The 57,006-nt window shown below is 45.5% G+C and overlaps 3 protein-coding genes across 6 annotated transcripts; all 3 read right to left on the reverse strand.

Moving 5' to 3' along the window:
• Window positions 1-201: 201 nt before the first annotated feature.
• UBL4A (ubiquitin like 4A) lies at window positions 202-5,969 on the reverse strand. Its single transcript, XM_063123079.1, has 4 exons — window positions 5,717-5,969; window positions 3,914-4,019; window positions 1,522-1,727; window positions 202-749 (listed from the first exon to the last, which is right to left on the reverse strand). The coding sequence occupies exons 1-4, from the start codon at window positions 5,762-5,764 to the stop codon at window positions 639-641; spliced, it is 471 nt and encodes a 156-aa protein (XP_062979149.1). The 5' UTR covers window positions 5,765-5,969; the 3' UTR covers window positions 202-638.
• Window positions 5,970-19,431: 13,462 nt separating this feature from the next.
• Window positions 19,432-24,299, reverse strand: SLC10A3 (solute carrier family 10 member 3). 2 transcript variants are annotated; one of them, XM_063123080.1, is made up of 2 exons: window positions 24,244-24,299; window positions 19,432-21,291 (listed from the first exon to the last, which is right to left on the reverse strand). In XM_063123080.1, the coding sequence occupies exon 2, from the start codon at window positions 21,148-21,150 to the stop codon at window positions 19,843-19,845; it is 1,308 nt and encodes a 435-aa protein (XP_062979150.1). In that variant the 5' UTR covers window positions 21,151-21,291; window positions 24,244-24,299; the 3' UTR covers window positions 19,432-19,842. The 2 variants fall into 2 exon arrangements, with proteins under 2 accessions (XP_062979150.1, XP_062979151.1); XM_063123081.1 differs by lacking the exon at window positions 24,244-24,299 and adding an exon at window positions 23,435-23,479.
• Window positions 24,300-29,773: 5,474 nt separating this feature from the next.
• Window positions 29,774-44,266, reverse strand: FAM3A (FAM3 metabolism regulating signaling molecule A). 3 transcript variants are annotated; one of them, XM_063119393.1, is made up of 10 exons: window positions 44,171-44,266; window positions 39,860-39,980; window positions 39,194-39,304; window positions 36,915-36,938; window positions 33,644-33,767; window positions 33,332-33,390; window positions 33,192-33,242; window positions 32,163-32,247; window positions 31,085-31,211; window positions 29,774-30,903 (listed from the first exon to the last, which is right to left on the reverse strand). In XM_063119393.1, exons 2-10 carry the CDS (start codon window positions 39,870-39,872, stop codon window positions 30,805-30,807), a joined length of 693 nt encoding a protein of 230 aa, XP_062975463.1. In that variant the 5' UTR covers window positions 39,873-39,980; window positions 44,171-44,266; the 3' UTR covers window positions 29,774-30,804. The 3 variants fall into 3 exon arrangements, with proteins under 3 accessions (XP_062975463.1, XP_062975462.1, XP_062975464.1); XM_063119392.1 differs by lacking the exon at window positions 44,171-44,266 and adding an exon at window positions 44,062-44,164; XM_063119394.1 differs by lacking the exon at window positions 44,171-44,266 and adding an exon at window positions 44,041-44,164.
• Between the last annotated feature and the right edge of the window lie 12,740 nt (window positions 44,267-57,006).

Genomic DNA, 57,006 nt, shown 5'->3' on the forward strand with positions numbered 1-57,006 from the left:
AGTAGAGGTGCATGGAATTGTAAATACTGGTCAGTTGTCCAACAGAAATGCTCAAGTTGTTTTGGGTTTTGAAAAGTTTGTATATAAACTGAAATAAAAACTAACTAGAACATTAGACAAATGCTTGTCTCATCTAGTGCTGATTATACTGGGGACTTGGAATAACCTATTATATTACTGCAATTTACACATTCACACAAGAGACCAGCAATACTAAGGTTTTTTTTTTAATTTCAATGATTCAGAATTGATTTTCAGCCTGCAAATTCTGGATAACATTACTCTCGAGATGGGCTTCAGTTAAAACAATAAATATGAATATTCGATGCAACTGGGCTCTGGCAATTAACAAGAAATCCATGTATAAGCACAGATGTCCCTAACCCCAAAGGTAGCTCCATCTCTCAATACTGGGCCAGCAATCTCTTTATAAACATCATTCCCTCACTGAACACATCAGACATAGCAGATCAGTCTCACCCATCACCACCTTTAATGGATGGGGAGTGGTTACAGATGCTCTACGCCCCTTTAACAGCAGTCCAGAGGGATCGCTCCCATTAAGCCCCCAAATTGGGCCCCGCCCGGGGGCTCTCTGTCCAACAGGGCAGACAGGGCTCACTCCCCAAGTTCAACAGCTAATCCAGGAAGCCCATTTCTACAGCCTCAGCCACCTCAGGGTGAAGCAAGCGGGTAGCCATGCGCTCAATGTCATCCAAGCTCAGCAATCGGAGACTCCGCTCATAATCCTAGAGAGAAGCCGAGAGAGAGAGAGAGAGAATATTTAATGCCAGTTCCATTGCTACAAATATTCTAGGGCATGGGGCAAGGGTACCTTAGTGGGTGAGTGGGTGTGAGAGAGAGGGAGGTTGAGATTACATGCCAAAGCAAACAGCCAGAACCTAAATACAGCTAGCCTAATATCTTTAAAGTGATTTAATTGTATTCAAGTTTAACCAAATATAGGCTAATTTAGTGAATGTTAAAACTGAAGTGGCTGGTGCTCCATGGTTATCCCATTGCCTTTGCCCTCATTGGTCAGAAAGTATTGCCTTCACACTTTTCTTGATAACTTTGGAAGTAAAAAGGACTAGAAACTTTTATGATTATTTTTATTGAAAGCTGAAAATGGGGGGGAGGGGGGGCAGAAGATCCCTGAGTGGGCTATGCCCACCCTGTGGTGACAACACTGTTACCTGCCCCTATGTCTTATCATGCAATAGTCTGAATTCAAGCTTGGATCGGAAGCAGGAGAGGGGCGAGCCAATGCAATCATTTAAATACAGCAAGAGATTTTAATCTGGAAGGCATAAATTACAAACCCTGCCCCACGAAACAGAACATCCTGGACCATCTTATGGTCTGGTTCATACACGAACAATGTTGACAACATCAAGCAATGACTTGCACGTGTGACTGATGCTGAGGGTGCTGCAGCTTGAGCCCTAGACAAGTCAATAAAACCAACCCTGAGGATGTTCCCAGCCTCTCCTCCGCCAGCAATTCTGTAAGAGAAGTTACCTTCTGCAGTTGCTCCAGGATCTTCTCGGCATCAGCCACGCTGTAATGCCTGCCCAGGACCTGGGCCAGCGCGTGCCAGATGGCAGGACTCTGTGGGGGGCCAATTCTGCGGCCAGGCTCCTCAGGCGATGCCTTCTCCAGCGGCTTGATCACGAGGTTGAGCTTCGACTCGGGCCCAATGGCGTAATCAGACAGACGGTGTTCATCTGGGAAGGAAACACATGGCTTCTGAGAGGCCAGTTGCCAGCCAGGGAGAAGCCGCACAGCTGCGACCAAAACATCCACAGGGCCCCACGGCGACGGCCTCACCCTGGCCAGCGTTTCACAGGGATTTGAAGGCTGCCGTTTCCCAAGGAATAAACTGCTGGACTACTTCCAGAAGGGGAGCCATGTCAATCTGTTGTAGCACAAACAACAAAGAGACTTGTGGTACCTAAAAGAGTCGCAGGCTGGTTATGGCAGAAGCTTTCATGGACCAGAATCCACTTGAACAGATGCGTGAAAGTCGAATCCTAAATTGTCAGGCGTATTATTACACTTCCATGCTCCTGATGAAGTGGGCCCTGCTCCGCAAAAGCTTTTGCCGGAATGAATTTGTTAGCCTTCAAGGTGCTGCAGGACTGTTTGTCGCTTATGCTAAACTAAGTGTTCAGCTAGTTGCCTCCCCAGCTTGGAAACACTGGCTTAAATCAATGTCACACTACTGGAAAACCGCTCTCTCCTCCCCACCGGAGCCCTCCGTGCCACCAGAGCAGATTTTGGGAGTGCACAGGAGGCTGTGTGGAGGAAGGGAAAATCACCTCCCTCCCAGTTCCACTGACGGACCTGCCTCAGCGGAACACCACAATTGGATGTAACCCATCACTTGCTGCGGTTACACAGCAGGAAATACACATTTCCCCAAAGCCAAAGCTTCTAGATTCTTTATTACATATATAGAAGTAAATATTTGTTTTGGCTCACGAAAGCAACCTTATTTCATAGTTCACAAAGGCATCCTGTCCCTCAATGACACAGCAGAGCCGTCTGTGGGCATATCAGCAAATCTGAGGGGATTACTCTTTTTCATGAAGGGCACTGCCAACCCGTGAAACTCACTCCTGTGGGGCTCAAAGCTAATAAGGACAAATGGATTTTTAAAAGGTTTACACAAAAACCTACCCGATAAGAGCTATCAGCTTGGGAGACATTAAGGGAGTGAAAGGAAATGATCAAGCTCCATTTGTGTGTTGCTGCAGGCATAACAAAATATACTCTTAATTTTTTTTAATGATTTTTTAACGTTGTATTTCCTATATAAACGCCAGCTTTCTTACACATGCACACCAGTAAATACATCTGTCCACCATATCTTCTACTACTTCCATCAATGCCCCGCCACAACACATGTGTACATAGCCGCAAACCAATCCCATTGATCCCAATCCCCAGACGCCTCCTCATACACAGATTAGGGCTGGCCCAAAACGTTTGGCTGCTTGAGGCAGAACAGCAAATGTGCCCCACCCGCATACACACACGCCAGGTCCGTGTGCATTCTAACCAAGGCTGACCATGTTATTCTGGCACCTGAGGCAGAAAATCCCATAGAAGAAAACCAGACGATACTAATAAAATATAATAATATATTAAATAACCTGTTGCTTTTTCATGACACCCAGACTCATTTACCTCAGGCAGCTGCCTCACTCTGCCTAAAGGTAGGCTGGCCTTGCCCAGAAGCTACATAGGGCCAATTTAGAGGAAGAAGGCCACAGTCACAGCCATAGCAAGCCACATGCATTAACTACATATATTTATTTACATAAATTTGTATACTGCTCTATATTTGAAACAGATTTCGGAGTGGTGGACATAAGAATTAAAACAGTAAAAGTTACAAAAATTAAAACACCATTATTATGCTAAAAGACACACATAATGCCAATAAAAACATTGGCTGTCAGTCAAGGAATGCTTCCTGAAATGAAGCTGTTATCTGGAGATGCCAAAAACAAGACAGTGGTGGTGCTTGCCTGACCTCCAGGGACAGGGAGTTCCACATAAAAGGGGCCACCACACTGAAGGCTCTTCTCTTGGTGGACTCCAATCTGGCCATAGGTCCATGTGGAAATATTGCTAATTTCCTGAGACTGACAGAAGGTAGGAGTAACTGCTCCCATAGAAGCCTTGCGACTTGTCAAGCAGCTTCTTTGGGACCAGCTGTGTCAAATAGGATTCAAAGAAATCACTGGTTCATCTACTCTTGCGGATGGAAATTATAAACCTCATTTTGTCTCTTGTAAGAAGCTATCCATGGGCTTCAGAACAAATGCTATCCTACATCTTAACCTAGAAAAGCTGACTGCCTGTTTGTTTATCCATCCCCAAGTGCTTCACCATCAGCACCCACCTGCTAGAGCTTTGCCTTTAAAAAGCAGACGCTGCTGAGATACTGGAACATTCAGCTTCTCTGAGACCAGGCGTTTAAGAGAGGAGATGCGCTCATCCGGGGAGACCTGAGAAGGAAGAATGTGATGAGGTGGGGCTAGTAGGCCCACAAATTGACAGTCTCAGAGGAGGAAGTTTCATATCCGAGCATAAAGGCCCTCAAGCAAAGAACTGGGATAGATCATCCAGGAAAAGCAGGTCCAACACTTCACTAGAGATCCCACACACCTAAAGATGCTTGTCTGGTCTGCCTAGTCCTTTTAAGAAAGGATTCCCACTTACTTGCAATTGCTTTCAGACATTTAGTCCATTGAAAAGGGACTTTGTTTTGCATTTCATTTATGGCTGCCATCTTCCTTTTTCTGGTAGAACTTGTGTATCTAACAGCTACACAAAAGGCAGAAAGCCAGCAAGTACAGCTTTTCTCAACATGGAGATTTTTGCTTGTCGGGTGGCTATGAAATAATGTTACTAAGTATTTATATGACACTTCTCAGCTTAAACTAGATTTGATCTCCCTTGTTCTTTCCCCAACTAGGAGAGCCTCATGAAAGAGCCAATGTCGCTTAGTGGTAGAAAATGTAATCTATGAACTGGAAATACATAGTTCAGGAGTCAGCTCACCCATTAAATCATTGTGACCCTTAGGCAAGCCACTACCTCTCAGCCTCTGCTGGCTCCGCTCACCCAAATTAGTAACTAGGGGATGATCATAATACAGGCCTGCCTTACACAGCTGTTGCAAGGAATACTGAGATCATATTACTTAAGGTGCAATCCTAAGCATGTTTAGACAGAAAGAAGTCCTACAATTCCTGCCATGCCCCAGCCAGTGTGGCTAGTAGAAGGGATGCTGGGAGTTGTAGGACTTTTTTTTCTGTCTAAACATGCATAGGGTTACACCTTAAACTATTTTTATATTGCTTGGTATCATAAGATCTCTAAGCAGCTTACATATATGTGAAATTCTTAAGGGGAAACACTGTATAAATATTAAATGCCATTTCTACACCTAAGGATTATCCCAGGGAAATGGAGGGATCGTCCCTGCCTGCTCCTGGGATCCCCTGTGTGTCATTTGGATGCAAAGGGATGATCCTGGGACGATCTCAAGCGAAAAGGCAGGTGTAGAAACGGCCCAAGTCAGTCTGGGTTTGGTCAGTGCCTGGAAGGGAGCCCAACCAGGAAACCCATGTATATACCACCTTGAATTCCAGGATGGAAAAAAAGCAAGATGCAAATGTATGAAATAAACAAATTTATGCTGCAAGCTCTTGGCCCTAGCCCTAAGTTGTGCAAGGGGCACGGTAGTGGATGCTTTCTTATGAAGGGAAGGCATGCTGCACATGGTCAGAGATGCTCTCTTCCTTATCAGGGTCCCATGCTTAGCCTCAGCACCGAAGACACATTTCTGCAAGGCTTGGTTCACTCCATCAAAGAGACCGAAAGAAATGTGTGTGACCGAGAGATGTCGGAACTGCTCATGAGCCTCCCAAGTATGCCAGGGCCAGATCCCTTCACAAGTCATCATTTAAGGAATCCCTCCTCCCTACCCATCTTCCTTCCTAGATAGAAGGCCCAGAGGCAGATGGGGTCTATTCCTTTGCCCTCCTCCCTTCAATCAGATCCTCCAGGTGACGCCCCTCTCCACGGCCTCTGGGCTTGGGAAGGCTGGGGGCTACACTCAAGTAACCCCCATCCCCGGAACAGCTCTGGCCTCAGCCCCGGACTTAGCCTCCGTTCACCTGGAAGAAAGAAAGGATACCTGGAGGCAGCATTCCCGGCCTTGGAGCGCCTTCACCGTAAGCAGCATCTCGGGATCCCGCAGCTCTGAAAGCCAAGCGGCCCCTTTAACTGGACCATAGACACTTGGGAGGAATAGGCAGAGATAGAGAGGCCCAGTACTTTAAAAATAAGTAATTATATAGGCTAAGAAAAGTCCCAGCAATCTCCCATCTCTAGCGGAGCCGCACGTTCCTCTATCATAGAGAGAAGGAATAGAGAGGCGGAACTTTTCTCTATGGGCGGAACGAAAAATCCCATACAGCTAGGAGACCGGAAAGCGGAAGAGCGACACTTTACGTCATATGCCAGTCTATTACATAGATTGTGGTCATATGACCGAAAGCCATTTACCACAAAGTGGAAGAGGGTTTGAGCTAGAGCGCCTCTTAGGTTCATAAAGTTAGGAAAGCGTTAATTTCCGGTTGTGAAGTCAGAATGAGGCTGTGGATCGGGCGGGTGGAGGACTAGTGTAGAAAACTTTTTTTTCTATCTAGGCCCTAGATAGGGGGTACAGTCCCACTGATGGTCTATAAAGATTTCTGGTTGTAGCTTGCAGAGTTTAAAAACCCGCCATTCGCGGGGGGAAATTAATACAAACAAATAGGAGTCAATAGAAAAACTCAGACAAAACTGGCAGGAACAGAAACTTCCTTTCGTTGAAGTGCTTTGAAATAACCATGCCGTCTAGTCAAGAAATTACAAAGGAAGGAACAAAGGTGACTTCTTTCTGGCAGGCTGACATCTCTCCCTCGATCCCACTTCCTCTAGACTATTTATTTATTTATTTCATTTCTATACCGCCCAATAGCCGAAGCTCTCTGGGCGGTTTATAAAAGCCTTGTAAACTCTGGGCGATTTACAAGACTGCTCTGATAAGATGAATTTCAGTAGGTTCATCCTTTCCTTCCCCGATCAAGGTAAAATGGAAATATGCTCCTGTCGAATTTCCACTTGCTGTCTTTATAATGAAAACGTGTTCCCCCCGCCCCATTAAAACATAAAATCTCTTGCTCCCTCCTATAAAATCACAAATTCTAATTTGTGGGAAGACAGCAAATGGATACCAGCTGTCTCTTAGAGATCATTATTCTTTATTTCTGGTCAATTTTATTATTGCTCCTTTTAGTTCTGTGACCTTCCCTCCCACCCTTGACTCTAACAAACTAAGTCATCTAATGAAATGTTGCTTTAAATTCTGCCAGTTGTCTAGAATCAGAAAAATAGGAAGTTGTCTTATTCTGAGTCAGACCGTTGGTTCATCTCGCACAAGTGTTCATTAACAGTGATTCTGTGATTCAGGCAAGGTTTTTTTCCTAGCCCGTCATGAAGATGCCGGGGATTTTCTACATGCAAAACATAAAGTCTAACACTACTGTATTGCTTGCAGTGCTTGAATTATGGATGGAAAAGTAGCGGCATCCTTTATGAATTCCATAAATCTCAACTCTGAGCACCCCAGTACCTTCTAAAAACAGTTGCTAAGGGAGCCATCACAAAAGGTAAAGGGGCCAGAAGCACTTTTTGAAAATGTTTAATTTTTGTGACTCTTGTTTGGAAACTTAAGTTAAATTCATCTGCTAAACGCAGGCTTCTAATTTTTGTTGTTGTTCTGTCAAGCTCAACTCCTTTTAAGAACGTAAGAAGAACCCTACTGGTTCAGACCAAAGGCCCATCTAGTCTACCATTCTGCTCACACAGTGGCCATCCAGATGTCAGACAAGTGGGACCTGAGTACAATAAGTGTCTCCCACTGTTGTTCCACACAATTGATATTCTGAAGATACTATAAAGCTATCATGACTGGTAGCTATTGATAGCCTTATCCTCTATTAACTAATCTTATCCCTTTTTAAAGCCATCTAAATTGGTGGCCATCACTGTATGTTAAGGAAATTCAGCCCCGAATTAAACTTTAAGCAATATAAGCATGTGTTTAGGACACCAAGGGAAGGAGGCACCACAGAGTACCAGTACCATAGCTTGCCATCTAATTTTAAGGAATTCCAGATTCATAGAAAGAGCCTAGCAGCATATTCTAAGAGTGGCAAATTTTTATTATTTGTGCTTTATTTTATTACAACCAATCAAACAGCTTTAGGCTCTTTGTGTCCCACGATATGTCCCAACATCTGACATCTGAGATGACTTTCTGACAATCTTTGTCTCAACATATACCTACAGTTCAGTATGTTTGACTGTCTTACCAAGTTTATATTTAATATAGTTGTGTGTTCTGGTGTGGGGGGTGGCCTTGAAGAAAACTGAGTTTTTAATGTCTTATTTCACCTTCAGCACTTATTGAGTCTTAATGTCTTGCCGGCTAAGCAATGGAAGGGCCAAGGGGGCACCATTATTGGGCTTTGCTTAGGGCATCAGCTGGCCTTAATCCTGAGAAAGTTAATTCTGTAGTTTACCTATGAACTATAAATGAGGGAGCAGGCTCCTTCAGCGAGTAAAATAACTTTTCTGAGATAGAGGGCATGGTTATTTCAAAGCACTGCAACTGTTTTATTTAAACTTCTACATTGCTCCCTATGCACTCCCTGCACTCATGCCCCTCACGCTGAGGGCTGTGTGAAGCTCTTGGTAGTGTGTGTACATAAATGACACTTTAGTTAGCAGAGAAACTGGGTCACAAAGATCCAGAATTGGTATGAGCAATCAGAATGACCTGTTCTATGAAGACTGGGGCAATTATCTTGGACATAGTGTCCAAACTAATGGTTTTGTTTTCTGTCTCTGGCTCCTGTTAACAATTTTGGACACCATTTCATAAAGTGTCACTTTCCATTACATTTGTACTTGCACTTAGGCTATAATTGGTGAGAAGCTGACTTGGCTTTGTAAAGTAGATGCTTGTGTGATGACTTGTGTAGAAGAATTTGTAATAGTCTTCACTCTTACTGATTCATACATATTCTCAGATGTTATAATACACACATAATTGTTATACTGTAAGGAATGCCTTCTCTTTCCCACATTTTCCTGCCCAATTCCTAAGACTGTCTCCAGAGGTTCTTCTCTGAGTGCTGCTGCTGCCAGCACTCAAGTGTGATGGGTGGCTGCCATGGAAACAGCCTCCCTTGTAGTAGCCCCTGTCTGTGGAATGCCCTTCCCAGGGAGCTAGCTCTATTTGTATACAAGTCAAGGCCAGATTGTTATAGTTCCATGGTGCATGGCCTGTCGTCTGAGCTGTAGTCTTCCTGTATGGGGTTTATATACTGACAGTGTTATGCTGTCTATGATTCGGTGCTGAGTTCTGCTATATTCTATGATCTAGCATGAGGATGTTGTCATCGTCATGGGAGTGGTTATTTTTAATTCCCCCTTACTATTTATTTATTACATTTATACCCCGCCTTTTTTCCTCTTGCAAGGAATCCGAGGCGGCTTAAATAATCCTCCTCCTCTCCATTTTATCCTCACAACAACCCTGTGAGGTAGGTTAGGCTGAGAGTTAGTGACTGGCCCAAAGTCACCAACTCTCAGCTTCATGGCTGAGTGGGGACTAGAACTCGGATCTCCCAAGTCCCAGTCCAACACTCTAACCGTTACACCACACTGACCATTGCAGTACATGGGAGGGAAATTCTTCACGCCAGATCCAGGGCTGATGTAAAGTTGTACCAGGGGAGTGACTGGGAGGATGATCAGATATGGCATTAGTGTACCCCCCACCCTGAGCCACCCTCATCCTGCCCACAACTCCATCTCGTTTTAGCCATTCCCCCAGTATATTTTTACCAGTGGAGTGGATATGCAGCCCAAATGCTCCTTAATGGTGTTGGTGTATTTCAAATTCTACTGGTGTAATGGGTCTTTCACCAAATCTTATAGCCTCTCAGCCAACATAACTCAAGTACAGGATTGTACTTGACTTGTACTGACATTTCGATTGATTCTATAGCCAAACTGGAAAAGTGATCCATTAATCTTTTTCTTAACCCATTTTTAAATTATTGATCTAGGCTCAGTTGTTTGAAATGCTGAGGGTTAATGCCCAGGGCCCCTAAATGTGTTTTGGGGTGTGTGTGATATTTCAATTATTGTTGCTATAACTGCCTTATCACTGCCTTATTCTAGGAAATACTTCATTGACGGCATTTCCTCACCATTTTGAGATATTTACAGCAATATATAAAGAAGGGCCTCAGTAAGCAATGTTTTATTGCCATAGATCTCCTCTTTTCTCCAGAATTGCCATGTTGTTCCAGGCAGAGCACCTAAACAGTTGTTGTCGTTTTTCAGTTGGTTGGTCTCCTAGGGACCATCTAGTAAGCTACACAGTTGAGTGAGGATTTGAACCCACATATTGCTAGCCTATTTTTATCTACTATGCCAAACCAATTAACACATGGATTAAACAAACAGGAGGAGGCAGGAATGGGACATGCTCAGTTCAATTCTTATTAGCACAATTAGCCATGTCCCCAAGCAGATTTTTACAGATGTCCCTTCCCGGCAAAGGGAGATCGTACTTCGAAAAGATTTCTGAAGAGGATGATGTGAAGTGTGGCAGTATACATAACCTTTTTCAACTAGATGCTAATTTAGTAGGCATAACACCACTACTTTAGCAATCAAGATGGCTTCATGGTATATGCCTGATAATATCTATGCCAGAGGGGTATGGTTCCAAAACTGTAATAAGACATCGTAAACATATTTGATATCATGTACATATTTCAGTGATAATACTGACTGACCTTTTGGTTAAAAGGTTCTGAGTCTTAAGGATGGGTGGACTAGAAATCCAAAAAATGTGTGTTTTATTATATTGTGTTTTTACATCCAGTAGGACATGTTTGTAGTGCTTAGATCTGGGCAGTGTTTTTATCACTTCTGAGAGAAACCCATTTTTAGTGTTTGTGAGTCCCTCCTTTTAAGTAGTTTTTAATGTTGTTGATATCGTAGAATCGTCTTCCAGTGTTGTGGCTAAAACATATACCTCTCTAGTTACATAGGCAGAGGGTGTCTTTACCTTTGTAAACTGGAGGTAATTACTCAGGTGATCTTATCTCATGGAAATTTCCCCATCTACAGTGCTGCCACTAAGGTGTGCACACAGACACAGGTGTGCTGGGAGGATTACATTCCACCTGCCTTGTCAAGTTAGATTAACCTTGCCCCCATATTAGTTTGCTTCACTCCTCTGCACTCATAACAGCCTTTTTGCTTTTATGCAAAGGTAGAGGGGGGCTAGGGATGATAATACAATTTGTGGACAATTTGTTTGCTGGCACGATGGGAGCAGATGTATATCCTTGTTTTTAAAATTCAGTATATTGGATAAATACATCAAAGGCAAAAAAGAAATGCCAGACCTAGAGATGTTATGGTTGCATGTCTTAGTTTTAACACTGTAGAAACTGTCACTACTGTCTGAAAGACCGTATTCTCCCATATGAGCCTGCCTGTGCTCTGAGATCTTCCAGGAAGGCCTTTCTCTCAGTCCCACCAACATCCCAGGCGCACCTGATGGGTTCACGGGAGAGGGCCTTCTCGGTGGCTGCTCCAGGCTCTGGAACTCCCTTCCCAGGGAGGCTAGGCTGGCTCCCTCTGTGCTACAGTTTCGGAGGCAGGCAAAAACTTCTTTGTTTCAGCAGGCTTTTGGAACTATACTGGACTTGTGTTAATGTATTGAATCCCCTACCCCCTTTTAACCTATTAGTTTTTAAAAAAATTAACGTGTTTTTAATTTTACTGTAGGTTTAATTCTATTTTAACTTTTGTAATTTATATTTATATGTTTTAATTTTGTAAACCGCCTTGAGTCCCAGTACTGGGAAAAGGCAGGATATAAATAAATATAACAATAATCTCCAACCAACTATATATTAATGATATTCCTCTGGCCTCTCTTAAAGGATTCTTTGAATGGTCTAAAGGCCAGAGCCTTCAGTGTGTCCCCTCTGGCTGCCAAAGTTATTCTGCTTGAGGCAGTCTTACTGATTTTAGATTATTCTGCAGGATGATCATTAGGTATGACATCGCGCTTTGCAACAAAGAGAACAAGAGGAAGAGTCTGTTTGCTAAATGGGGCGCAGTTCAGCTGATCCAAGTGTGGGAGGAAAAATGGAAGACAACAAGGGGAAAGGATTTCACTCCAAACAGTAGTAGCAAAATTGGGCCTGGATGGAACCTTGCTTGTGCATCCGAATTGCCTGCCAAGTTCCTCTCACCTCTGTACAATATCATACTAGCCTTTCCTACATATGGCAACGTATAGTAACATGGTCTATGGACAGTCTGCCTCATGCCGTTAGGCCATTGGACCATCTAGTTCACTGTTGTCTACAATGCCCTTCCCTAGCCAAGTGCCTTCCAGATGTTTTGGGCTTCAACTCCCATCAGTCCCATCAAGGGTAGGCATGGTTGGGGCACATGCCGAGGGGCCCATAATCGGGCGGGAGCCCACTGCCAAGAGCCCCCTGGAGTTGCTCCTCCTCTTCACCTTTGCAATCTGCTTGTTCACCTGCCTCTTGCTGTGGCCTGACAGTGGTGGTGAGAAGTAGTAGTAGTAGAAGCCGCAGTCTGCTTGTTCCTCGGCTCTCTGCCTGTCGAGCAAGTGAGTGGGAGCAGTGATGAGACAGAGAAGAAGGAGCAATAGCAGCTGGTGACAATGGCAGTGAGAAAGACTCACTGAGGGAAGGGGCCTACTGAGGGTGTCTTGCCCAAGAGCCCTCCAAAACCTGGAGCTGGCACTGGCTCCATCCATGGGAATAGTCAGTGGTCAGGAATGCTGGGGGAGGATACCAGGTTGGGAAAAGCTAGTCTACACCCTGCCTGGCAGCAGTTCTCCAAGGTTGCAGACTGAGAGTCTTTCTCAGTCCTACCTGGAGATGTCAGAACATCTTTTGCCTGCAAAGCATATCATTGAGCTGTGGCCTTGCCCCATTCTTGTCACAGCTGCAGAGATAGATTGGGAGATATCTGTTTGCAACTAGTTAGTGAAAGGGTGTTACATACATTCATCATGTGCACTACAATGCATGACCTGAGTGTAGAGGTCCTAGAAAACAAGATTTCATTGCATTTCCTGGGAGAGCTTTGGGAAGAAAATCAACATCCCAGGTTCAAAGTTAGGACAGGCAGAAAAAATTGGGGTGCGGTGATGGGGGAGTTATGATGGTGACGGGGCTTAGGTGTCTGTATGGAATAGATATAACGCCAGTTCCCAAGGTGCTGTCACACTCCAGCACCACCAAGAAATTAAACCCAAAGTAGGACTATGTAGATAAGAGTATGACGCGGTTCTCAGTGGCCCTCTCATTCTGTTCTAAGGAATAAAGTAAAGTCACTTGGATATGGGACACATTTGAGAGGGAGGCAAAACGCTGTCCCTTTGCTCTGGCCACTGGAGTCACCAGTGACAGAGAAGAAATTTAGTTCTTGACTGTTCCCTTTTACTCTCTCCAATATAAGTTCATGGCTGCACTTTGAGTCCATGTTTTAGAATGATCAAACTTCTCCACCATCCCTTACACTAGGATAGCTTGACCTTCACCTGCAAGGATGCCAGGGGGAGGGTGTGCAATGGGTTTACCTATGCAGAGCACAAAGAGAAGCAGCATTGTGCTTCCTCACATAATATACAGATCCTCCGCTCCCCACCCCACCCCCATCACAACAACAGGCATTTTGCTGCTTCTTATAGAAGGACCAAAGGAGGAAAGTTGTTTTTTTTTAATATGTTAAAAAAAACAACCAGAAGTTTGGGTAGCTGTAATTCTATCTCAGTTTCTATATAATGTCCCTATACCAGTCTGACTGTAAGATGAAACCGTATCATATGTTGTATAGGTTAAGAGCCAAATGGACCAAAGTGATAATCTAATTCATCTTTTCCCAACCTGAGATCCTCCAGGTGTGTTTGATTACAACTGTCATCATCCCCAATCAGCCTGGTCATGACATGCTGCCTGGCAATTATAGTTAAACACTTCCAGAGGGTCCCAGATTGGGGAAAGTTGCTCTAATCTGATCCCTGCATAATTAGCAATGTCTCCTATCACCATAACTAGCCTATTTAACTGTCTTTAAAGCCACAGTACAGGAAGTGACAAAACTCACAGGCTACACCTGAAAAACTAGTCCGCCTTGAGCAGCTCGGGGGATTATATCGACAATCCCTTCCATTAGTCAGTGCTGCTTTCTTCCAGAGAACATCTTACCTTATGTCAACCTCATTGCATTTTAAAGGATGACTAAAGAGTTCAATCTAAAAAAAAAGTCATCACACCTGGAATTCATAGCACAGCTGCATAAAATTGATTGGTTCTGATAGTGCCTTTTTATCCCAACAAGAGAGTTACCATGTCTGCTTTGTGGTTTGAAACAACCACTGTGTGTTAGCACTGACTGAAACATGCAGGTTATATCAAGTGGTGGTATAGAGTTTGCTGGGACTGCACCATTCAGGCTGTGGGTGTGTGGGACTGTGCAGTTCAAATGTTCCTGTGTATATGCAAAAAAAATCCCCTGCATTCAACAAATTTGCATGTTAGGGAGAAGACTGAGCCAGCACCCTCTTCCTGACATGGCTAATTTTCCAGCAGCAGGGAGATTTTGATTAGGGGAAGCATTCTTAAATAAAATTCCTCACATGTAATCTGAAGTGGTACAGCTCCAGAACTTCTGTACCATATGATGCATCTGAGTATGTAGAACAACGTAACGTATGTTGGTGGTCTCTTCCTCTAGATTGCATACAGGTATACATAGAAAACAGGACTTGTTACATTTTTTCTTGCCCATGAAGTGAGCCCAGTTTCCACCTGGCCTTGCAATGCATTTTACTGAATTACTAGTCAATGATTCAAATGCTGACTCACTTGTAAGTCTCGCACCTGTCTTCATGCTTCAGGTGGGCTACCTGTGTTTTTACTTTAAAACACTGCATGTGTATTTATTAGGGCTAGATCTACCCTACTGCTTTATAGCAGTATTGAAGTGCACTAACTGTTGGAGCACAACCCACATTCCATATACCACTTTAACAGTGTTATATCCTGCTTTTGATTCCACATTCGTAATGATTTAACACAAGGTGAAGATCTGGCCTAAGTTGAATGTACATTTTGATTCACTCCATTTTTCTTTAAAAGAGGAAGAAAAAGAACGTTTTTGAAATGTAAAAGGACTGCTCCAGAAGTTGGAGAGTGGCTTTGTGATATTACGGGTTCCAGCGAATCAGCTTTGTGCACAACTGCCTTCTACTGCAAATATGGAGCACGTATTTCCTCTACCCCTCTTCGTGGAGAGATCACAGTACATTGGAATGAGTCAGTTTGTGCACTTTCTCCGTGGTTCCAATTATGTACGTTAGCAGGCACACACACATATCTCTCTCCCTTTTGGCCTGTGAACCCTTTGAAAACTAATCAAGAATGGGAGCAGTGGTGCAGTGTAGCCAGGACTTGTAGGGTCATCAGTATGTGGATCATATTTGGCTTTGCCTCTCATTTCCATCTACACATGCCAGGGAGACTGTGGACCTTTTGAACCAATGTCTGCAGGCTGTTTTGTGGTGGAGGGAGATGAGACTTAATTCCGACAAGACGGAGGTATTGTGGGTTGGGAATTCCGAAAAGACTGAGGTATTGATGGAGGTTTACAACTCATCTTGACTGGAGTTGCATTCCCCCTAAAAGACTTTGGGATGCTCTGGTCTTAAATGGGCAATTAAGACGAATTAGCTTTACAAAAGACCTGCTCCTGATGGGGATGAAATTTCTAAAACTTTTTTTTTTTTTTTACAAAATGAAACACTGCTTCCCGCATTTTTGGACTCTCCTTAGGGTTGTGGCTATGGAGACTATTATGATAACCTGATTCACATGATAGCCCATGGGTTAAACAATGCTTGGGCTGTCATGCATGAGCAGGCAAGAGCAAGCATGCTACCTTCTACATATGCCCACTTCCAGTTTTAATCAGCAACCCATGAGTGGCTCTGTTGTAGGTTGCAGAACCTGGACTGCTGGGTTGGTTAGCGGCTAAACAACCCAGTGGTTAACCTGTGGCTTATAGTTGGGTTAAACACTGGGTTGTTTAGCAATCCAACTGTCCAAGTTTGGATGAAGCATCAGCAACCTACGACGGAACTGTTCATGAGTTACTGAGTAAAAGCAGAAATGGCAGGCCCACGTGTACATGACACCCCATGGGTTTACCTGTCACATGCGAACTGGCTCGATGAGTGTCTGCACTTCAAAATTTACTAGTACACCTCTAAATTGAAATCTAACCATCAATCTCAAGGGGAGTTGGAAGTGGGAGAACCCCCATTACTTTAAGAAACATGGGGTCTCCTTCCCTGACACTGACACCTATCTACTTCCTCCTACTTGCTGTGGGGCAAAATGAGTTCCAGCTAGTGGGAGTAAAGGGGAGGCAAAGGGACAGGGCAGGAGATGCTGCAGCTACCTTCCCCTTCATAGTTGTGGGGCTGTTAAAGAAACAGGAGCATTCTCTAGGTTGCCACCCTGTACAACACCATGCTAAAGGAATACAGATTCAAAACCCACAGGCTTGAAGTCAGTTAGTTTTTGGAGAAATATAAGTACAGTTTCTTGATTACTTAAGTTTCCCGGAGGAAAACCCCAACTGGGTTCTTGCAAATGTAAAAACTTGTGCAACTTTGTTGCAGAATAAACTTCTTTGCACCAATTGCAAATTCCTTCATTTGTTGAAAAAAACAGAGCTCCACAAGGTGACTTTTAGCCTGAGGTAACATGACGACACATAGAGAAGCTGGGGAATGAGGAAGATAATCAATGCTATATGTGAGGCAAACAAGTGAAGGCCACGGCAGCAGCAGAGGGACTTGGGGTACTCTTTCAAAACCATTGGCCACCCCATCCCTCAGTCATTCCAGCAGCATTTACTGCAGTGTATACACGTACGTACACACACGCGCACACAGAAAATAAGAAAATGTCCCCCATCATGGAGTATTCTACATTCTTTGAGATGAAGGGTGCTATGGGGGGAATTTTTAATCTGGGGGTGCTTATCTTTAAATGAATAAGTCTCCTTTCAACAAGGACCCCTGAACTCCAGGCTGTTGACTCAAGTGCATTTTGAATGGAGCCAAAAGCTGAACCGCCAGTGACATCCACCCCAACCACTCCCTCCCTCACTCCACAAAAGAGTTAATTAATTCCCGAGTTAATAAAGTTATTTCCTCCCCATCCCAAACCAAACATGAAATCTCAGCCTAGTCCACTATTTTCAAGATGGAGCTTGCCATGGATGCGTTTCAAGCTAATACAGATACCAAGAGGCCTTGCAAAGTTAGCTGTCCTCTAGTGAACTCAGTTTACAACATGAGAAAAAGTGAGGGAAAACCACCCCATTAAAAGGGTGGCTTTGGAAAAACAAAGTCAGCTATCTACCCTAATTACTTCCAATATATTAATATTTATTTCAACATATGAGTTTCCTGTCCACCTTGCAGTTCAGGCTTTGAATGGTTATTTCAGGTTCCTTTTCCTGGCAAGTAAGAAACAATGTTTGGAGAATGCTGAATTTTGATAAGGATCCATTAGGCAACCATTTCTACTTAGTAAAACATAACCCTAACCCTCTATCAAACTTACCAGTGCTGTCCCTTTAACACAGACTTCCCCAGCCTAGGACCCTCCAGTTGTGTTGGGACTGCAACCCCTATCATTCCCCAGCAGCATGGCACATCTGGAGGGCATCAGGTTGGGGAAGGCTGCTTTAACATAATTTCTCTTGGTGCGTTTAAACATTCCTGTTGGGATCCACCAAAGCATTTTGCTCCAAAATTACCATTTATTTCAAACTGTGAACCCTACGAACGACAGCCACAATCCCCGTGACGAAGTAGCAAAGCTACAGCATGCATCTGTTACAGTTCTGCTACCCAATGGGCTTCGGAACAGAGGGTGGGCAAAATGGATGTACACATCCCTGAGGAGCGCTAGATCAGGGCTGACATGAGATACCCCAAGTAAGAGAGCAAAACATGACACCTGACCATGAAGGAGTTATTTCTAGAATGGAAAGTAACCTTCCTCCAAACACATACACCTAAATAATGGAAACAGCCACACCATTCTACACAGGAATGCCCAGTGATAGATTAAAGGATCTGGAGCTCTATGGTAGTTGAATTCTATACTGGGGCCTCCCCACTCTTCTGACTCATAACCACAGAGGTAGGCCCCCTTCTCATGGCCCGCTAACCCCACAGAATTATGTCAGTCGCTGTATATCATCCAGTAGTATTCTGTTCCCTTCCCACTACACTGGTTGTCACTTTTACCTCTTCCTTTCAACCCTCTTCCCCTCTCTTCCTGCGTTATTCCCCAGCGCCAGCATTTAGAGTGCAATATTGTTTATTCAGAAATACTTAGGTTTCAATGCAGACTTACTTTCAAATAAAGGTGAATAGGAATGCAGCCTTAGACTATAAAGTCCTTCAGCCTTGCTTCCCCATCTCATGACACAGAAAGAGGCCATTTTGTTATGTGCCATAAAGGATTTTAGAGCAACCAAGGTTGCAGAATAGGCCTCTTCCCACCTAGAGAGGCTCTCTGTAAATTACTCCACAGGAAGGCTTCCCAGTTTGTCTGGGGCCTTGCTTTATGGACTACTTTGCCTAATAGTTAGCCCAACTTTAGCAGTGTCTGTCCAACTATAGAAAGTATGTGTGAGGAGGGAAGAATTATCTTAAAACAGACTAAGTGGAGCTACTGGGATTGAGGCTGTTTGGATGACTGGCAAGAAACAGTGTTTAGAAGTAGTCAAGTCAGTGTTTATCACAGGCACTAGGCCAAAAAAGCCTCACCTTAAATTGATCCACCCAACCACAGCAAACAAACACTGCCCTCAGAACAAATGGTGCTGTTTCTCCGCACCAGGGCATGGATTACCCTCTCACCATTAGTTCACCATACTCTCAGCAGCCACTGGTGAGATCCAGTGCCAGACAAGCAGAACGTGGAGGGCAATGGTAAAGCTGGAACTTTATAGGCTGGGGGAAGGGCAATAGTTTTGTTCAGAGTGCTGAAGGTTGTAGGAAAGAGGCAATCTGCATAAATGTCAATTTGACTCCAGGTCCCATCAGCCCCAGCTAGCAGGAGCAATGGTCAGGGATTATAGGAGTTGGAGTCCAACAACCAAGAGGGGCACAGGTTCATCACTCCTCCACCACTGGAAAAACTATTTACCAGTAGCAACAAATAGAAAAGTTGTGTGCATGAATAGGCTATTATGCTTCTTTTATATTATTTATTTTAAAAAAATATATACTGCTTTCCATTTTTTAAAAAACTTAACACTCAGAGGAAAACTATCTTCCAACTCCAAGCTGATTTGAGCTTTTGTGATTGGGTCAGATCAAGACCCACTGAAATTGATAGGACTTTAGTCATGACTTGCTTGACCCATTGATTTCAATAGATCTAGCATGATAGGCATTTTGATCCTAATCTTCTAACACGTTCCCAGGGCGACAACTTGAAACTAATTTATTTTTCATCCTAGTTTGTCTCCTGCCTTGAACATTACTCCACTATGCTCCATTTCTCAACACAAGGCATAATAATAATAATAATAATAATAATAATAATAATAATAATAATAATAAAAAAAAATGTAATAATAATAATAATAATAATAATAATAATAATAATAATAATAGAATGACAGTCACACAGAATGTATTATCTCCTCTTTCCTTTTATTCAAACCCTGTATCCCCAGTGAACAGGAGTGGAAATGGGGCAATTCCAGCTCCCATCTTCTACCTCCCAGTCTGTACAGCTCTAGATCTAAGCTGTACCTCTTGCTGTGTATAAAAAACAAGCAGGTTTAAAAAAGAAAAGGCCAGACAGTGTACATTCCCAAGTCATGGCAGCCTTGGGAATGTGTCTCACTTCATACGGATCTTCTGTATCCGAGCTGCCCCCCACCCCTTAAGAGGCGGAGAGACTGGGGCCATGGTTCCCACAGCCCTCTGAAGACGGTGATCCAAGCCCAGCTCCTAAGGCCTTTGGTATCCATCTCTCCTTGCAGGCCCACGTCCAAAGCTCGACATCTTTGGTATCTGCCCTCACTTCCCCAGGTGGGCACTCAAGAGCCAGTTGGGCAGAGTTTATTGTAGGCCAAGTTCCCCAAGACTAGCAGCAACATCTCTGAAGTGCTGCTCAGGGCTACAATGAAAGGAGCCTGTGAGGCAAAGTCAGCTTGGGCCCGTTCAAAAGAGAGCTGTAGCACAGCTAGGGCCAGCAGGCTGTTTTGTACTCCAACCTCGATACTGACCGTCCGGCGCTGTGGCCCAGGCAGTCTCAAGCACCAAGCCAGCAGGTAGCCCAATAGTAGTCCAAAGATGGGCACAGTGACACCCGCCAGCACTATTGGAGGGTGCACATCCGCTAGGATAAAGGCCCCCATGTGGTAGGCCATGAAGAGTCCTCCTATGATGAGGGTGAAGCTGAAGGGCTTGATGAGGAGCAGGAGCAGGCGGGAAACGCGGGGCAGTTTGCACTTAACTAACATGCCGCTCGAGATGGGCACAGCAATGAAGAGGAGAGTGATGAGGATCTTGAGGAAGGGTACATGGAGGGTCTCGTGGGCGCCGAGCAACCAGCCGTAGAAGGTTGAGGAGAGCGGCATGAGCCCTGTGGCTGCCACTGTGGACAGGAGAGTCATAGAGATGGCCACTGTGACATCGCCACCCAGCAGGAGGCTGTATAGATAGCCGCCCCCGCCGCCAGGTGAGGAGCAAGAAATGACTAGTCCCAGGGCCAGGGGCTTGGGTAAAGAAAAGGCCACGGACATGAGGTAGCCATAAAGGGGCATGACCACAAACTGGCCCAGTATTCCCAATATGACAGGATGGGGTTGGTGGACAAGGCTTCGGAGGGCTTCCACTTCGACCTTGCAGCCAAATGCACATTTGTTGAGGAAGATGAGAGGCAGGAGGGCATAGAGGACAGGATTCTCCGAGAAATGGCCTAGCCCTGAGTGGGCCACTGGTTCTTGATTGCTAGCGTGCACATGGATCCTGAAATCTACCCGTTCTTCCACAAGGCGACTCTGCTCCACCAGCCGCAGTTGCAGTGGGGCCAGGCCAGCCAGGACGGACTGAAATCCAACTGCAAAGCCCCCTCCCCAGGAAGCTGTGACATTCTCAATGACGACAACTGTTGGTTCCAGAGAATCCACGCTCAGCCAAGCGTCGGGGCCCGGATAGCGGCAGGACACCAACAAGACGCCTTGGCTGTGTTCCGGGAAGCTGAATTCAGAAACGCTTCCATCCCCTACACTAAGGTAAGGGCTGCCAATAGTTGTTGTCTGGGTCCAGCCAGCTGCCAACAGGTGGAGGAGAAAAAAAAGGAGGGTAGCCCCAGACATGGTGCGGATGGTTGGCGAAGTCATGCTGGGAACTCATTCCATCCAGGGCTCTCTTGCCTTTGCCAGCACACATGGAACATGGATTCACTCGGCAGGACTCAGGCTCCTTTGGGGCTCGGATCCATGGGCACCACTGGCAACAGTGATGGTACAGAAGTGCTCAGCCTAATTAGGAGAGAGAGAGCACATGTTCAGGGACAGTACACATGGGAGGCGCACACACATAGGGACCAGGTGAACCACTCGGTCCAACCCTCTAACCCAGGGGTGGGGATGTTGTCGGGCTGCAACCTCTACCAGCATAGCCAATGGTGAAGTCTGATGGGAATTGCAATCCAACATCTGGAGGAACACACGTCCCCTTCCCATGCCCTAACCCAAGATAAGCCATTCTGTGCCCAAAGCATCCCAAATTATGGTTGACCCAATGCAGACTCTCTCAGCTTTAATAGTCCTGCAGCCGTAAATTCTCCCATTCCACTACTCCCATTGCATAATCTGCCCCCTATTCCCAGCTTCGGAAATGAGCAGAACTCTTGTTTTGCCTCAAGGCAGGCAGGGGTGGAGAGTGAGTGATGAGACCAGGAAGAGGAAAGTGGAAAAAGCTGTGGCTACATCCGCAGAGGCACAAAGAGACCAAAAGAGTCTCCAGGTTGTGGCCAGGAAACCCCAATAGGAAACAACATAAGCATCCAGTAACAGAGGCAGAAAGCCTATATGTATCAGTTGCTGGGGAACATGGGTAGGAGGGTGCTGTTGCTTGTGGGTCTCTGGTCGACAGCTGGTTGGCCACTATGTGAACAGAATTGCTGGATTAAATGGACCCTTGGTCTGATCCAGCAGGGCTCTTCTTATGTTCTTATATAACATGCTACTTTGCACACAGGAGGTTGCATCAAGTAAGCAGAAGAAGGGGTGTTGAACCTCAGGCTTTGCAGGCCCAATTTGCCCCATCTCCATGCCCCCTTCCTCACTCCCACTCCTTTGACTGCCAATTGCTTGGTAGTTTCCCAGGCTTTGCACAACTTCCCCCATTCTAAAAGTGTTGAAATGCCTCTCCTAAGGCTTAGTTATGGGCAGTAAAAGTTTAAGCTAAAATATGGTTGTATTTTGGCCCTTCACCCCTGTCCCCGCTGGAATGTGGCCCCAATGAGCTCCGAAGCAGAATTCGGCCCTCGGATTGAAAGAGGTTCAATACTCCTGCAGTAGAGGCACAGAGGGTTCTCCAGAATGTAGTGACAGTCCCCATCTATGCATCCCTATGCTCAACAGAACACACCCAGGGCCAATCCAAACACAGAGATCTACTAATCCAAACATAGAGACCCACCTGGCAGTGCTCAAATTCCAGGGGTGTCTGCCTCAGCTAAGAATATGTCTTGAATATGTCTGTTTTATACTTTGAATGTTTTTAATTTCTGTGAACCGCCCAGAGAGCTTCAGCTATTGGGCGATATAGAAATGTAATAAATAAATAAATAAGACAGGAACCCTGCTTGCTCTTTTGGAGGAGATGTACAGAGACTGGGCCATAAACCCCCTTTTCTAGAGGGTCCAGAACTATCCAATCTCCCACTAGCTGCCCAAAGCAGAGAACCAGTTGGAAGGCTAAAGAAATACGAGACAGACATCAACCGATAATTAAGCAAAGCAAACCAGCTCCTGATCACTAACAGTGTGATTCTTTACTTGTCTACTCAGAAGTTAAGCCCTACTGACTTCAATGGCACATACTCCCATCCTGGGTATAAGAGTGCAGCAGTAATGTGCTATTGTCATGCTGCTCAGCGAATAATAAGATGGCAAAAAAAAAAATGCCTAAGGCAGCAAACATCTCTTGGATAGCCCTGTATGCATATTTTCTTGCAAGCCTTAAGTAGATATCTCAATAATTTAAAAAGCCTTGTTACTTTTATGAAAAGAGCAGGCAAACAATTAAGACACATGCACACACCTTTTCTTCTCAGGTTTGTTTTAGATTAGCCTTTCCCAACCTAGTGTCCTCCAGATGGGTTGGACTACAACTGCCAGCATCCTGATGTGGTCCAAATGCATTGGACTACAACTTCCAGGATGCTGGGAATTGTAGTCCAAGACACCTGGAGAACACCAGGTTGGGGAAGGCTATTTTAGTTATTAGGAGACTTGTCAGCAAACCCTTTCCCATCCCATAAACATGCTCAGTTTCTTCAGGCTGTCCCCATAGAATATTAATAATTTGTGTGCGTGTTTTTAAGCTGCTCTCCCTGGGGGCTGAACCCTTTCCAATGTTTTCCTTGGGAAATGCGATACCACCACCACCACCTACCTCTTTGTTGTTGTAATTGAAAGCCCATGCAGACAAAACGTTTTCCATACGGGATTCCTCTCTGCAAGGAGAGATTCCCAAAGCGTTCCCGTGGGCAGAGGAAGAAGGAAAAAACAACAACACGATGTTGGAGCTAGTGCTCAGCCGCGGGAGGGAGGGGGCGGGGGCAGGTTTGGGGCCGGGGTAGGTGGGATAGGGAGTGGATTTCCAGCCTAGAGCAAGAGGTTGTACCCGACTGCCCCTCTCGAGCAGATCGGGAATGAGAAAAGGAAAATAGTTTGCTAAATTGGAGAATTCAGCACAGGACAGTCCCCTCCCAATTTCTTTTCCTTCTCCTCTGTTCAGCTGAGTCACTTCTGCCTTAAAGCCACAAGACACCTGTTGGGAAAGAAACTGCCGGCCACAAAACTTCCGCCCCCCGCCCCTCTACCTTTATTAGCAAGAGAAAAACGGGCTCTCCCTCCTGCTTCCTCACCCCACTCCGCCTCGCAATAGTTTCCTCTAAATGCACCTTCCGCCTTTCTCGAGTGAGACGGGTGGCATCGCCCGGTTCCGTCTCTCCCACCGGCCTCCTAAAGCCACCGACATAATTCTTAAGCAAAGAAAGCAGCAGCGTCCTTAAAAGCCCCGATCAGTAACAACCCAACCTCTAGAGTTCTCCCCCGCCCGCCCCAGGTGCCCTACATCTGATGCCCCACGATCCCCGCTAATTAACTTCTCCGTTAAGGGGGATCCAGGGAAGCCACGAGCCTCAGCCGCAATTTACCCTCATATGACCCTTCGCCTCTCCTCTCCTCCCAAGATCTCACCTGCTGCTGCTGCTGCCGCCGCCGCCCCAAAGCTAAATTCAACCGCTTGATTTGGTTGCGTTCGCCTCCTTCCTCCTATGCCCGACTCCGCCCATCGGGGTGGTGCATCACAATCATAGCCACGCCCACAACAGAATGCGAATTCATCGTAGGAACTACCCCATGATGTTAGGGCATGCTGGGATTTGTAGTTTTTAGCCACCGCGAGGAAAAGGGGAAACAAGTTGGATCTGGTTTTAGCTAAAAGAATTTCAGCCTTCTGCCTCGTGATAGATGGATGGGTGCATATAGCCTCAGATGGCAGCAGGCAGCATTAACCTCGTACTGTGCATTGTTTAATAGGATTAGGGGGGTACGCTGCGATCTGATTGGAGAGCGCAGATATCCACAGCTGCCCTAAATGGGAGATTAATGGTACATTCTGCTCCGTTAGCGGGCATTTGGCAATATATATATCGTGACTTGATTGGCTGGAATAGAAGTATGCTGGTGCCTGATTGGAAGACACAGGTACACCCTTCTACGGGCGCAATGGAATTAGGCTGTGATGGAAAGGATTATTTGCTCATCCTTTTATTTGATTGGGCAATTTAAGGACTTCTATCCTCGGATTGATGGGATTGGGAAGCATTTTGTTCTGGTGGGATTATGGGCTCCCTTGTATCAATTAAATGCATTTTATTAGAGTCTTTCCTGTATAAAAGTAGATTGAAGGGCGAGCAGCGGGTATGGAAGACTTTTAAAACCCACGCACTGTCCCTGATACACACAATACAGGAGTCCGGGAAAAAGAAGAAATTAAAATCAGGAAGCGAGTTGAGTGCTCTAAATGCTGTTTTTTGTCTGGTCATCAGAGAATGTGCTTGACATTATACAGAGGTGGAAGAAAATAATATTTAATATGGAAAATAATACTTAGCATTTATATATCTCCTTAGAATATTCAAAGTGCTTTACACATATGTGTTTTAGCTTGACATTTTATGCATACCTACTAGGGAGTAAGCCCCATTGAAAAACAGTGGAAATTATGTTTGAATAAATATACAGATAGATTGCATTCCTATACCAATCTATCTGGGGAGTCAGGCCTGTTGTACTCACTCACTGGGATTTACTTCTGAGTGGACACATATAGGATTATACAGTCAGGCACTATGCTACACAGCTCACTTGAGCTATTGTTAACGTCAGATATCTGCATTTATGTAGGCTAAATTGCATGTGAACCAGTTTGTCACTGAAATATCTGTATTTACGTAGGCTAAACTGCATGTTTGTCATCGTATCTTTTAAAAACTTTAAAAAACAAACTAGGGGCTAGAAGGTTGCACATCCCACACTGTGATCCCAATGAATAAATCTCTCCCCACCACCACCACCCCAATTGCTATTAGACCCGGAGAGACGCTTCCATTTGAGCCAATTGAAAGTATACAGGGTATAGTAATTCAGCCATGGTCATTCATGGTTTAATAACATCCAAGCTTGATTACTTAGGGAATTATCCTTTGAAGCCCTTAATGGCCTGGCTCCTGGAATTATCCTTTGAAGCCCTTAATGGCCTGGCTCCTGGATATTTCAGGAAGCATGTTTCCCACATGAGCCTCTCGTGTGTTCAGATCCTTGAATGAATGTTGCTTTAGATATCTTTTCTCCTTACAAATTAGTCTGCATTACATTAGTATGTTATGGGCAAGCAGCCTGGTAGGTCATTTGCAGCGCATCAACAGCCTGAAAAGAATCAATACTTCCAATTAACAAAATTCATGTCTACTCACTTGGGAGTCAATTCTTGCTCACCCTAGACGAGTTGTTGTTTTCAAGCCTGTACAAGACAGTTCCATAAGAACATCTGAGAGCTAGTGTGGTTAGTGTGTGAGATTGGGACTTTGGACGCCTGGGTTCAAGATGTGGGAATAAGCAACAGCCATTAGTTAAACCCACTGTGTGGAAGGGGAACTAACTGGTTGAACTAAGGGCACAATTCTATGCATGTTAATACAGAAAAAAAGTCCTACAACTCCCAGCTTGCCCCAGCCAGGCCTTTTTTCCCTGTCTAAACATGCACAGGATTGTGCCCTAAATGGTTAATGCATGTTGGGAGTTGGGATGCAAGTTTTGGTTCTAGCTTTGCCTACTTATTTTGCCTGTTTTGATTATAAGTAGATATCTGCTCTTATTAAGTACTGTTTAAAGCTTAAGAGTTTTCTTCTGTGTAAGCCGTGAAGCTTACTGGGTGACGTTGGGCCAATCACTGACTCTCAGTCTAACCTACCTCACAGGGCTGTTTTGAGAATAAAGGAAGACCATGTAAGCCACCTTGAGTTCCATGCAAGAGGGGGGAAAGCAGCATATATATGGAATAAATAAATAAATCTAGCCCTGGATGCTTAAACATGCATGGGTTTGCACCTTTAGTTTATCATGGCTAACTTTGTAGGTTGCAAGGAGTAGTGTCTTTCTAGTGGAGATCTCCCTTGGGATGGATTGTTCCACTGAGGTTTGACAAAAATAGATATATAAACACCTTGGTTCCATGAGGCCTTTTAAGGACAGCCTTGGTTGCCATGAGCTTGCTGGTCATTGTGTTTGTTATTTCTATTGTGGATCTTAAGTTATTATTACATTGTTTTAAAAGTTGTTCTTGTAGATTTTTTATTTTAACTGTGGGGCACCTTGAGGACTCTGGTAGGACAAACAAGATTCAATTTAAAAAAGAATTGATGCCAATATTTGCTGATTGCTCCCTATCACAGCGACCAGGTGAGGAGGGCGAAGGAGAAAGTGTTCTCACACAGAAGCTATTGCTTAAATCCACTGCTCATCACTGCCCATTTAGAAGTTACAAAACTGTACCAAGAAGAGAACAGCACAATCAATTACATACTTGCAAAAGGGGGTGGGATCACAGTTCAGTGATGTCTATACAAAGCTTGGTTCAGTCTCAGGTAATGGAACTGAGAACCCCACCCCCCACAAACCGGCCAAAGTTCAATAGAGTTTCTGCCAGTCAGAATCAACAGTACTGAGTTTGATAGGACAACTGTCCAATTCCATGTCAGCCAACCCATCTCCTCAATGACTACTTTGTTCATTTGCCCACAATAGAGTGCATTCATCCTGTTGACATGCTATGTCTTGTTTTTCCGATGCCACCATGGTTCCCTGCAGCACAAGGAATCGGTCTAGGTTATCTCATCTCCCTGACTCATTTCTATTTCCCTAGGAAAGAATGGGAGATGTGTGAAGGGGATTATTTCCTTGATGGCATGCATTTACTGCAAGGTTGCACCTTAGTTGATCCTCTGCAAAGTTGAGGCAGCTTCATAATAATAATAATAATAATAATAATAATAATAATAATAATAATAATAATAATATAATCTGGAACAAAGAAACTTTAAAGCCAAATTGTAATAGCTTAACTACAATTCATCAAGAGGTCCCACTCTTTCACCTGTGACTTTAACAAGTTCAAAGGATTGTTTTTTGTTTGTTTTATTTAAATCATCTTTTTATTAGCTCACCAGTTCAAGGGTATTTGTTCTATAACCCAACAACTGTTTTGGGAACCACTGTTACTAAGGTAATTATCACTCTGTTCTTTCTGCATTTTATTTTCCTCTGACCATACTGTTTACAATTCCCTTTTCCACAATCATGCATACCTGTAACCAAGCACAACAGTTCATGTATCTGATGAAATGGATTCCAGCCCATGAAAGCTTATGCAGAAATAAATTTGTTAGGTGCCACAAGACTCTTTGTTGTTCCAGCTGCTTAGGAAGAACAGTGTGGCGCAGTGGCTAAAGTTTTGGACTGAGAGATCCGGTTCTAATCCCCACTCAGCCATGGAAACCCATTAGGTGACTTTGGGCCAGTCGCAGACTCTCAGCCCCAACCTACCTCACAGGGTTGTTGTGAGATAAAATGGAGAGGATTGTGGATTCCTTGGAGGAAAAAAGGCAGGATATAAATGCAATAATAAAATAATAATCAGGCAAAATCCCCACCCCAGACAGGCAAAATGGCATTTGAGATTACATGGGACAGTGACAGACAACTCTCCCCTCCCTTACTCAACAAGTAAAAGTGATTAATTTGTGTAGGTTTCCCTAAACATTCTCTGTACTAAAGGATATAACAGCACATTCACAGGATATAGCTTACTCTGCTTATATAGACACTCTCAACTATTAAAAACTAACATCATTGATTGGATCATGGGTCAAAGCTACATGTTCTTCAATTATTTTTTAAAAGCATGTTTAAACTGGTTATGTTTATTTTGAAGGCAGCACCAACTGTGGGGTCCTGATCCCCAAAAATGCTTTTGATATGGATCAGGGGCTCATGCAATTTTCCTCCCCAAATCAGCCTTTCTTGCTGTTATTTGCAATAAACGTCACCTTCACAGGCAAACAGCGGACAGGACAGGGAGTTTCAACAATAAATTGGCATGGGCCCCCTATACAAAGCATATTAACATAAGAATATAAGAAGAGCTGTTCTGCTGGATCAGACCAAGGATCCATGTAGTCCAGCATTCTGTTCACACAGTGGCCAACCAGATGCCCACTGGAAGCCCACAAGCAGGACATGAGTGCAAGAGCACTCTCCTGCCCATGTTCCCCAGCAGCTGGTGAACATAGGTCCCAGTTGTTGCCTGCTTTACATATTCTGTATCAGAGGCTCACAGCTATTTTTTCCATTGAAATAAAAATAGCTAGTTTAAGCACACTTTTAAAGTGTGAATAACATGACATGGAGTTTGGCCTGTAGTGAGTCCTAGATTCCAGCGTGGTTGTTTAAGATGGGTGGAATCGCTCCCCCCTGCTGGATGCTGTTCCTAGTTGCAGAAGCGAGTTCTTAGTAAGGCTAATGGGATCACACCATCTCTCTACATTCAGCCTTGTGCTTGTGGTGGGGAAGCCTCCCCATGAACAGGGCATGTGTTAGGAAAGAGGAGGAAAGGCGAGAGAAGGGGCGATGATGGGGAGAAAGCAAGCCCTAGTTCAGAAGGTGGCCGCCACACAAGGCGTATTTTGTCTCTGCTACCCCCTGAAACAGAAGCTGCAAGTGGCTCTGGTTCATACATCAGCAGTAGCTGGTCTCTGTCCTCCGCCTTCCCCTCGCCAACAACTGCTATTCATACAGATATTTCTCTTCTTTTATGGAGGGAAATAAGATATGGAAATGAGACCTCTTTGCACTCAGGCATCATTCTGGAGCACTGAGCAACTACATGAGATACGTGGTGGAGGAGAAAAGTGTGCCAGTCCATCAACTGGGGCACAAACAGATCAGGAGAGAAAAGCAAGAGAAAGCCGGCATCAGGTGGCAGGAAATGTTTACAATGCAAAACAGACCAAAATCATGGCTGGAAGCCTTTAGTGAAGCAGGAATGGAAGATTGTACAAGTGTCTGATCACCCTCCAGGCCACTAATTGTGCATCCCTAGAGAGAAGCCAGTTTTTTCTGCATACCAGGTGGTGAGCACCCATTTTAAAAACAAAAACTACACCTCAACAGTTGTGCAGATTGTTTATTGGAGATGCAGTTGAGCAACAAGGGTTTTGAAAATAGAAATATTCCGCTTTAATTCCCTCTGCTGCAACGAATCTGTAAGGACTGTGCCTGTAAGGAAGAACAAGGTGCTGGGACCCTTTGCCCCTTCCCATCACAACTGAAGCACCAACATTACCTTTCAGGAAACAGCAACTGGGTATCTTTCAGGAGTCTGCCAAAACAATAGAAGTTTGGGAAGTGTTTCGTGATGACAGAGGTGTTAACGGAAGACCTATGAACCATGATAGGGGAAAAGAGTGGTCCCTTAAACACAGGGGAGGATAACCTCTAGCCCTTGGGCAGGATGTGGCCCACAGAGCCTCCCCATGTGGCCTACCGGCTACCATCCCCACTCCTCAAAATCTGCCCCTCTGGTTGATTCAAAACAGTTGGGCAGTGTGAGGGATTATGTATGTGAAAGGAGTGCATGGAAAGATGGATGTGAATGGGTTTGTGGCTGTGTGGAAGAAGACAGTGAGGGTGTGGCAAGGAGAGAAGCCCCTGCCTTCTTTGGGCTTTGGCCCCACCCACCACCGGCTCCTGACCTCTTTCCTACAGAGGAAATGCAGCCCCCAGAGGGGAAATAGGTTACTCGCCCATACTTTAGCACATAAATATCTATGCTTCTTCAAATCAGAGTTCATGAGCCAGTACTGTCAGAAGAGAGGACCCATTTGCACCCTAAATTCACAGCAACAGGAAAAGGGACAAATTGCATTAACTCCTCCACCCAGGAGAGAAATAAGGCACTAGGGGAGGGTTGGGGGCTGATCCAGAGGTGTTGTTTTCACAATACCCCACTTCCCAGGCTGTGGGCAAGGCAGGCTCTTTGGAAAGGAAAACGTGATTTTGCCCAGTTAAGGCAGAGCCAGAAGAGGCTGCCACAGAGGGAGAGAACAGACAGCTGCCACCATAAGGGAAGACAGCGACAGACGGATGGATTCTCTGCCGCACAGGCAGAGACGTCAGAGGCTCCATGGAAACAGGTCCTCAATGGACCTCAGCAGTTCGCTGCGGGATGCAGCCCTCCATCTCAAGCGCTTCAGGCCAGCCCTCATACTTGTTGGAGCTCTTGCTGTTCTTGACGTGCTGTGGAAAGAGCAAAGCGAGGGTTTAATGTGGGCGTCTCACCTGCTCCCACCGCCTCTTTCCCCCAGTCTCTGCTCTAGCCTTTCCAGTGTGTCTCTGAAAACCATCCACCCGGGAGAGGTGTTTCAAGGTGGCACCAGGGCCACTATTGAGTTTCTGGAAAAAGAAGATGGTTCAGTACCTGCTCAAAGGGGCTCTTGTCCTGTACACCTTTGGCTCCCACAAAGACCCAACTATCTCGAAAGGCGAGTTCCCGAGCAATTCGGCTGCCCAGTTCCGTGAAGATTTTGCGGGTCTCCTCATTCATTCTGGAGAAGAACCAGGGTGGGGTAGGAGAAGAAAAGTGTGAGCAAACAAACTTCTACTATTCACTTTTCCTGGCTCCTCCACACTCACTCCACTTGTACCCACCTTTTATTCTGGTTGATTTAGGCAGCACCATTCTCCTTTCTGAGCATACACCTCTAGTTCTACACTGCCATCGCCCCTCCACCCACCCACATGTAGACCTAAGGCACCAAATAAGGGTGCATCTGTATCAGCTTGTTCCCCAGGATATATACCTGGAAATGGCTGGTGCTATTCACCTCAGACGCCAACAATGTCACTCATCAGTGCTCCTGTTCTGAGCTGGTTGAAAGTATGGTCCTCGTTAGAGAAGAGGCAAATTTCCCACCACAACATTCCACACAATGTCCCAGCAGGCCTTGTATGGAGCATCAGAGGGTGACTGAGGGTGGTGGGCATTGTAGTCCAACACCTATGGAGGCCCCCGGGCTGGGAGATCTGGGTTCTAGTCCCCACTCAGCCACAGAAGCTCACTGGGTGACTTTGGACCAGTCACAGACTCTCAGCCCAACCTACCTCACAGGATTGTTGTTGTGAGGATAAAATGGAGGGGCAGAGAATTATGTACACACACTTGGGTTCCTTGGAGGAAAAAAGGAGGGATGTAAATGCAGTAAAATAAACAAACACGAAAACATGGCAACAGGCCTTCCCTGAGGTGGCACCCTTCCTCTGGAATGATCTCCCCTCTGTAACACATCAGGCACTTACAATCCTGTGCTGGGTTATAGGATAGGCCTTCCTCCTCCCAGTCTGCTGACCCCTCTGATGGAGCCCAAATCCCTTCCCCAATAAATGCTTCTTTAGCTGATTAGCTGTAAAACAGGGGATTTCTCCCACATCACAACTTTACATTGATATAACTGCACGGGTTGCACATAAGCCATGCCGGCTGCCCCATTAGGACTCACTTTGTAGCAGGATCGTCATAAGAGGCCACGAACACCAGCGTCCCCTCATGCAACGGCCGGATGAATTTTAACAGTTCATTCACGTCTGGAGAAGGCGGAGAGAGAGACAGTGAGTACAGCAAGAGGTCCCAGCACAGCTGTTCCTCCAAAGACTCACACACCGAAAGCCCGGGCTGGGTGCGTGCCACAATTCTGCAGAAGTGCAAGGATATTGCAGGATGTGGCCTTGGGTACAAGAACCGGCTTTCTGAGAATCACAGCTCTCCCCAACCCCTCACTCCCCCAAGTTTTTAGTCCTTGTGGCCCTGCTGAAATCTCAGGATCCAGAGTGTGTGTGTGGGGTGGGGGTGGGGGTGGGGGTGGGGGTGGGTTCCCTGTTCCCTGTTCCCTGTTCCCCAGGGCTGGAGGTGGGGCTTCAGTGCCTTCCCCATGATTACAAATTATGAATTCATCATATAAGCTCACAAGGAGTGCAGGTGAAATTATGTACAGCAAGAGAAAACATGTGCCTTCAATTTGCTTATTAAAAAAAGAATTACTTTAATATCCCACCTTTTTTCCCTCTTGCAAAGTACCCAAGGCAGCTTACGCAGGCCTCTTCTCCATTTTATCCTCACAACAACCCTGTGAGATAGGTTAGGCTGAGGGTCAGTGGCTGGCCCAAAATCACCCAGCAAGCTTCATGGCTGAATGGGGATTAGAACCCGGGCCTGGCGAGTCCCAGTCCAACATTCTAACCACTGCACCACCATATATTTTCTTAAAGCACAGAGTACACGCAAGACTGGCCATGACCTCCAAAGTCCCTCCTCCCCTGAAGACTGCCCCATCACATCATCAGTGACTAACCTACCTCACAGGGTTGTTGAGTGGATAAAAAGGAGAGGAGGAGGAGGACCATGTAAGCCACCACAGGCTCCTTGGAGGAAAGGTGCAATATAAATGTAACACATAAGCAAATAATAAACAATGGCTCTGTATGAGGCAGCTGCCTATGTTCTGAAATTTTTACCAACATAACTCACTCACCTCCTGCCCACATGTCAAAGAACTTGGCATCGATCAGCTCTCCGTTCACCCCTGCAAAGCAGAGCAGGACAGGATGAGTGACTTGTTTTACTTGGCCCTACAATGTAACCAACCATACCCCCCCCGCAAGCCCACCTCACCATTCACCAGTGCAATGTTTAGGCCCCGGCCTACATTATTCTTCACACTGCTCATCAGCCTGAAAGAAAAAGGAGGGCAGGTCAGAAACAGCCCCACCAACAGATGCCTCAATGAGGATACAGTGGAGCCACATCTGGGGCTTGCCGAGGCTTTGACCTGGAAAGGATTCCCCACCCCCCGCCCCGCTCCTAGAATAGGCAGCCCACGGGGGAGTGGGCCTGAGCAAGTGCGTACAGCCACCCCACCTCCACTCAGGTGGATTGTACAGCAAGGCTTTCGAGAGCCACAACTCCAGCTCTTGCCTCACTCACATTTTATCCTCCAGGCAGATCTTGGGCCCAATGACGTTCGCGGCGCCACTCGTGATCCGGAAGGCCAACGAGTGATCCGGACAGGCCCGCGGAAGGCCACACTTGTACTTCTTGGGCCTCGGTTCTGAGAAGACAGTGGCAAGACGAAAAGACCATGAAATCACAAAGTCCAACGGCCTAGAAGGACTCTTCTGTGTTGCTGGGTTGTTGTTGTTTTTTCCTCTACCACATGGCTATTTACTGGGGGTGGGGTTATTTATTTCTGCATGTCCATTTATTTATTTAATTTATATACCACCCTGTCACTACAGCTCAGAGGAACGTGGGAACCTGCCTTCTTCTCAGCCAGACCCTTGGTAATCTAGGCCAAGATTGATGACACTGGGTCGGTTCGCAAGACATAACAACCCACACTGTGAATAACCTACGCAGTGTGGGGCATTTTCAAAACAACCCATACGGTCTGCCTGACCGACATTCTGGCTCACCGTGGGATATTCACCCCCTGCTTTCCACTTGGTCCTCCAGATGGTATCCCATCGTCCTGCGCAGCTGAACCTGCCTTGCCTGCCCACCCTGTCCTCACTCCAATTGTGGCCACTTTTCATTCACTGACTTCTTCTTTTTTTTGGTTTTTTTTAATGTATTATATTTTATTTAGTGTTGTTCCCCGCTTCGATCCAGAGGGAGAGGCAGGTAATAAATTATTATTATTATTATTATTATTATTATTATTATTATTATTATTATTATTTTCAGGCCCAGAAATGCACACAAATGGGGCAGTAATTTTTACGTTACTTTTTCAGCCCCAGGAATTTGTGCAAATGTGTTTATAATTTTTTGGGTGGGGGGAGTTAGCGGTCTTTTGGAGAGAAAAGCAGCAGGAGATTTTGTCACTCTTGCCAAGTGGCTCTGGAGCCAATTGAGGCCACCAGGTTGGGTTGTCTCTGTCAGGTTTGAATGACATGCCAACCCATCGTAGGTTGAACAACCCCACGAAGCAGCCATGGTTGGTCAGGGTGGCTTGTTGCCGAAAAATAAGCAGCCCTAAGGAAAGCAGTCTGGGTTTGGACAACGCTGTGGCTACTTAACCTAGACGGATTGTTGTGTCGTGGAAATCCAGTCACTGACTGCAGCCATAGCTCTCCAGGGCTTCAGGCAGGAGGTTTTCCAGCCCTCCTTGGAGATGCCAAGGATGAAACCTGGGACCTTCTGCGTGCAAAGCAGGGGCTCTACCTAAGAATTATAGGCCCACACTGCTTTCAGTGGAGTTTATGTCAAAGCAAGTGTGTATAGGATTGGAATAGTCATGACCCTTAGGAAAAGAGCCTGCCAACTTTGCCTACTCTTAACTGGCCTCGCCTAGCACCACACCCTTAAGCCCAAAGGGACGTCGGACTCCCCAGCCCTTTATTGCCCCAAGGGCTAAAAGAGCCAGCATCCAACCAGGGTCAGTGCTGGGGACCACAAGAGCGTTTTAAGGAGCTGTCTTACACACACAGCCAGGCCAATGGTTTGGAACTATTAACTTTGACTCGTGGCATCTCCTCAAGGTGTCAGGCAGGGGCCTTTCCCAGCCCTCCTCCCCAAAATCCTTTTTAATCAAAAGATGCCAGGAGCAGAACACGGGCCTTCAACATCTAAGGTATACCCTCTGGCACTGAGCTATAGCCCCATTTTATAGGAATGGGAACAAAGCTTCTCCTGCTGTGAGCTAGGACAGGACAGGACCTTCCCCTAAATGAGGAATGGGGAGTTTGGGGAAAAGATCTGCTGTGGTACCATTCACCATCACCACTTTCCACTCATCTGAACTCACTGCGACGCCTACTGTTGCTGCCAGTACAACTCTGTGCTGGGACTATCCTGATCTGATCAATTATGTCGGCCAAACCTGACAACAAGGGATGAAGAGTCAGGACTGAAGGAGGGAAGGACCAATAGATTCTAGGGATGGCAGAACTGACACAAAGCCATGGCAGACACACAGCTGAAAGGGGAAGCGATGCGGACGCCTGCTCTCCTAGTTGGCAACATGCAGCCCACAGGCAGCAGGCAGCCCCTGATGGCCCTCAACACTGGTGCAGAAATTCATGATGGAAAAGCTTTTGCAGATTTGCCACCCAAAATTAGCAGCAAACCGCTACAGAGTGTTGCAACAGCCAAATTGAACTTGTTTTAAAGATCAATTTGGCCGTTGTAGCAAATTGGTGCCAAAATAGTGGGTTTTTTTAGCTGCTGCTGCCAAATTCTGAAAGGCAGCATCAGGAATGCAACCTGGAGACGGTGCAAAAATAGCCCCCGGACTTTGTGAAGTTGCCCACCCGCCCTCTGCACTCCCTTTGCGAGTGTACCTCCCTCTATGGCCACTACAAGCTCACATCCTGCTGGGCTAGGAGAGAGGGTGGCAGAGAGTCAACCCCACCATGCATCCTGCTCAGGCGGGTTACAGATTCTGCATCCTCATGAGAGCTACGCCAAAGCAGGAGAGGCCGGCCCAAACTGACCTGAGCTGCATTTCAGGACAGCAAGGCTGGTCTCCGAGACACCACAGGCAATTGCAAGCTTCTCCCCGCCTTGCATCAAACCACCACCACCACTACTTTTGTGTGGATTTTGACTGGGGCCTCCCTTCTTGTAATTGGCACAACATGACACACACGACGCCCCTCAAAATTGATCCCTGGGCCAAGGAAGTAAACTAAAAAAAACAGCTTTCCCCCATGTCTAACCCCTTGCATGTCTAACCCCATGTCTAACCCCATTCTGCCAGGTCTTTGCTCTTTCCCGTTGCCTGCTCTCCCACCTTCCCCCGGATCCAAAATGACAAGCAGCACAGCAAAACAAGCAGTCAGTCTTTGCTTCCCTCCCCGTTCTTCCACAGGAAGTCAAAAGAGTTCTTCAACTTAGAGGAGGTGCAGTTCAGCATAAGTTTCAGAACAGCAAAGCTCTGTTCCTATATGGATCCTAGAAAAGGCCAGAATGGGGTAGGGCATTTGCAAGCAGTGTGTCTGTAGACCAGGAGACCCCATCGGACTACAACTCCCATCATCCTTTGCTAGCTGCTGACTGCAGATGTTGGGAGTTGTAGTCCTTATTTGTTTTTTGTTGCCCAAAAGATCTGGAGATTGCCAGGTTGGGTGGGTGGGTGTCTACACATACACTGATGCAAAACCATAGCCCATCCTGGATGCAGATGATGGGAGCTGTAGTCCAAATACATCTGAAAGACACCAAGTTGGGGAAGGATGTGGTGAAAGTCATCTACCTGGAGTAGGAGGGTTCTCGGGACCTGCAAGAAAGCAGAGAAAACAGCAACATCAGCAAAATTCAGTCTTGGGCGTTTGCACAGCCTCGTCATCTCAGCTCCTCAAAGATGTAGCAGCAGCCAAATGCCAAGACCAAAGTTACCATTACTCCCTCAGATCACATTAGCAGAGTAGGTGGGAAGAGATTAATTTTGAAAGGGTTCAGTATCATTAGCTTTGGAGGAGATATTTAAAAAGACAAGACAAGAAAAGGCTTTTCTCCACCTTGCAAACTAGGAAGAAATGAGGCTTCGACAGGTAGCCTGAGCCTTCTTCCCTTTTGCTAAACCACTCTTCGATTGCACGATCTTCTGTTTCCATGTAAGGAACAGCCGTGTATCGGATATTCCATTGTGGAAGAAAAGAAACATGCAACTTCTCCAAAGGACTGCAAGAACTAGGAACATGAGGACTCATACACAGGGTTTAGACACTTAATGAGAATGAAATTGCAGATGTTAGAAATAAGAAATACAGATTACACTCCAGTTTATTTTTCTACCTGGTGACAATGACATGATACTAGTCACAGCAAGAGTGGGCAAATTGTGGCCATCCAGATGTTTTGGCCTACAACTCCCATCATCCCCTATCATTGGTTATGCTGGCTATGACTGATGGGAGCTGTAGCCACCAGTTGCCCACCTTTGACACCAAGTTAGCAAAATAAATGCAAAAGTCCCCCACAATTCCCCCACCATCAGCGGCGCATCTGATGTGATGTAGTGGACAGTCTCCCCAGTCCAAATCCTTACTCAGTCTCAAAACTCACTCAGTGACCCTAGGCCAGTCACCTTCTCTCAGCCTAACCTACCTCACAGGGGCGTTGTGAGAACAAAATGCAAAAAGCCGCATGTACACTGCCCTGAGCTTGCTGGGGATACAAAATTAATTAAATCGGTGCAAGCCAGGGAAAGAAGTCATAAATAAACTGCATTAGAACACTATGTGCTTTAATTCTGAGGAAATAGCTCCTGGGGTAAAATGCAACATAAATCCTACTTAGAGTAGATCCATTTCAATGGGCCTACTCTAAGTAAGGACTATGCTGGAATTTACTTCAGGAGTTATTCACCAGAGTAGAATCACACATTTAAAAAGTAGGTGAATTACACCCAATCCAGTACAAAGGACCTGTCCTGGTAAAGTCTCTAATGGATCTTCTAATCTCATCTGCAACAGGCACATGGACCTCAGTTACCCATCCACTGGGCTTCAGAATGGTCTCTAATATCCCTCCTTGTTTGGCTGGCATGATCCCACGTACGGCTAACCCAGGACACCAAAGCACTTCATAGAGACCCACAGCATGATAGAACATCCTCTGCAGCTCACCATGCAGCCCTCAGGAGAAGGTCCTTCTGGACCTGCAGCCAGATTCCACCTGAGGCCCTTGCAAGCTCGCAAGCAGGGAATGCAGGTGACGGCCTCCCCACAATGTCTATCCCCAGCAGTTCGTGTTCAGAGCAATGCTGGCTCCAGGTTTCGGAGGGCCCTTGGCCAAGACAGCCTCAGTGGGGGCCCTCCTTCAGTGAGTCTACTTTCTCACTGCCATTGTCACCAGCTGCTCTGGCTCCTCCTCCTCTTTCACATCACTGCTACTGCTTGCTTGTCAAGCAGAGAACCATCGAGCAAGCAGGCAGCAGTTCCTCCATCCTTCATACCACTACTGCTGATTGGGCCAGAGCGAGAGGCAGGCAAACAAGCAGGTTGCAAAGGTGAAGAGGAGGAGAAAGTCTTGGAAGTCCTTTTCAGTGGGCTCCTGCTAGGGCTGGGCCCTTGGCAAGTGCCCAACCGTGCCTACCGTGGACACCAGTCCATGGGAGTTTCATTCAACTTTCCCAGCTAATAGCTTTTCCTAGACCTGTCCTCTGTCTATCTAACCCTATCTAACCCAGTCTCAAAACCCAGCTGTTTGGAGCTTCAACTTCCACTAGCCCCTGCCAGCATGACTAATGGTCAGGAATAACAGAAGAAGCAGTCCATAAGATCTGGAGGGCACCAAGTTAGGGAAGGCTGGACTAACCCAAGCCAACCTGATAACGCTCCCTCTCTAGATCTAACAACCACAGCCATCTTCTTCCTCCCTTTCCTGAACCCAGCAACATGGCACACGGAGTGGGATGTTGAGGAAATACAGTGGTAACTGAAAGAGCAACAATTCCTCGGTTCTCAGTGCTCCTACCCCTCTCTCTCGTAACCCACCATCATCCCCGTCCCTAGCTCTTCTGGTTCTTACTGCTGAGGAGCTGCTGCAGGCGAGAGAAGCCGCTCTGGGTACCCAACATGATGCTGACAAGAATCCAGGTCAGCCCTGCGGTCAAGACAATCACGACGACACGAAGCGGACCTGAGAAGGATTTGGAAAGACATGGTGAGACCAGCAACATGGCCAACAAAGCCCTGTAGATAGAGAGGGGTGCAGAACTTCTTTCAGCCCAAGAGCTGAATTCTATTTCGCAGAGGCTTGCGGAGGCCGCATCCCAGAGGTGGGTGGAGCTACAGGGCTGCGGCCAAAATGGGGAAAAACACACCAGCGTATTGTGGCTTAAAGCTCTTACCGCCAGTAACTAAGCCTTAGGAGGGCATTTCAACCTTTTAGATGGGGGAAAACATTGCACAAAAGCTGGAAAACCATCAAACAATTGGTGGAAAAGGGTCATGGCCGGACTGGGATTGGGACCGGGACCTCAGGCAAGTCAGATTTAGCCCCTTGGCCTGAAGTTCTGCAATCCTGCCCTGGAGGACTGAACCCAACTACTAGAGTCATGACATCCTGATGTCCAATAGGCCCTTTGGAGTGTAAAGGCTCCCATGGGCCTATTGGACATTAATGGCTAAGTGGTACAATTCTCTAGTGATTGCTCTCACACCGCTTTTTCTTCTTCCTCCAACTACAACTCACCTGCTAGTCTCATGGCCCCTTGAGGTGTCCAGAACCAGTGACAGACCAATTCTACTAGGTTCCTGAAAGGCCAGGGCTGGTGAGGGATCCTGAGATGAGTTAGTCACATGCACCCTTCAAACTGTAGAAATTAGGAACAGTTGTTGGAATGAGCCCAAGGAACTTTTAAAAATGATAATCCATTGTATAATCTGCACTACCCCCAAATGTCTCATGGCAGATAAGCATGTGATAAAACATAAAAATCACACAAATATTAAAATAAAATTCTCATAGCACCCGATGTGACAACAGAAATAAAAAAAACCATTTAGTACTATTTCTGTAAGGTGCCCAGAACATGGGCCATTTCACACTGTAACAGACCTTGGTTTGCCCAGAGCCAAACCTGATTTTACTTTTATTTAAAATAAATTTATTCTGCCAGGTCCTTATTGCTCACCATTTTTTAAAAAAAACTTATAAGAGTATAACATTATCACAATAAAAATATTAAAATAAGATGTCAGTTACTTAAAAGATAGAAATATCATAACTGCACCCCAGAAAACACCCCAAAGCCCTCCTGAAAATAGTTTGTAAGCACTATTTTTAGTGGAAAGCCAGAAGGGCTGCTCGCCTTGTGGCTCACATGAACTTCAGGAGCACCTCGAAAGCATCACAGAGATGAGCTTCACATCCCACTCGCCAAGTTGAAGCGAATGCCTCTGCAGCTCAGACCTGGAGCAGGATCTTTGATAACCACAAATTTTGGTTGGCTATTAACATTTGTATGAAAAGAAAAATAAGGTCCTGTTCAGAAAACATGCTAAGCCATGGTTAGGCTGTTAACCCTTTTGCAGCATATGGTTAGTGAGCGTGTTTAAAACATGGTGCTGTAGCCACCAGGATTAGGAATGGTTCACATGACATGGTAAGTGGTGGTTTGTTTACATTACACGCAAAGCCATAATGGCCCCATTCAGAAGACACCTTAAACCATGGCTTTAACCACAGTGAATAAGGCCTTAAAGCTGTGGTTTAAGGTGTCTTCTGAACAGGGCCAATGCTTAGCTCAAAATGCTTAACCAACGTGGCTTAGCGTGTTGTCTGAACAGGGTCTAAGTGTAATAGGACCTCCTTTTAAGACATGTTTGGCTACATCTGGCAGTAGGCCTTCAAATACCCCAGCAGCCTCCTTGCAATAATCTAATCTCAAGGTTACCATAACACAAGTCTTGGTGACTAGCTGTGTACATATATAATCTATGCCTTTTTAAAAACATTTGTTTGTCACATCTAAAAAGCGCAATGCACAAAATAACTATCAAGCGTTTGCAAATCTCCAGGGGAACATGTTCTGCAATTGAAAAATAGCAGCTCAGGAACCGCCATTCCAGAAGCATTGACAAAATTCACATGCAATCTATCCCATGCACTTAAGACAGAACTGAGGCCTGGCCTTCAGCAAAATGATGTCGCTGCACGTGGGGGGGACACAACCAGTTTTGAATGTCCTCCCACATTATTTTTAAAAAAAGCACTTTCCTGTACATTAAAAACAAGAACAAACAAAAAAACTTGCAAAGCAGGGCAAGAACAAGAGAAGGCCTGGGCTAAACCTTTTCCAATGTTCTGCCTATTTTCTATTCTCAGGGCAATTTGTTTTGTTTCTTTGTTTACATTGGAAAGCATTCAAAAATGAGGTTACCTCACCTGGAGACTCAAGTGATACAGACTATTGTACGGTCACAGAACTGTACTACCAGCTCATTGGCCTGGTTCAGACAACACGCTAAACCAGTGGTTCCCAAAGTGGGTGGTGCAGTACCACCCCCTTGGGGGCAGTGGGATTGCATAGGGGGGCGTTAAGAGGCAAGGGGGCGGCAGGGGGGTGCTAAGAGGAAAAGGGATGGCAGGGGGGCACTCAAGGTGGTCTTTTTTGAGAAGCGCCTCTCCAGAAGGTCTTAAAACGCAGGGACATTTTTATGGGAGAAGGTAGTTTGGTCCCAAGCCATATAGGGGAAGAATCCACACATGTATTAATACCGTTTAAGAAGAGTCCTTTTAACGGTGAATTGAAATGTTTCAAAAGCACCAAAACGCTAATGAAGAGACATATCCTGCTTAGTGTGCCCCGCCACTCAGGCTGCAAAACAGAGGCGTTCACTCTGTTCACTCCCTCCCTCGGCAAGCCTGTGGTGGGTGCTTCCCATTTAAAGGGGCCACGTGCAGCACGGCCCCTTTTCATTCTCAGCTCCTTCACCCGGCCACCGCCGCTCAGCCCGGGGGCCCAGACCAGCAGGATTCACAGGAGTGCGGCCCCTTCAATTATGTTTAATTGAATAAACTAAAAAAAAATGTAACTGGATTTTGAATAAATATTCAAATGTTACTGTTTTGAATTTATTGTTATTATCTTCCTTAGTGGGTCGTTGAAAACCGCTATTCAGAATAATGATTTTTATAGTGTAGGTTAGGGGGCACTGGGCATGAGTTTGTGGAACCAAGGGGGCGATTACCTGAAAAAGTTTGGGAACCACTGCGCTAAACCATGCTGCTTAACCTCAAAATGGTTAATTTTGAGGTTAAGCAGCATGGTTTAACATGTTGTCTAAATCAGGCCATTCTGTTGGTTGTGTACCCAGGCCTGGACTAGCTACAGATCCAAGCCTGTATGACAGAGATGGGCCACTTGTGGCCTGCAAGTCCCATCATCCCTCACCATTGGCTATGCTCCCTAGGGCTTTGGGGAGTTGTAAGCCAAAACACAAGTAGCCCACCTCTGCAGCACAGTATATTAGGAGCTTTGGCTTAGGGTTCAAATCCCTACACCACCATGGTTCTCTAGCTGACCTTCAGCAAATCAATCTCTCTTTGAGTCCATTTGCATGTAATGAGAAGCCACTTGTGAGTGAATTTTACTGTGGGGCTTTTCTTTGTGGCGCCGGCTGCCATTTTGAAAATTCAAGCCATGGCAGGGGCATACCACAGCTTGTCATTACATGTGAACCCAGGTATGGGTTCTGGGTGGCTTAACCACCTCAACAAACACACCCTCACCAGGTTTGGACATAACCTCTTAAATTTTTAAAATGCCAAGCAACAAGCCCCTCAGGGAAATTTTCCCACGCCTCTTTGCTGTTACGTGCAAACCATGTCTCAGCTTCAATTCTTTCTTTGTAATCAAAGAAGCATGAACGTGAACATCACAGTAAAGTGTTTTGACCATTCAAAAGGGCTATGGAAATTATTAACAAGAATCCCCGAATTCTAAGGAGCTGTACCAGCTTCTATAACATCCGGATGCCAGTGCTGGCCTCAGGATTGTGGTGGATGGCTGCCATCAGCGGGCCCCTTAACCTGGAAGAGGTAGGACATACTCCTCCAGACCTTCTTGTTCACTCTCTGCTAAGTGGGAATAGCGGGATTGTAAAGGCACCAGGCTTTGTGCCAGTCAGGGAAGCTTGCACATTTATGCCCAACATCTGTACCCTCTGCATGAATCACCCTGAACTCTGCGGTACCCTTTGTTTTAGCCTGGAGTAAAACTCTTCCCTTCCTCACCCCATCCTGCCTAGTTGGCCTAGTTCTATATCTCTGACCTGGATCACCCCCTGCTCCTCCTCCTGCTCTGGAGGTCTTTGAGCCAAGGAAAACCACTGTGGTACAGTGGTTAGAGTGCTGGACTGGGACTCGGCAGATCTGGGTTCTAGTCCCCACTCTGCCATAAAGTTCACTGGGTGATTTCTACCTTACCTCACAGGGTTGTTGTGAGGATAAAACGGAGAGGAAGATGACCATGTAAACCACCTTGAGTTCCTTGCAAGTGGGGAAAAAGTCGGAATACAATGCAATAAATAAACAAAATTATTCCTTCTCACTCCCACTTCAAAGTGGGTTCCAACCCTCCTCCCGGAGGATGCTGGGAATTGTAGTCCCACATATCTGGAGAGCATTTCTGTCTGTCTCGCATTTCGGAAAAAAACTCCAGACCGTCGTCAGAAGAGCGGGCTGATCCCCGATGACTTCTTATTCAGATAACTCCAGACCACGACTCCACGAGCACCACTTAATCCCCCCCTCCCCGCGGTCTTTATGCACCCACAATCCGTGCTCCCACCCCCCTTCGCACCCCTCCCAGCCCCTCTTGCACGCCCAGTCCTTCCCACGCTCGCATCAACTTCCCCTGCCCCACATACTCGTCTCCCCCACGCCCCAACCTCCTCATGGCTCCCCTCGGTTTCTTCGAGGCGGCCCAGCGCCCCGGTCCCGAGCTGTACTGAAAGGCCTCCAAGCCGCGGTCCACATCCACGACCCCCGCCGTCTCACCCGGCTTCGGCCTCAAGCAGGATTTTCCTATCGGCAGCAGCAGCAGCAGCAGCTCCGCCCAGCCTCCGGAGTACAGGCGGAGACGGCCGAAGCGACCTCCCCTGTGACGTGATCCGCCCATCGCCGGCCTCTGGTCCCAGCTCCACGTCCGCACCAGCTCCACGCGAAGTCCCATCGCGGGCCGGCCGCGATTACTACTCTCCTAGGCCGACCCGTGAATGGTCCCCTTCTTAAGTCCCCGCTTTCACGGATCTTGACGCTAGACTTTCCCACGGTCTGCTGGCCTTATATCCGTGCACAAATATGGGCGTGGAGTAATGCATTCCTACTCCACAGTTGCCAAATAAGATCCTCTCACTATTTAAACAGGCCAATGTAAATTAAGTAATATACACACAAGAGATTTCGGTAGAACTGGATTTTTTAATGGGTATTCTATAAATTGTTTATCTGACTATTGTGGCATCACACTATTACTTCGACTTTACTTTCATTATTAGTCATTGTTTTGGGGGTGCCATAGGATCTGTGAGAAGGTAGGGGATGTCTGTTAATGAGTAAATCCACTAATTATTAGTTATTTTACATATTGCATGTTCGCTGTCCCCTCTTCATTTCATATATTAGCTCATATCCATACTCTCAGCGGCTCTCAAGTTTCTGAACCATTTAGAGATAACAAGGAATTAGATGGTAGGATTGTGTTGTCTGGCATAACAAATTACGTGTTGTAAAGAAATTATATTGTTTATCTGATGCTCTGCATCTCTGCACTGCTGCTCGGTTTTATTCTGGTTGTACTGCTATATTGTGGTTTTAAGCTACCATATTTTATATTTTATGCTGTGCTTTATGGTTTTAATTTTTGTGAACCGCCCAGAGAGCTTCAGCTATTGGGCAGTATAGAAATTAAATACATTAATAAATAAACTAGAGCCTTGTGAGCCTGTTCAAGCCTCTTACCTCTTGGGATGGGGGTGTTTCAGAAGTGAGAGAAGAGGTCTCAGGAGGAGGGGAGGCATAAATAGGTTGACCTTTGCTTATCTGAGAGGTATGGGGGATTTTTGAATGGCAATCCAAACCAGTTTCACATTGCAGGGCTGTTGTAAGACATTGCAGGGTTGTTGTAAGCTACTGTGTCTCAGCCTGGCCCTACAATAGAGGTATAACAGTGTACTACTCTTCCAGTCCAACCTGCAATTTTGGGATAAAAGTTATGCATAATAATAATAATAATAATAATAATATATTTATTTATTTCTTACCCGCCTCTCCCTTTGGATCGAGGCGGTATTGATAATACTTCCGGGTTGTTGTACACTACCCTCTCAGCTTGACCTCAGCCTGCAATCGGGGTCTAATACCTCTGGACCACACTGCAGTATTCATATAAACCACTTAGGCCATAGCTAGACCGAAGGTTTATCCCTGGATCGTCCAGGGGTCAAACCTGTTCATCTAGATGACACACAGGGGATCCAGTGCTCAGGCAGGGGCAAACCCTGGATGATCCCAGGATAAACTTTAGGTCTAGCTGTGGCCTTAGAGCTTGACCTGCAGTATTCATTGTGAACTCTCTTCTTGGGCTCATCTACACCAACGGGATATAGCACTATGAAAGCGGCATATAAAAGGCAGAAACCACACTACTGCTTTATAGCGATGTTGAAGTGCACTGACAACTGTTGGGGCCCATTGACACATACCACATACCGCTTTCGTAGTGCTATATCCTGCTTGGTGTAGATGTGTCAATGGGACCCAACAGTTGTCAGTGCACTTCAGTACCACCATAAAGCAGTAGTGTAGATCCTGCAATGCACTTCAATACCGCTATAAAGTAGTAGTGTGGCTCCTGCCTTTTATATACTGCTTTCATACCACTTTCATAGTGGAATATATTGCTTGGTGTAGCTGAGCCCCCAGTCACAGCACCCTTTAACCTGCAATATGGGGATAATGAGCTGCATTTGCTTTGGAATTTGCATTAGCACGGTTATTTTTAAAATGTTTCACACTGGCTGAGTTAGGAAGAGCAGGAATTCTTCTCATTGCTGCTACTATCTGGGAATTTTTGAGGTGGACCTATGGATGTCTAATCACTACTACATTAAAATCTTGAATTTCTCCATTAATTTCTATGGACAGCTCTCTCACTTCCATCCATGAAGACATTTAAAAATAGTTTCTTAATGTGAACCAGGATATGGCCTCTCTCCCCTTATTATTATTATTATTATTATTATTATTATTATTATTATTATTATATTTATTTGTATCTCGCCTTTTGCCCAATGCTGGGCCTCAAGGCGGCCTTACAAAGTTTAAAATATACATGGGGGGGAGGGAAACAAAACCATAAACAATTAAAAAATACACAACAAAATTATAAGACATTAACATAGATGGAGGGCTGGATTATTCTCCAAAGGCCTGCTTGAACAAAAAAGTTTTAGCCTGCTTCCGAAAGCCCATCAAGGAGGGAGCCAGCCTAGCTTCCCCAGGAAGAGAGTTCCAGAGCACCGGAGCAGCCACCGAGAAGGCCCTCTCCCATGTTCCCACCAAGCGTGCCTGGGAAGAAGGTGGGACTAAAAGAAGGGCCTCTCCAGAAGATCTCAAAGCACAGGCAGGCTCATAAGGGAGAATACGTTCTTTCAAATAACCTGGACCCGAACCATATAGAGCTTTATAGGTCATAACCAGCACTTTGAATTGTGCCCGGAAACAGACTGGAAGCCAGTGGAGCTGTTTTAACAGGGGAGTTGTATGCTCCCTGTAACCAGCCCCGGTCAACAATCTGGCTGCAGCTCTTTGAACCAGCTGGAGTTTCCGAACACTCTTCAAAGGCAGCCCCACGTAGAGCGCATTACAGTAATCCAATCGGGATGTAACTAAGGCATGTGTCACCGTGGCCAGGTCCGACATCTCTAGGAACGGGTGCAGCTGGCGCACTAGCTTTAACTCTGCAAATGAACTCCTGACCACCGCCGAAACCTGGGCATCCAGGCTCAGGGCTGAATCCAGAAGTACACCCAAGCTGCGGACCTGCGTCTTCAGGGGGAGTGTAACCCCATCCAACACAAGCTGAATCCCTATTCCCTGATCTGCCTTTCGACTGACCAGGAGCACCTCTGTCTTATATGGATTAAGCTTCAATTTGTTCGCCCTCATCCAATCCATTACTGCCAACAAACACCGGTTTAGCACAGAAACTGCTTCCTTGGAATTGGGTGGAAAGGAGTAGTAGAGTTGGGTGTCATCAGCGTACTGGTGGCACTGCACCCCACAACTCCGGATAACCTCTCCCAACGGTTTCATGTATATGTTAAATAGCATGGGAGACAAAACAGAGCCCTGAGGGACTCCACAGGCCAATGGCCAAGGAGTCGAACAGGAGTCCCCCAGTACCACCTTCTGGGTCCGTCCATCCAGGAAGGAATGGAACCACTGTAAAACAGTGCCTCCAAGACCCATCCCAGCAAGGCGGCCCAGAAGGATACCATGGTCGATGGTATCGAACGCCGCTGAGAGGTCCAGCAGAACCAGCAGGGACACATTCCCCCTGTCCAGTTCCCGGCGAAGATCATCCACCAAGGCGACCAAAGCTGTTTCTGTCCCATAACCAGGCCTGAAGCCAGATTGAAATGGATCTAGATAATCCGTCTCATCCAGGAATCCCTGGAGTTGGGAGGCCACCACACGCTCCAATACCTTGCCCAAAAATGGGATGTTGGAGACTGGCCGGTAGTTATCCAATACAGTGGGGGCCAAGGAGGGCTTTTTCAGTGTGGGTCTTACCACTGCCTGTCTTGCCAGTCCATTCCACTCGCTTCCAGGCTGGTTTTCCGTCCTTTTCCCTCTCAACATTCAGTTAGCATTTCATGGCCAATGAAGAATACTCCATCATCAGGTTTCTTTTCCTAAAGATTTTTTGTACAACTCTGAACCTTGGGGTTCTCTCAGTCTGCTGATACTCCCCTTTTGTGCATGGGTGTTGCTGTAATGGCTACATAAATAATAGCACACAGAGAATTTAGATTGGAATTGGAATTCAGGAGGAAATGGAGGAGATTGGCACTGTAACAGAAGCAGCAGCTAGTATACTTATCAAAAAGACACAACATTGGGAAGCTTCTGGAAGGGATACAATCCAGAATTCTTGGTAGAAGAACTTAAAGGTGTAAAACCTGGCAGTGTGCTTCCATCACATTCTTCAGGATCCAACTTCTGTATAGCCCTATTGCAGAGGTATTGAATCTCTTTCAGCCTGAGGGCTGAATTTCATTTCAGAGAAACTCTTGGACTGCCGTTCCTGTGGTAGGCGGGCCCTAAAGCAAAATGGGTGGGGCAAAAGGGCTTGGGCCAAAAATAGTTTAGCTTAAAGCTCCATAGTTTAGCTTAAAGCTCTTGCTGTAAATAACTAAACCTTAGGAGAGGATTTTCAACTTTTTAGAATGAGAGGCGGGAGAAAACGCACCAAATTTTTGTAAACCGCCCAGAGAGCTTCAGCTATGGGGTGGTCTATAAATGTAATAAATAATAATAAAAGCTGGGAAGCCATTAAATGACAGGAGGTCAGGAGAATGGGACATAGTCACCTGGGAAATCTTCAAGGGTTGTATTTCTGGATTTCACCCCTGGGCTGCACCCCTGCTCTATACAGACAAAACACTCACATAATTAATCAATGGGATGTGGAGGCCCACACTAATTAGTTCTATGCCCAACATTGTGCACATGGACTTGCCCCACCCCTTCCATGCAAATATTTGCAGCGAGGAAGCTCTCATGCATACAGCAGCTGTATACATCTGTATAATCCAGAATCTTAGGCGATTGGGGTTTCACATCCTGTGCATACTTTCATCTCTACAGATGTTTGCACTGGACCTGCAGACATCAGGGGGAAGGGTGAGCTAACGTACATGGTGTTTGGAGCAGGGCTAGTTTGCATATAAGATCTACAGAGATGAAGTGTTTATGTATTGCATCAACACATTAACGTTTCATCTCTATAGAGCTTATACATCGTGATATCGCATGTACGCACTATAATTCTGGTGCTCCCTGTAAACCACATATGCACAACCATGTACACCACTTAACTACTGCCAGATGATTTGCTTAGCAACTAAACAAAATGGGCAACTGCCCATAGAATCACCCATCATTTGAGCACCAATAGTGTTGGCTAAGAGAACCATGATAGCTGTGACACACAAATTGGAACAGCCTCCCCAGAGAAGTACACTTGGCTGCATCACTGGTATTTCTGTGGACAGAGACTCCATAAAACTGACTTCTTGAAATACTGAAAACTGAGCTCACAACTAATAATTAAAGAATTTTACAGCTAAGGTTAAAATGCAATTAACACTGGTGGCAGGCCCAGGTCTGACTCGCTCCATGGGGATAACAAAGCATTTTGGTGCTGATTAGAAAGAGCTTTGATAGATGTAACCAACACATCTCATGACAAAGCTCAGCATGTGTCATCCGAATGCCTCTTTGATAAGGCTATATATTTCAAGATCTTAAGGAGGTAGAGGATTATAGCATTCATGTACTATAATGTGGCCTTATAGGCCCCTTCCAACTCTACTATTCTATGATTCTAAACGGATTCTGCAAAAGTCAGGTATCAAAACTCTGACAACTTCACTTGATCAATTGTTTTCCTAAGCAGTAGTCAAGGTGATAAAAATGTCACTTCTCTCTAAACCACAGTGAGACCCTGGACCAAAGTACTCATTGCATGATTGACAACTCAGTGATTTTGTTGTTGTTACTGAAATGCAGCCATCTAGCTGTGAGGTGCAATGTTTAATATTGAGGTCCCAACATGGTGCCCATGGGTACTACTGTGTCTGCAGACACCTCTTTTGGTACCTGCAGACAAAGAGTGAGGTGGTCACCTCAGGTGGCAAATGTGGGAGGTGGCAGCAATGCGAGGGGGTGCCATGTTGCTTTGCCTGAGGGAGTGAAATGCCATGGGTTGTCCCTGCTTCCAGGCTCCTTGCTTCTCCTGATTACTTTTTTTAATTAACAAAGATGTGGCCAAAGGGAAATACCACCTTCCAGTGCCACCTTTATTTCCAAGAATGCCTATACACTCATGTGCCTCCCCTCCGAAACATTCTTAGAAAATAAAAAGCAATGCTAGCTGTTAAGGAAAAAGGTAAATTGAGGGAAAACTGGCAGTACATTGTGTACTGTGGATTTAGATGTCATGCCCCCATCAGAAGAGTCCAAGGAGGAGGGAGAGTTAGTGGACCCAATGGAGGATGATGCCCAGAGAAACCTCCTGAGGTTCCAGCCCCTCAGGAAAAGAGGGAGTCTGTCTCAGAGGAGGAGGTTGCCCACCCCACAAATCCTAGGGAGCAAAGCTACCAGGGTAGGCAGGTCCAATTCAGTGCCAGGCTGCAGCAGAAGTCTACTCTGGAGGAAAGGGTCTCCTTACGAGGAGATGGTCCTCTTCACAGGTGGACTCTCTGCAATTGAAGTGAAGACTGCAGCTGGGATTTGGGCAGGGCTTACAGAATCATAGAATAGTAGAGTTGGAAGGGGCCTATAAGGCCATTGAGTCCAACCTCCTGCTCAATGCAAGAATCCACCCTAAAGCATCCCTGACAGATGGTTGTCCAGCTGCCTCTTGAATGCCTCTAGTGTGGGAGAGCCCACCACCTCCCTAGGCAACTGGTTCCATTGTTGTACTGCTCTAACAGTCAGGAAGTTTTTCCTGATGTGCAGCTGGAATCTGGCTTCCTGTAACTTGAGCCCATTATTCTGTGTCTTGCACTCTGTGATGATTGAGAAGAGATCCTGGCTCTCCTCTGTGTGACAACCTTTTAAGTATTTGAAGAGTGCTATCATGTCTCCCCTCAGTCTTCTCTTCTCCAGGCTAAACGTGCCCAGTTCTTTCAGTCTCTCTTCATAGGGCTTTGTTTCCAGACCCCTGATCATCCTGGTTACCCTCCTCTGAACACGCTCCAGCTTGTCTGCGTTCTTCTTGAAGTGTGGAGCCCAGTACTGGACGCAATATTCAAGATAAGGCCTAACCAGGGCCGAATAGAGAGGAACCAGTACCTCACACGATTTGGAAGCCATACTCCTATTAATGCAGCCCAAAATAGCATTTGCCTTTCTTGCAGCCACATCGCACTGTTGGCTCATATTCAGCTTGTGATCTACAACAATTCCAAGATCCATCTCGTTTGTAGTATTGCTGAGCCAAGTATCCCCCATTTTGTAACTGTGCATTTGGTTTCTATTTCCTAGATGTAGAACTTGGCATTTATCCCTATTGAATTTCATTCTGTTGTTTTCAGCCCAGCACTCCAGCCTATCAAGATCACTTTGAAGTTTGTTTCTGTCTTCCAGGGTATTAGCTATCCCACCCAATTTTGTGTCATCTGCAAATTTGATAAGCATTCCCTGCACCTCCTTGTCCAAATCATTAATAAAAATGTTGAAGAGCACTGGGCCCAGGACTGAGCCCTGCCGTACCCCACTCATTACCTCCCCTCAGTTTGAGAAGGTACTATTGATAAGCACTCTTTGAGTCCAATTCTGTAGCCAACTGTGGATCCACCTAATAGTTGTTCCATTTAGCCCACTTTTAGCTAGCTTGTTAATCGGAATATCATGGGGCACTTTGTCAAAAGCTTTGCTGAAGTCAAGATATATTACATCCACAGCATTCCCACAGTCAACAAGGAAGGTTACCCGATCAAAAAATGAGATCAAATTACTCTGACAGGATTTGTTCTTGACAAATCCATGTTGGCTACTGGTAATCACTGCATTATTTTCAAGGTGCTTACAGTTTGACTTCTTTATATTCTGCTCCAAAATTTTCCCAGGGATGGATGTCAGACTGACTGGTCTGTAGTTCCCAGGTTCCTCCTTTTTGCCCTATTTGAAGAAAGGGACAACATTAGCCCTCCTCCAGTCGTCTGTCACACAGGTTGTCACACAGAGGAGGGCCAGGATCTCTTCTCAATCCTCCCAGAGTGCAGGTCACGGAATAATGGGCTCAAGTTAAAGGAAGCCAGATTCCGGCTGGACATCAGGAAAAACTTCCTGACTGTTAGAGCAGTGCGACGGTGGAATCAGTTACCTAGGGAGGTTGTGGGCTCTCCCACACTAGAGGCATTCAAGAGGTAGCTGGACAACCATCTGTTAGGGATGCTTTAGGGTGGATTCCTGCATTGAGCAGGGGGTTGGACTCGATGGCCTTGTAGGCCCCTTCCAACTCTGCTATTCTATGATTCTGGCACCTCACCCTCCAAGATTTTGCAAAGATAATAGACAGTAGTTCTGAGAGTTCTTCTGCTAGCTTCTTCATTACTCTAGGATGCAGTTCATCGGGGCCTGGAGATTTGAACTCATTCATATAAATTAGGTGTTCCTTGACCATTTGTTTATCAATCTCAAACTGCAATCCTGCCCCCTCAACTTGTGCTTAACTTTTTCCAGGGGGGTCATAGACCCACTTTTGGGAGAAGACTGAAGCAAAGTAGGAATTGAGCACTTCAGCCTTTTCTTTGTCATCTGTTATCAATTTGCCATCCTCATTAAGCAGTTGAACCACCATTTCTTTCCTCTGTCTTTTACTGCTCATGTGTCTGAAGAAAGTATTTTTATTGCTTTTAGCATCCTTGATAATCTCAGCTCATTCTCACCTTTAGCCTTCCTGACGCCATTTTGGCACTTCTATGCTACCTGTCTGTACTCTTCTTTTGTAGCCTGGCCTTCCTTCCACTTCCTATATGTATCCTTTTTTGTTTTCAGGTCAATTCTAAGCTTTTTGTGGAGCCACATTGGTTTCTTCTGTTGTCTTCTATCTTTTCTCCTTGTTGAAATTATGCCTTTAAATTTTCCTTTTTGCACCCATCTTGCACTCCTTTTCTCATTAAGATCACTTGCCATGGACCTTGCTTATCATAGTTCTGAGTTTATTCAAATCAGCTTTCCTAAAATCCAGAGTACGTGTATGGCTACACTCAGCTTTTGCTTCCCTTATAATCCAGAATTCAAATATGACGTGGTCACTTTCCCGTAACTGCCACTTTACCCACTAAGTCATCCCTATTGGTCAACATCAAGTCAAGGATTGCTGATCCTCTAGTTCCTTCTTCCACTTTCTGTAGGAGAACGTTATCACCCATACATGTCAGGAATTTCTTGAAAGGGCTGCTTTTGGCAGTATTTGTCTCCCAACAGATATCGGGGTAATATAAGTCCCCCATCACTCCTACATTTTTAACCTGGGCCTCAGTCAGGCCCAGGTTAAAAATCCCAATTGTCAGGTATAGGCCTTCTACTTAGTGGTTAGATTTATTAGGGAATGCTTTGAGAATGTCAGATGTTCCCTGCAAGCTTATCTCTATAAGCAGTTCCCATGGGAGTAGCTGGTTCACTCTTTTGCTTCAGCCTTGAACCAGCTACTTCAAGGCCGAAGCAAAAGAGTGAACCAGCTACTCCCATGGGAACTGCTTACAGAGGTAAGCTTGCAGGGAACATCTGACATTCTCAAAGCATTTCCTAATAAACCTAACCACTAAGTACAAAGCCTATACCTGACACCAATAGAAGCTCACAAAAGTGGCTTGAAACAACTGTGTTTGGCTTTAACTCTAGCTGCTATCTTGTCTGTGAAGCCAAGTGTCTGGCCTAGATTTGACTACTCCATAAACCTTTTATCTGTACTGCCTGACTTGCTGTTTATTACTCTGGATCTGACTCTTACTGTTTGTGGGGTCTGGCTCTGCTTGCCCCTCTGTTGTACCTCCAACCAGTGGTTACCAGCCTTCAGGCTGCCTAAGCACCATGGGGGAAATTGAACACTTAGAGTGGGCGGTGAGAACAAGTAGGTATTTTGACTGTACTCTGTATGTATGTATTTTGTCAAGTGTTCTGTATATTTTAAGTGTGTGTGTAATAGTGATGGTGGGGCACTAGCTGCTTTGTTTGTTTTGATGAGTGTGTGTTTTGCCTTGGTTTGTACGTGCTTTGCCTATTATGAAGGGGGCATCTGTTCTGCAGGTGTGGAGGAGCTTCCCCGACTCCTATGCTGACATAACTCAAGTATAGGATTGCTCTGTAAAAAGAAGTCAACTGAAAGCAAAAGTCATCTGTGTTATTTATGGCAGTCATGCTGTTCAAATGACACATTAAGCCACAGTAGTTAAGCATTTCGAGTTAACCATTATGGCTTAGCATGTCATGTGAACCATTCCTACCCATGATGTCTACATAACACAGTTTAAACACGCTCACTAACCATTTGCTGCAAAAGGGTTAGCAGCCTAGCCATAGCTTAGTGTGTTATCTGAACAGACAGGCCTAGTATAATTCCAATCAATTAGTTAGTCGTGCTCAGAGCAGAGCCATTGAAATCCATGGACCTTAAGTTAGTCATGGATCCAACTGAAACAATAACAAAAATAAAAATAACGTAGACCACATCTACACACCCTTGCAGACAATACAAAGATAAATCAACCATAACAGACACATAACAGATAGCTGCCCTCTCTTATCCTCCAATAATATCTTGCCAGACAGTAATCAGGTTGCAAAATCATCACTGGGGCGCCAACCAGGTATGCAGTAGGAACGAATCAGTATAGAAAGCCTCTCTTACGACAGCTATAGTCCTGAGAATAATGATGGCAGCAGTTTGGATTGGAGTAAACTATTTTAAGAGACAGAACAACAGATTATAATAGACCAGATAACAAGAAAAAACCATAAAACAGTTTTCTGCAAAAGATATTGCCATACCTCACACACATTGGGAAAAGGAAGAATGAAAACACACCCATTAGTCTTGGAATTAAAGTCTTGGAATTAAAGTGTGTCTGGGAGGTCAAGGCAATTTCTATAATACCTTTCTTAATACCAGTTACTGGCATTGTTCCAACCTGAAGTAAAGCATAGAATGAACCATCATTTCATACTTTTCTTAGCCATGGTTTGGCATATTGTCTGAACTGAACCACCATGTCCCTCTTCTGCTCCCCTTCCTTGACAGAAGACTGGCGTTGAGCAATCCTATACTCAATTTCTAGGGGATGGGACATTTATGCCAGCACAATGGCAGCATAACAGGTGCCACTTCCTATATACTCCCAGCACAGAAGTAGAAGAGGGAGGTATGGTATGACCAAAACCAACAACCCCATACCCCCATGTCCAAGGCAAGAGTGCCCCCATATCATTCAGCCAGGAAAGGAGCCAATCCATTAACAGCAATGGGAACACCTCTGCGGCAGAGGCTGTAGCTCAGTACTAAAGCACATACTTTGTATGCAGAAGGTCCCAAGAAGGATTTGGGCATGGGGGGACCTTCTGCCTGAAACTCTGAAGAGCCATTGCTGCCATTCAGTGTAAACAATACTGGACTAGATGGACGCTTGCGGTCTGATCCAGCAGGGCTTTTCTTATGTTCTTAAGATGCAAAATTATTTTCTGAAGAAAGTTCCGTCATTGCCTATTTGTACCCCTGCTGCCCATGTTTATGCAGAAGTGGGTTGGCCTTCTATTTGGGCTAGACTACAAATCTAGCTTCTAAACTTCCGTAATAGAATGTTAACTTTGCCATTTCCTTGTTTGGTCCGCAAAGTTTATGGCTCCGTCTTAAGTTCTCAGTGGAGAGTAACTGCTTTACAGACACTTTCTAGAGATCTTGATTGCCAACTGGCAGGATCTACACTACTGCTTATAATGGTTTATAAGGGTTATGACAACTGTTCAGGCCCAGGACACATTACATATACCGTTTTCATACTGTTTTAAAAGTGTTATATCCTGCGTGGTGTAGATCAGCCCCAAGTCGTTGCCCAAGTTAAGGCTTTTCATGTTAGAAAAGACTTTCTGATTGATATGATAATCATCCATTCTTCAAGTTTTTCTAGGTTGTAACCATGCATCAAGTCTGATCATCAGAAAGCCAATTATTTGGATGTATTACTTTAGCTCCATGTAGGAATGCTTTTACAGAATTAAGATTGAACATTATGTGCTCTGCTTTTATAGAAGGCAATAATTTACCATTGGAACAGTGTCCGTGTATATTTTGTAAAACTAAGGATATTGTCTACATGTTACCCAATGTCCTTTTTATAAGGATCCATGTGAAAAATATTTGCAGGCTCAGGATGCATTTTGTTACACTTAGTGAATGTGTATCCCCCCCCTTTTTGATAATGAAAATTATGTTACCTTGGCTTATATGCACTGATGGACAAGAAATTAAGAACTGAATTTGTTCTTCAACTCTGAATGATCTTTCCGTTTTTGTTATGGCTTATAGCTAAACACTAATGTTATTAGTACTACCTCTAATTGGGTGTGTCTTGGAGGGCCCCCCTGACAGGTGCACCTGTGAGAGTGTGGTACCAGACCTAATCAGGGTGGATGGGGTCCTGTGTGTACCAATAACCAGGCTCTTGCATGCACCAGTTAGCCCAGGGCTGGGGAATCTGTGGCCCTCCATATGTTGATGGACTAAAAAAATCTAACATCTTTGACCATTGGGCATGCTGGCTGTGGCTGATGGTTGTTGTCGGCCAACAACTATCTTCCTCCCCTGTTTTGCCTGATATACCAGTCCCTCTGGGCAGCATCAAGGAATCCCTTGCTGGTTGTTAGAGGGAAGAGATAAATCAGACACTGAGCATGGGTTGCATGATTTGCCCTTCCTGGCTCTAAAGAGAGAACAGCTTCATAAAGAAAGTATGGATTTTTCACAATAAGGGAAGCAAGACTCCTGCAAAGTTCTCAAATTTTTTGAAGTATTTATAGAGGTTGGGGTGGGGGGCAAAAAAGGA

This window comes from Elgaria multicarinata, chromosome 3 (assembly GCF_023053635.1).
Source record: "Elgaria multicarinata webbii isolate HBS135686 ecotype San Diego chromosome 3, rElgMul1.1.pri, whole genome shotgun sequence".
Classification (NCBI taxonomy): Eukaryota; Metazoa; Chordata; class Lepidosauria; order Squamata; family Anguidae; genus Elgaria; species Elgaria multicarinata.

Coding starts and splice junctions, on each gene's coding strand:
- UBL4A (XM_063123079.1), bottom strand. CDS start 5,764: ATGCTGCTTACGGTGAAGGCGCTCCAAGGCCGGGAATGCTGCCTCCAG. Junction 4,020..5,716: donor GCCGGGAATGCTGCCTCCAG/GTATCCTTTCTT, acceptor CTTCCTTCTCAG/GTCTCCCCGGATGAGCGCAT. Junction 1,728..3,913: donor TAAAGGCAAAGCTCTAGCAG/GTGGGTGCTGAT, acceptor TTTCCTTCCCAG/ATGAACACCGTCTGTCTGAT.
- SLC10A3 (XM_063123080.1), bottom strand. CDS start 21,150: ATGACTTCGCCAACCATCCGCACCATGTCTGGGGCTACCCTCCTTTTT.
- FAM3A (XM_063119393.1), bottom strand. Junction 33,768..36,914: donor CGAGAACCCTCCTACTCCAG/GTAGATGACTTT, acceptor CTGTCTTCTCAG/AACCGAGGCCCAAGAAGTAC. Junction 32,248..33,191: donor CTTTGACATGTGGGCAGGAG/GTGAGTGAGTTA, acceptor CGCCTTCTCCAG/ACGTGAATGAACTGTTAAAA.